The sequence below is a fragment of the Hordeum vulgare genome, chromosome 5H (assembly GCF_904849725.1).
Source record: "Hordeum vulgare subsp. vulgare chromosome 5H, MorexV3_pseudomolecules_assembly, whole genome shotgun sequence".
In the NCBI taxonomy this organism is placed as follows: domain Eukaryota; kingdom Viridiplantae; phylum Streptophyta; class Magnoliopsida; order Poales; family Poaceae; genus Hordeum; species Hordeum vulgare.
The window spans coordinates 439,121,621-439,193,709 of NC_058522.1; the positions used below are offsets into that span (position 1 = coordinate 439,121,621).

At 43.4% G+C, this 72,089-nt stretch overlaps 1 protein-coding gene across 1 annotated transcript; it reads left to right on the top strand.

Moving 5' to 3' along the window:
- Positions 1-21,113: 21,113 nt before the first annotated feature.
- Positions 21,114-34,722, top strand: LOC123399681 (glutamate receptor 2.7-like). Its single transcript, XM_045094077.1, has 5 exons — positions 21,114-21,840; positions 22,431-23,773; positions 24,436-24,739; positions 25,287-25,693; positions 33,843-34,722. The coding sequence occupies exons 1-5, from the start codon at positions 21,576-21,578 to the stop codon at positions 34,293-34,295; spliced, it is 2,772 nt and encodes a 923-aa protein (XP_044950012.1). The 5' UTR covers positions 21,114-21,575; the 3' UTR covers positions 34,296-34,722.
- Positions 34,723-72,089: the final 37,367 nt, after the last annotated feature.

Below are 72,089 nucleotides of genomic sequence, written 5' to 3' on the forward strand. Positions count from 1 at the left end.
CTGAAAATGTTGAAAGTTGGCATGCTATCATCATTTCACCCACATAGCATGTGTTAAAAAGTTGAGAGGGCTACGACAAAAACTGGATGCACTTCGTGTACAAAACGGACAATCTCTCTCGAAGTATCAGGGTTTTGAACGAGAACTCATCTCTTACAAAGGGATTTCATTTTTTTGAACTTATTTGAACTCCATACTTTTTGTGTGTTCAAAATGCACCATTCAAAGTCACATCAGAAAATTTCAACAATTTCTGACTTAATTTGGTATATTTCGTGCATTTAGTTATTTTTTTTGAGCTAGTTGACCCTGAAATTGAAAAGCACTACAAATGAACTCTGAAAATGTTGAAAGTTGGCATGCTATCATCATTTCACCCACATAGCATGTGTTAAAAAGTTGAGAGGGCTACGAAAAAAACTGGACGCACTTCGTGTACAAAACGGACAATCTCTCTCGAAGTACTAGGGTTTCGAACGAGAACTCATCTCTTACAAAGGGATTTCATTTTTTTGAACTTATTTGAACTCCATACTTTTTGTGTGTTAAAAATGCACCATTCAAAGGCATATCAGAAAATTTCAACAATTTCTGACTTCATTTGGGATTCTTCATGCATTTACTTTTTTTTGAGCTAGTTGACCCTGAAATTGAAAAGCAGTACAAAGGAACTCTGAAAATGTTGAAAGTTGGCATGCTATCATCATTTCACCCACATAGCATGTGTTAAAAAGTTGAGAGGGCTACGACAAAAACTGGACGCACTTCGTGTACAAAACGGACAATCTCTCTCGAAGTATGAGGGTTTCGAACGAGAACTCATCTCTTACAAAGGGATTTCATTTTTTTGAACTTATTTGAACTCCATACTTTTTGTGTGTTCAAAATGCACCATTCAAAGGCACATCACAAAATTTCAACAATTTCTGACTTCATTTGGTATTCTTCGTGCATTTACTTATTTTTTTTGAGCTAGTTGACCCTGAAATTGAAAAGCAGTACAAATGAACTCTAAAAATGTTGAAAGTTGGCATGCTATCATCATTTCACCCACATAGCATGTGTTAAAAAGTTGAGAGTCCTACGACAAAAACTGGACGCACTTCGTGTACAAAACGGACAATCTCTCTCGAAGTATCAGGATTTCGAACGAGAACTCATCTCTTACAAAGGGATTTCATTTTCTTGAACTTAGTTGAACTCCATACTTTTTGTGTGTTCAAAATGCACCATTCAAAGTCACATCACAAAATTTCAACAATTTCTGACTTAATTTGGTATATTTCGTGCATTTACTTATTTTTTTTGAGCTAGTTGACCCTGAAATTGAAAAGCACTACAAATGAACTCTGAAAATGTTGAAAGTTGGCATGCTATCATCATTTCACCCACATAGCATGTGTTAAAAAGTTGAGAGGGCTACGAAAAAAACTGGACGCACTTCGTGTACAAAACGGACAATCTCTCTCGAAGTACTAGGGTTTCGAACGAGAACTCATCTCTTACAAAGGGATTTCATTTTTTTTGAACTTATTTGAACTCCATACTTTTTGTGTGTTCAAAATGCACCATTCAAAGGCATATCAGAAAATTTCAACAATTTCTGACTTCATTTGGGATTCTTCATGCATTTACTTTTTTTTGAGCTAGTTGACCCTGAAATTGAAAAGCAGTACAAATGAACTCTGAAAATGTTGAAAGTTGGCATGCTATCATCATTTCACCCACATAGCATGTGTTAAAAAGTTGAGAGGGCTACGACAAAAACTGGACGCACTTCGTGTACAAAACGGACAATCTCTCTCGAAGTATGAGGGTTTCGAACGAGAACTCATCTCTTACAAAGGGATTTCATTTTTTTGAACTTATTTGAACTCCATACTTTTTGTGTGCTCAAAATGCCCCATTCAAAGGCACATCACAAAATTTCAACATTTTCTGACTTCATTTGGTATTCTTCGTGCATTTACTTATTTTTTTTTGAGCTAGTTGACCCTGAAATTGAAAAGCAGTACAAATGAACTCTAAAAATGTTGAAACTTGGCATGCTATCATCATTTCACCCACATAGCATGTGTTAAAAAGTTGAGAGTCCTACGACAAAAACTGGACGCACTTCGTGTACAAAACGGACAATCTCTCTCGAAGTATCAGGATTTCGAACGAGAACTCATCTCTTACAAAGGGATTTCATTTTCATGAACTTAGTTGAACTCCATACTTTTTGTGTGTTGAAAATGCACCATTCAAAGGCACATCACAAAATTTCAACAATTTCTGACTTCATTTGGTATATTTCGTGCATTTACTTATTTTTTTGAGCTAGTTGACACTGAAATTGAAAAGCAGTACAAATGAACTCTGAAAATGTTGAAAGTTGGCATGCTATCATCATTTCACCCACATAGCATGTGTTAAAAAGTTTAGAGGGCTACGACAAAAACTGGATGCACTTCGTGTACAAAACGGACAATCTCTCTCGAAGTATCAGGGTTTTGAACGAGAACTCATCTCTTACAAAGGGATTTCATTTTTTTGAACTTATTTGAACTCCATACTTTTTGTGTGTTCAAAATGCACCATTCAAAGTCACATCACAAAATTTCAACAATTTCTGACTTAATTTGGTATGTTTCGTGCATTTACTTATTTTTTTTGAGCTAGTTGACCCTGAAATTGAAAAGCACTACAAATGAACTCTGAAAATGTTGAAAGTTGGCATGCTATCATTATTTCACCCACATAGCATGTGTTAAAAAGTTGAGAGGGCTACGAAAAAAACTGGACGCACTTCGTGTACAAAACGGACAATCTCTCTCAAAGTACTAGGGTTTCGAACGAGAACTCATCTCTTACAAAGGGATTTCATTTTTTTGAACTTATTTGAACTCCATACTTTTTGTGTGTTCAAAATGCACCATTCAAAGGCATATCAGAAAATTTCAACAATTTCTGACTTCATTTGGGATTCTTCATGCATTTACTTTTTTTTGAGCTAGTTGACCCTGAAATTGAAAAGCAGTACAAATGAACTCTGAAAATGTTGAAAGTTGGCATGCTATCATCATTTCACCCACATAGCATGTGTTAAAAAGTTGAGAGGGCTACGACAAAAACTGGACGCACTTCGTGTACAAAACGGACAATCTCTCTCGAAGTATACGGATTCTTCATGCATTTACTTTTTTTTGAGCTAGTTGACCCTGAAATTGAAAACCAGTGCAAATGAACTCTGAAAATGTTGAAAGTTGGCATGCTATCATCATTTCACCCACATAGCATGTGTTAAAAAGTTGAGAGGGCTACGACAAAAATGTTGGGGAACGTCGCATGGGAAACAAAAATATTTCCTACGCGCACGAAGACCTATCATGGTGATGTCCATCTACGAGAGGGGATGAGTGATCTACGTACCCTTGTAGATCGTACAGCAGAAGCGTTAGTGAACGCGGTTGATGTAGTGGAACGTTCTCACGTCCCTCGATCCGCCCCGCGAACAATACCGCGATCAGTCCCACGATCTAGTACCGAACGGACGGCACCTCCGCGTTCAGCACACGTACAACTCGACGATGATCCCGGCCTTCTTGATCCAGCAAGAGAGACGGAGAGGTAGAAGAGTTCTCCGGCAGCGTGACGGCGCTCCGGAGGTTGGTGATGACCTTGTCTCAGCAGGGCTCCGCCCGAGCTCCGCAGAAACGCGATCTAGAGGAAAAACCGTGGAGGTATGTGGTCGGGCTGCCGTGGAAAAGTCATCTCAAATCAGCCCTAAAACCTCCGTATATATAGGTGGGAGGGAGGGGAGGAGGCAGCCTCAAAACCTAAAGGTTTGGCCGAAATTGGAGGTGGAGGAGTCCTACTCCAATCCTACTTGGAATAGGATTCCACCTTCCCACTTGGAAACTCTTTCCACCTTGTGTTTTTCCTTCTCAAACCTTATGGGCCTTAGTGGGAACTTATTCCAGCCCACTAGGGGCTGGTTTATCTCTTCCCATAGCCCATGAGACCCCTTGGGGCGTGACACCCCTCCCGATGGTCCCCGGCACCCCTCCCGGCACTCCCGGTACACTACCGATGAGCCCGAAACTTGTCCGGTAATGCACAAAAACCTTCCGGTAACCAAATGAGGTCATCCTATATATCAATCTTCGTTTCCGGACCATTCCGGAAACCCTCGTGACGTCCGTGATCTCATCCGGGACTCCGAACAACATTCGGTAACCAACCATATAACTCAAATACGAATAAAACAACGTCGAACCTTAAGTGTGCAGACCCTGCGGGTTCGAGAACTATGTAGACATGACCCAAGAGACTCCTCGGTCAATATCCAATAGCGGGACCTGGATGCCCATATTGAATCCTACATATTCTACGAAGATCTTATCGTTTGAACCTCAGTGCCAAGGATTCATATAATCCCGTATGTCATTCCCTTTGTCCTTCGGTATGTTACTTGCCCGAGATTCGATCGTCAGTATCCGCATACCTATTTCAATCTCGTTTACCGGCAAGTCTCTTTACTCGTTCCGTAATACAAGATCCCGCAACTTACACTAAGTCACATCGCTTGCAAGGCTTGTGTGTGATGTTGTATTACCGAGTGGGCTCGAGATACCTCTCCGTCACACGGAGTGACAAATCCCAGTCTCGATCCATACTAACTCAACTAACACCTTCGGAGATACCTCTAGAGCATCTTTATAGTCACCCAGTTACGTTGCGACGTTTGATACACACAAAGCATTCCTCCGGTGTCAGTGAGTTATATGATCTCATGGTCATAGGAACAAATACTTGACACGCAGAAAACTGTAGCAACAAAATGACACGATCAACATGCTACGTCTATTAGTTTGGGTCTAGTCCATCACATGATTCTCCTAATGATGTGATCCCGTTATCAAGTAACAACACTTGCCTATGGCCAGGAAACCTTGGCCATCTTTGATCAACGAGCTAGTCAACTAGAGGCTTACTAGGGACAGTGTTTTATCTATGTATCCACACAAGTATTGTGTTTCCAATCAATACAATTATAGCATGGATAATAAACGATTATCATGAACAAAGAAATATAATAATAACTAATTTATTATTGCCTCTAGGGCATATTTCCAACAAAAAACTGGATGCACTTCGTGTACAAAACGGACAATCTCTCTCGAAGTATCAGGGTTTTGAACGAGAACTCATCTCTTACAAAGGGATTTCATTTTTTTGAACTTATTTGAACTCCATACTTTTTGTGTGTTCAAAATGCACCATTCAAAGTCACATCACAAAATTTCAACAATTTCTGACTTAATTTTGTATATTTCGTGCATTTACTTATTTTTTTTGAGCTAGTTGACCCTTAAATTGAAAAGCACTACAAATGAACTCTGAAAATGTTGAAACTTGGCATGCTATCATCATTTCACCCACACAGCATGTGTTAAAAAGTTGAGAGGGCTACGAAAAAAACTGGACGCACTTCGTGTACAAAACGGACAATCTCTCTCGAAGTACTAGGGTTTCGAACGAGAACTCATCTCTTACAAAGGGATTTCATTTTTTTGAACTTATTTGAACTCCATACTTTTTGTGTGTTCAAAATGCACCATTCAAACGCATATCAGAAAATTTCAACAATTTCTGACTTCATTTGGGATTCTTCATGCATTTACTTTTTTTTGAGCTAGTTGACCCTGAAATTGAAAAGCAGTACAAATGAACTCTGAAAATGTTGAAAGTTGGCATGCTATCATCATTTCACCCACATAACATGTGTTAAAAAGTTGAGAGGGCTACGACAAAAACTGGACGCACTTCGTGTACAAAACGGACAATCTCTCTCGAAGTATGAGGGTTTCGAACGAGAACTCATCTCTTACAAAGGGATTTCATTTTTTTGAACTTATTTGAACTCCATACTTTTTGTGTGTTCAAAATGCACCATTCAAAGGCACATCACAAAATTTCAACAATTTCTGACTTCATTTGGTATTCTTCGTGCATTTACTTATTTTTTTTGAGCTAGTTGACCCTGAAATTGAAAAGCAGTACAAATGAACTCTGAAAATGTTGAAAGTTGGCATGCTATCATCATTTCACCCACATAGCATGTGTTAAAAAGTAGAGAGTCCTAGGACAAAAACTGGACGCACTTCGTGTACAAAACGGACAACCTCTCTCGAAGTATCAGGATTTCGAACGAGAACTCATCTCTTACAAAGGGATTTCATTTTCTTGAACTTAGTTGAACTCCATACTTTTTGTGTGTTCAAAATGCACCATTCAAAGGAACATCACAAAATTTCAACAATTTCTGACTTCATTTGGTATATTTCGTGCATTTACTTATTTTTTTTGAGCTAGTTGACCCTGAAATTGAAAAGCAGTACAAATGAACTCTGAAAATGTTGAAAGTTGGCATGCTATCATCATTTCACCCACATAGCATGTGTTAAAAAGTTGAGAGGGCTACGACAAAAACTGGATGCACTTCGTGTACAAAACGGACAATCTCTCTCGAAGTATCAGGGTTTTGAACGAGAACTCATCTCTTACAAAGGGATTTCATTTTCTTGAACTTATTTGAACTCCATACTTTTTGTGTGTTCAAAATGCACCATTCAAAGTCACATCACAAAATTTCAACAATTTCTGACTTAATTTTGTATATTTCGTGCATTTACTTATTTTTTTTGAGCTAGTTGACCCTTAAATTGAAAAGCACTACAAATGAACTTTGAAAATGTTGAAACTTGGCATGCTATCATCATTTCACCCACATAGCATGTGTTAAAAAGTTGAGAGGGCTACGAAAAAAACTGGACGCACTTCGTGTACAAAACGGACAATCTCTCTCGAAGTACTAGGGTTTCGAACGAGAACTCATCTCTTACAAAGGGATTTCATTTTTTTGAACTTATTTGAACTCCATACTTTTTGTGTGTTCAAAATGCACCATTCAAAGGCATATCAGAAAATTTCAACAATTTCTGACTTCATTTGGGATTCTTCATGCATTTACTTTTTTTTGAGCTAGTTGACCCTGAAATTGAAAAGCAGTACAAATGAACTCTGAAAATGTTGAAAGTTGGCATGCTATCATCATTTCACCCACATAGCATGTGTTAAAAAGTTGAGAGGGCTACGACAAAAACTGGACGCACTTCGTGTACAAAACGGACAATCTCTCTCGAAGTATGAGGGTTTCGAACGAGAACTCATCTCTTACAAAGGGATTTCATTTTTTTGAACTTATTTGAACTCCATACTTTTTGTGTGTTCAAAATGCACCATTCAAAGGCACATCACAAAATTTCAACAATTTCTGACTTCATTTGGTATTCTTCGTGCATTTACTTATTTTTTTAGCTAGTTGACCCTGAAATTGAAAAGCACTACAAATGAACTCTGAAAATGTTGAAAGTTGGCATGCTATCATCATTTCACCCACATAGCATGTGTTAAAAAGTTGAGAGGGCTACGACAAAAACTGGATGCCCTTCGTGTACAAAACGGACAATCTCTCTCGAAGTATCAGGGTTTCGAACGAGAACTCATCTCTTACAAAGGGATTTCATTTTTTTGAACTTATTTGAACTCCATACTTTTTGTTTGTTCAAAATGCACCATTCAAAGGCACATCACAAAATTTCAACAATTTCTGACTTAATTTGGTGTATTTCGTGCATTTACTTATTTTTTTTTGAGCTAGTTGACCCTGAAATTGAAAAGCACTACAAATGAACTCTGAAAATGTTGAAATTTGGCATGCTATCATCATTTCACCCACATAGCATGTGTTAAAAAGTTGAGAGGGCTACGACAAAAACTGGATGCACTTCGTGTACAAAACGGACAATCTCTCTCGAAGTATCATGGTTTCGAACGAGAACTCATCTCTTACAAAGGGATTTCATTTTTTTGAACTTATTTGAACTCCATACTTTTTGTGTGTTCAAAATGCACCATTCGAAGGCACATCACAAAATTTCAACAATTTCTGACTTAATTTGGTGTATTTCGTGCATTTACTTTTTTTTGAGCTAGTTGACCCTGAAATTGAAAACCACTACAAATGAACTCTGAAAAAGTTGAAAGTTGGCATGCTATCATCATTTCACCCACATAGAATGTGTTAAAAACTAGAGAGAGCTACGACAAAAACTGGACGCACTTCGTGTACAAAACGGACAATCTCTCTCGAAGTATGAGGGTTTCGAACGAGAACTCATCTCTTACAAAGGGATTTCATTTTTTTGAACTTATTTGAACTCCATAATTTTTGTGTGTTGAAAATGCACCATTCAAAGGCACATCGCAAAATTTCAACAATTTCTGACTTCATTTGGTATTCTTCGTGCATTTACTTTTTTTTGAGCTAGTTGACCCTGAAATTGAAAAGCAGTACAAATGAACTCTGAAAATGTTGAAAGTTGGCATGCTATCATCATTTCACCCACATAGAATGTGTTAAAAAGTTGAGAGGGCTATGACAAAAACTGGACGCACTTCGTGTACAAAACGGACAATCTCTCTCGAATTATCAGGGTTTCGAACGAGAACTCATCTCTTACAAAGGGATTTCATTTTTTTGAACTTATTTGAACTCCATATTTTTTGTGTGTTCAAAATGCACCATTCAAAGGCACATCACAAAATTTCAACAATTTCCGACTTCATTTGGTATTCTTCGTGCATTTACTTATTTTTTTTTGAGCTAGTTGACCCTGAAATTGAAAAGCACTACAAATGAACTCTGAAAATGTTGAAAGTTGGCATGCTATCATCATTTCACCCACATAGCATGTGTTAAAAAGTTGAGAGGGCTACGACAAAAACTGGATGCACTTCGTGTACAAAACGGACAATCTCTCTCGAAGTATCAGGGTTTCGAACGAGAACTCATCTCTTACAAAGGGATTTCATTTTTTTGAACTTATTTGAACTCCATACTTTTTGCTTGTTCAAAATGCACCATTCAAAGGCACATCACAAAATTTCAACAATTTCTCACTTAATTTGGTATATTTCGTGCATTTACTTATTTTTTTTGAGCTAGTTGACCCTGAAGTTGAAAAGCACTACAAATGAACTCTGAAAATGTTCAAAGTTTGCATGCTATCATCATTTCACCCAAATAGCATATGTTAAAAAGTTGAGAGGGCTACGACAAAAACTGGACGCACTTCGTGTACAAAACGGACAATCTATCTCGAAGTATCAGGGTTTCGAAATAGAACTCATCTCTTACAAAGGGATTTCATTTTTTTGAACTTATTTGAACTCCATACTTTTTGTGTGTTCAAAATGCACCATTCAAAGGCACATCACAAAATTTCAACAATTTCTGACTTCATTTGGTATTCTTCGTGGATTTACTTATTATTTTTTTGAGCTAGTTGACCCTGAAATTGAAAAGCAGTACAAATGAACTCTGGAAATGTGGAAAGTTGGCATGCTATCATCATTTCACCCACATAGCATGTGTTAAAAAGTTGAGAGGGCTACGACAAAAACTGGATGCACTTCGTGTACAAAACGGACAATCTCTCTCGAAGTATGAGGGTTTCGAACGAGAACTCATCTCTTACAAAGGGATTTCATTTTTTTGAACTTATTTGAACTCCATACTTTTTGTGTGTTCAAAATGCACCATTCAAAGGTACATCACAAAATTTCAACAATTTCTGACTTAATTTGGTATATTTCGTGCATTTACTTATTTTTTTGAGCTAGTTGACCCTGAAATTGAAAAGCACTACAAATGAACTCTGAAAATGTTGAAAGTTCGCATGCTATCATCATTTCACCCACATAGCCTGTGTTAAAAAGTTGAGAGGGCTACGACAAAAACTGGATGCACTTCGTGTACAAAACGGACAATCTCTCTCGAAGTATCAGGGTTTCGAACGAGAACTCATCTCTTACAAAGGGATTTCATTTGTTGAACTTATTTGAACTCCATACTTTTTGTGTGTTCAAAATGCACCATTCAAAGGCACATCACAAAATTTCAACAATTTCTGACTTCATTTCGTATTCTTCGTGCATGTACTTATTTTTTTGAGCTAGTTGACCCTGAAGTTGATAAGCACTACAAAGGTTTATTAAAATTCTTTTTGCATATTTGAGAATTTGACAAAACTATGAAAATGAAAAGTGTTTGAAATTTAGTACATTCCATACATGCATTACATAAAAGGTTTAATACATTATTACATTATTGCACCAACATTCATATCTATTATTTCTGTTTTCTTCTCGGTCATAGCCATGGAGAATCTTCATCATTCAGTAGGATGCTTGGGTCAGTTTTCACTTTGAAGGGCGGAATTTCATGAAACTTATTATAATCTTCTGACATGTCTGTCTTGTCATCTACTCCCACGATGTTTCTTTTCCCTGAAAGAACTATGTGGCGTTTTGGCTCATCGGACGATATCTTCTTTTGCTGATTTCTTTTTCTCGTTTTTGTAGACATGTCCTTCACATAGAAAACTTGAGCGACATCATTGGCTAGGACAAATGGTTCGTCCATGTATGCAAGATTGTTGAGATCCACTATTGTCATGACGTACTTTTGGTCTACAACTACCCCGCCTCCTGTCAGCTTCACCCATTTGCACCGAAACAAAGGGATCTTAAAAGTAGGTCCATAGTCAAGTTCCCATATCTCCTCTATGTACCCGTAATATGTTTCCAAGCAGTGCCCATTCTCGTTTGTTGCATCAAAGCGGACACCACTATTTTGGTTGGTTCTCTTTTTTATCTTGGGCAACCGTGTAAAATGTATTCCCATTTATCTCATACCCTTGGAAAGTACATATAGTCGAAGATGGTGGCCTGGCCAAACAATACAGCTGATCTCCAACGGTGTTGTCATTCATGAGATGTGTCTGCAACCAACTGCCAAAAGTCTTCTCGTGTTCCCCTTTAATCCAAGAGTCAGCCTTCCCCAGGTTTTCAGAGCGTAGAATATTCTTGTGTCTCACGATATACGGAGCCACCACGGTGGAATTGTGTAGAACTGTGTAGTGTGCTTGAGAGAAAGAATGCCCGTCCATACATACTTTTGCTTTCCTTCCTAGTGTGCCTTTTCCTGTCAGCGTGCCCTCATACCGAGATTCAGGAACACCAATCGGCTTAAGGTCAGGAAGAAAGTCCACACAAAACTCAATGACCTCCTCTGTTCCATAGCCCTTGGAGATGCTTCCTTCTGGCCTAGCACGGTTACGAACATATTTATTTAAGACTCCCATGAACCTCTCGAAGGGGAACATATTGTGTAGAAACACAGGACCGAGAATTCTAACTCTTCGACTAGGTGAACTAGGAGGTGTGTCGTTATATTGAAGAAGGATGGCGGGAACAACAACTCAAAGCTGACCAGACATTGGACCACATCAATCTGTAAACCTGATAGACTTTCTCGATCGATTACCTTCTGAGAAATTGCATTGAGGAATGCACATACCTTCACAATTGCCAGGCGAACATTTTTCGGTAGAATTCCCCTCAATGCAACCGGAAGCAATTGCGTCATAAGCACGTGGCAGTCATGAGACTTTAGGTTTTGGAATTTTTTGTCTTTCATATTTACGATTCCCTTTATATACGACGAGAAGCCAGTCGGGACCTTGATACTGAAAAGGACTTCAAAGAAGATTTCCTTCTCTTCCTTAGTAAGAGCGTAGCTGGCACGCCCTTGAAACTGCCCTGGATGCATGCCATCTCTTCCTTTATGACGTTCCTGGTCCTCCCGTGCTTCCGATGTATCTTTTGACTTCCCATACAAGCCCAGGAAGCCTAGAATATTCACGCAGAGATTCTTCGTCAGGTGCATCACGTCGATTGCCGAGTGGACCTTATGGACTTCCCAGTAGGGTAGCTCCCAAAATATAGATTTCTTCTTCCACATGGGTACGCGCTTATCAGGGTCGTTAGGAACAGGTTGGCTGCCAGGACCCTTTCCAAAGATTACTTTTAAATCTTTGACCATATCAAATACTTCAGCACTAGTACGGATGACAAGCTTCCCCGGGGGTTCTGCCTTGCCATTGAAATGCTTGCCTTTTTTTCTTTAAGGGATGCTTGGGCGGAAGAAAATGACGATTGTACGGGTAAACATTCTTCCTACATTTTTCCAGATATATACTTTCTGTCTGATCCAAACAGTGTGTGCATGCAGTGTATCCCTTGTTTGACTGTCCTGAAATGTTACTAAGAGCAGGCCAATCATTGATGGTTACGAAAAGCAACGCTCGAAGGTCAAATTCCTCTTGTTTGTGCTCGTCCCACACACGTACACCTGGTTCGGCCCACAGCTGTAAAAGTTCATCAACTAATGGCCTTAGGTACACATCAATATCGTTGTCGGGTTGCTTTGGACCTTGGATAAGCACTGGCATCATAATGAACTTCCGCTTCATGCACAACCAAGGAGGAAGGTTGTAGATACATAGAGTAACGGGCCAGGTGCTGTGACTGCAACTCTGCTCCCCAAAAGGATTCATGCCATCTGTACTCAGACCTAACCATAAGTTCCTTGCGTCAGCTGCAAATCTCGGGAACTCTCTCTCGATTTTTCTCCACTGCCGACCATCAGCGGTGTGCCTCAACTTATCGTCTTTCATACGATCTTCCATGTGCCATCGCAACAACTTCACATGATCTTTATTTCTGAACAGACGTTTCAACCGTGGTATTATAGGAGCATACCACATCACCTTGGCAGGAACCCTCTTCCTGGGTGGCTCGCCCTCAATATCACCAGGGTCATCTTTTCTGATCTTATACCGCAATGCAGTGCATACCGGGCATTTATCCATATTCTCGTACTTCTCACCGCGGTAGAGGATGCAGTCATTAGGGCATGCATGTATCTTCTGCACGTCTAATCCTAGAGGGCAGACAAGCTTCTTTGCTTCGTACGTGCTGGCGGGCAATTCGTTCTTTCTTGGAAGCATCTTCTTCATCAGTACCAGCAACTTTTCGAATGACGAGTCAATCACACCGGTCTCTGCCTTCCACTTCAGCAATTCCAGTGTGCTACCCAGCTTCTTCTGGCCATCTTCACAAGTTGGGTACAACAATTTGTTGTGGTCCTATAACATCTGCTCGAACTGCAACCTCTCCTTTTCTGTGTCGCAACCTCGCCGTGCATCAGAAATGACCCGGCCAAGATCATCAGCGGGCTCATCTGGTTCCCGTTCTTCATCCTGATCTTCTTCTTCATTGTCTTCCATTGCGGCATCAGAACATAGATCGGTAGTTTTCATCATCGTTCTCTTCTTCTTCATCGTCGTCTTCCATCATAACCCCTCTTTCTCCATGCTTGGTCCAAACATTATAGCCCGACATAAAACCGGACCGAAGCAGGTGGCTCTGAATGACTCTTGAGGAAGTGTAATCCTTCTCATTCCGACATTCAACACATGGACAAAACGTATAGCCATCACCATGCTTGTTCGCATCGGCTGCATCTCGAAAAGAATGCACGCCTTCTCTGTAAGCGGTTGTGCGTCGATCACCGTAAATCCATGGATGGCTCATCTGCGTTATACGACAGTATATCAAATACAATCACGATCGTAAAAATTAGTACTGCACGGTCTAAACGAGGAAATATAGTTGCTAACCTTTTAGAATAAGTAGAAATAAAGAGGAAGAGGTTTAAGCAAGGCTCGGGCATCTCATATCGTAGTTGTGTTCGATGAACTGAAGCGGCATCGCTCTAACACACATTTCAACAAACACCTCTAGTGCATAAAAAAATGGAGAGCTAGCACACACCCACACTCTTCCATCCAAGAAAAATGCAAGGAAGAGGGGAGAGGGGGGCTGTGCTATATATAGGCAGAGGACTTTAGTCCCGGTTTGAGACACAAACCGGGACTAAAGGTGGCGCACATGCGGGCTGCACACCGCGTAGCCCTTTAGTCCCGGTTTGAGACACAAACTGGGACTAAAGGCTCCTTGCGGACCGGGACCAAAGCCTTGTGGGAGGCATTGCGATTTGGGGGCGACGTGGCCGGGCCTTTAGTCCCGGCCCAAAGGCAGGCCGGGACTAAAGGGTCCAGGCCAAAGGCCCGTTTTCCACTACTGAATAGGTGGCCCACTACTAATCGGGCTCAAATCATCTACTAAGGGCTGGTTCAAGTCAACATGAAAAAGAGGAGCCTTGACCACCTTACTTACAAACACTTCGAGTGACTTGACTACCGAGGATGCAACAACCTCCTTATATGCAACCCAATGCAAATTGGACTTGATACGCATTGTCTTCATTCGACACTTGTGTGCCGACCCAACATCATATCTTCCTAATAATTCAACTTGGTCACTTGGATCAACCCACTTCAATCTTATCTGTGTTTCTTCCACAGCCTCTTCATAAGTAGGACTCTCAAGAAATATCAACTCTTCCTCATAATTGTCAACAATATCAACATTCATGAATGGCTCTTTGTCAACATAATGAATATTCACAATCTTGTTCATCTAAAAAAGGTAACAAAAGTACCAATGCTAAGTATAGCACATTCCTAACAAAACAACCAAGAAACATCTATGTCCATCCAAATTAAGCATTACCTAAACCCTAACCCTAACCCTAACTCTTAACAATAAGCATAACCCAACCAATACAATGCAACATTATTGGAACAACTATACTCATTAGTATACACCAAGAACATCATATTTTGGAACAATGTTCAAAACTAGGGTTAGAAAACACATGAACAAAAAAACACCCAAATAGACAAATCCAACCAATAAAAAATTGTGAGATGAAGGAGATTACCTCAAGCAACAGAAATGATACCGGATCCACGGACCAAACCAATCCTTTTGGAAGGATTTGAGAGGGAACAAGTGGGGGAGAAAAAGGGGAAAAGGGGTTGGAGCTCGGGATAGGTGGGAGAAGAGAGTGAGTGGTGAGTGGTAAGTGGTGGGTGAGGGTAGCCCGTCCCCTAATAAGTATCTCAGTCAGAAACGCCATGGTCCCTGGCATTACACTACAAGTTAGAAACGCCACGTACCTTGGCGTTTCCAGAAAGAAGAAAAGCTGACTAGTCCGGCGTTGCGGAAGTGTAGAAACGCAGGTTAGACATGCGTTTCGTAGTTGAGCAGCAACGCCACGGGCTGTGGCGTTTTTAAAAGGGTCAGATCGTGAAATATTTTCCTGACGAGTTCATTTTGTGTAATTCATTACGCATATTGGTCAGAACATTGATTTTGTCCCACCTATGCCTCATCAGTGTCTCTCCACCTTCGCCTCGTTGTCGTTGCTCAGTCTTCTTGGATGGGGCCAGGATGACGCACCGGTGTGGGTGTTTGCTTGCTATTCCACGCTGAAATAGATTTACCAAGGAAGAAGTTAATTGTGGCTCTTCCTCCACATGTGGATGAATATAAACAGACAAAGCAACACCATCATCATCAAGTTTCTAGAGGACATGTACAGTGATTGATAAGATTATCTATTTTAATTATGTCATATAATCTAGAAATAACAAAAAAAATGATGTATAATGGTTGGTTTCCTAATTATCTCTAGTTCCTAAAAATACCGTGAAAGATTTGTTACTAAGAGATCATCTCTTGATTAAATGAAGACAGAGACTTTTTTCTTTGTTTTCTCCTTTCTTCACCTCAGCATTTATCCTAAGGCAACATTATTATGCATGTCCTAAGAATTTTATGAAACTATAATGCGTAAGAATAGCATCTCTCGGCACGCACCACAGCTAACAAGAACAGTACTCCGTAGCCGTTCACAGCTTGTTTCAGTCTGCATGAGTTCATAGGCACAAGTAGTCATGTACTATTGGCCCTCGCTGGTGTGGCGGTGTTGAACTTTTTTTTAATGTTGGTAGTGGACTACCAAATTCATTGATCGATAGGGGAAAACCAAAGTACAGAGCACCCAAGCGGGTCGCGCACTAGCCAGAGCTTGGCATAGTGCCCGGAAAGAAAGAAGAAGAAGATGGAAAACAAAACTAAGCTAAGAAACGGCAAGAAAACTCAGCCCAGGTCAAATGGAATTCTGGCCCCTGCCATGTTCCAGATCCTGATCTTGTCTTTTACTCTGCACATGAATGTCTGCACTTCCAGTGATTCCTTTCGAAAAATCTTTCGGTTTCTCTCTTTCCATATTTCCCATGTCAGCAAATGCATCAGAGAGAGTAGTTTTTGTTGTTGTTGTGCTTTCGGTGTGATTCCATGACATCTTAGCAGCCAATCCGCGATTGTTGCTGGTTTGTTCCAGCTTACCGGTTTTAACGCGGGCATGGCCACGAGCGCAACGGATGAGGTCCAGACTGCTTGCGACCATGGGCATTCGATGAAGGGATGCGGCGGTGTTTCTAGGTTCCTCTCGCACAATGGGCAAAAATAGTTGTTTTTTCCATCCTCTACGAAGTAGTGCGTCCGCCGCTAAGATCCGTCCCAACATGGCAGTCCATAGAAAGAAACGGCATTTCCCGGAAGCCCATGATGACCAAATCAGCTTGTATCCCCCCACTGGTATTGAGACCATAAATTGCAGTTGATAGGTAGTGAACCGTCAAGCAATGCTGTCTTGTTGCTCCTCATGCAAAACAATGTCCTCCATGAGCGTTGCAATGGTGTGGAGCTCTTTCACCATGTTTTTCTAGAGGCCCCTCGAAAAGTCTAATAGCCAAGTCTCGTCTTCCAGCGCTTCTTTGACCAGGCAGTTTTTTCTTGTGTCTATAGCGAATAGTAACGGTGCAATCGTGCATCATTCCAAGTCTGGCAGCCAGTCCGCACAAAGGTGATCGCACCGTCACTATTCGCTTTAGCAGAAGAATATCATACGAAAACCGATGAAAACCACAAAAAAACATGTTTTGAAGTTTCAAAAAAAATTGAAAAAAATACAGGATATTGATAGGATGATGTTTTATTTTCATGCCAAATTTCAAATTAAAACACATTACGAAATATAAGTTATGAAAAGGACAAAATCAGCTATGAATAGTGCTAAATTAGTAATGTTAGGCTGAAATTTATCTTCTCGTAGCTTAGATCTCGTAATGTGTTTTAACTAAAAAGTTTATATGACAATAAAACTCTATCCTCTTAACATCTCATATTTTTTGAGATTTTTTTAAAACTTTAAAATATGATTTTCATGATGTTTGGGAGCTGCTACGCATCCACCGGTGGATATTTACTAAACATCCGTCACCTGGACAGCCGTTCGATCTCGCGCGTAGCCGTCCGATCCGCTCCTGGACTTATTTCTTGAAACGACGTTCGAGTTGCAGAAACAATCGCTTTGTTGCAAAAGATAAACTTTGGACCCACTAATTCCTGAAACAACGGTCGAGTTTCAGAAGCAATTGCTTGTTTCAAAAAAAAATTGTTCATCTTTTCTACAAACATAGGTGCTGTTGCGGAAGAATTTTTTGCAACAAAGGTCATGTTTCAGGAAAAAAAATTCAGCGGGCTGGGATGGGGCGGCGCTACGGCGGTGCGGGGCAACGGGCGGCGAGGCGGCTGGCCCCCTGGTTGCGGGAGCTCGCCGGCGTGGCCGAGAGGCGCTACGGCGGAGCCGAGAGCGGGCTGGGACGCAGCAGCACTCCGGCGGTGTGGGGCGACGGGCGGCTGGCCCCTGGCCGCGTGAGGCGAGGCGGCTGCCCGCTGGTCGCGGGAGCAGGGCAGGGAAGGCCATGGCAACGACGACAGCTCCGGCGAGGCTGAGCGGCAACAGGCAGGCGGCGGGCGAGGTCGCCGGGGCCGAGGCGGAGCCGCGGGTTGGAAAAGTGAGGAGCTCAGCTTCATGACCGTTTCCTGAAACAATGATCCAGTTTCAGAAACAATGATCCAGTTTCAGAAAAACGGTGTGCGATCATATCGAGATCCAACGGGTGAATGGAAAGCGGATGGATCGTGCGGGATCAACTGGTGGGATGTAATCTTTTTCCTTTTATTAAATATTAATTTTTGTATGATATTCTATCCATAGCCGAATATTTTTAAACTGTTGATGCCGTCGTGCGTCTTTTCAAGCCTAGCAACCTGCACAGACACAGATTGGTGCGCATCCTGAACGACCTCTCCACTAACAGGTCTCTCTTTGACGGATGTTGGTTTTGTTTTGACTTTTTTGATTAACAGAGTCCTTGGCGTCTGGTGTAGCACCAGACTGGATCAGGCGTAAGGGTCCCTGTCGTCTGGTCCTTTGCCACGTCAAAGACTTAACGGGTTAGTCGGTCATGCATGCATGTACCAAACGTCGGGGACCTTGGTATCTTTCATACAAATCATACGTCAGGGATGTTGGCGTCAGCAAAACAAAGGTCAGATTCAGAAAAAAATAAAAGTAAAGTCGATTTCAAAATTTATTAGCACAAAAGGTCTAAACAAAGAAATTGTCCCTGTTTGACCGCAAGGTTGTGCATGCCGGGGCCGAGGTCCCGTCCTGGTCAGTCGCCAAGTTGACGAGAATTGGGGTTGGTCACACGGACCATCGTAGGCTCGCGGGAAGAACGGAAGGCCTTGAGTTGCTTCGAAATTTATGCCAGAACACGTGTCACCTGGCCATTAGGTGGGACCAGTTTGATGAGCAGAGTTTGAATTTAGACTTGGTCTTATATGATTATTATTTTCAGCGTATACTTTTCACGATTCCATCTGAGCAGCGTTATTTGGTATTCAAAGGGTCGTCGGGCCCCAATCAATCATGACGAACCAACACCTACAGTATCTGTACCTACTAAGAAAAAAAATAGATATTCTTAATCCGACATGTTATTTTATGAAAAAACTTTTGATATTTTTGACATTAAATCCGTAATACATATTAAATATATTTTTAAATACTCATGTCTTTTAAACGCAACTCCAAATTTAACATGTTATATATGGATTTTGATTAGAAAAATATGTAGAATTTGAATATGCATATTAAATATATTTTTAAATACTCATATCTTCTAAAACGCAACTTCAAATTTAACATGTTATATATGAATTTTGATTATAAAAATATGTAGAATTTGAATATGATGTTATTTTATCTATTAATCATTTTAAAAATAGTATCTAGGATGCAATCTTAATCAATAATGTATTACCCATCTTTTTTCATACCGGTACTGATTTGGATTGTGGATGAACATCTAAGCAAAATCAGGATTAGAGACGAAATTGAAAATCATTTGAATGTTTCTTTCTACGTATTAAATCTACATGCAAGCTTATTTAAATAGAAGAACTGTGAAATCCTGAACTGCGTTTTTGTAGGCTAAAATCATTTTTGTTCGGATCGTAGCTACAAATACTCAAAATTTAGACCATTTTTTATAAATTAAGAATGCGTGGTATTGCTTTTGTCCGTTGCAACGCACGGGCCCTTTTCCTAGTTAAACCAAAAAAAATAGGGCGCTGTAACGCCGCTAATAACACGCTATAGCGTGTAGAGAATTGGCTCGTTAAATCGATCAATGTACAATATCTCGCTAATAACACTCTACGGAGGTCGTGTGAGGATCCACCCACCCCCCCCCGGCGCGCGCTCCTGTCGCCTCCCATGGCGACGGGGCGCCGCCACCCCGTCTCCCCACCTCGGGCCGCCTCCCTACCCCCTTCCCCTTCGCCGCGCGCTTGGAGGCAGAGGCGGGGCTCTCTCCCTCCCGGCCGCGGTGCTCCTAGGGCGGCTACAGCTTGGCGTGGTCTGGCCTAGGGCTCTTCGACGCGGTGGCGCAAGCGTTGTCTGCGGGGCGACGTGGGGTGAAGCCATGGCCTGCGGCGCCCGCCCGGCCCTGATCTGGGCCCCTTTGGGCCCCATCTGGGTTGGCACGGGCCGGCTATCTTGTGCGCGGCGGAGGCGCTCCCTAGCGGTTAAGGTCGGGTGTCATCGGTCTCCGAGTGGCAGCGGTGCGGTTTACCGGCGTGCTGCAGCGCAACGACGGGGGCTTTGTGGGCGCGTTTGGGCCCGACCGGGCCACTAGGCGCCTCGTTTGTCCTTGTTGATGTGTCCGGACGGTTGCCGATGTGGCGGTGGAGGCAATTCCCTCCCGTTCGGTTGCATGGCCGTTTCCCTCGATTCTGATGTCATTTCCTCTTTTGCTTGGCCTCATCTCAGTGATCTCTGAGCAAGGACGAAGATGACTCCAAGACCATGGTGGCGCATGCTGGTGGGCGGCTAGCTGGGTGGAGTTCGACGGAGCGTTCAGTGTGGTGGTGGTTGTTTGAGCCAGGAGAAATCTCCTAGCGGCTCGTCCGCCACCAACGCGGTGACATCTGCGGGCGCCGCCGTTCCTTCCTGAAGGGCGTCGGGTATACCCATTCCACACTGTCTTATGCGTACCAGGGGAAACTCTAGGACTGATTCGGGCAACAGCGTCATCGTCGTCGCATTCCTTCTTGAAGGTGATGCTTGGTACATGACGCTTCGGAGTGCTAGGAGTGCGGTGGGACTTCTTCGAAGGGCGCGGCGGTGACCGATCATCTTCGTTTCGTTGTTTTGTCGATGTCGCCATTTTTCTTTTTATTTTCTCTCATTTTCTTTTGAGCTTCGTTGTGCTGCGGCCCCAGCAAGTTATGTATAGGATGGTTGCTTTATAATATAAAGCGGGGGAAAACTCTTTATCGTCATAATACTTTATAGCATCTTATAGCACGTCAATAGCATATTTTTAGGGACCACACTATTTTGTATAGCACGTTATTTTTTTCCTTGCATTAAACTAATGGATAAATCAGAAGGCCAATTATCTTAAGAGACCTCGAGTCTTCAACTATCAACATCTGATTCTCAAATCTTTAGCATAATCTTCCAAAGTCCTTACCCACCAGCAAAAATCGCACTGACATACTTAAGACTTGTGCTCCTACAAAAATAATTGCCATTTTTCCAGCAGGCAGTAGTGCCATTTTTCAGCCTGCGTGAATTTCTTATCCCTCGAGATCTTAAACAGAGAATTTTTTGAATATGAATGTAATCCGTACTCAGCACGCAGCAATATGCCACTACTCAACAGCCATTGACTAACTTGTTCCTGTATTTTCTCAAGAAGAATCGGTTAAGTATACAGTTACCGAAGCACCTAGAGGTGGGCATGTTTCTTATCTTCCAATCGATTCTGGAATGTGCAACTTCAGTTTGATGAAAATTGCAACTTGCACTTTAGAAAACAGACCTTCCACCATGCAAGACAAGCACCGAAGAGTATAAGCTGAGGAAGGCAAGCTCCTTGACTTGTCACAATCCCATTCCTTAAGGATCAAAGTCTGAAGGAATTTACCAACGTCATTCTAAATGGGTTTGCCACAGGAACTTTCCTCGAACTTGCTGAGCCATCGCCTCGAAGTACAGGTGTCATCCACTTTATACATACATATAGAACGGTAGATTCTTCCGGAAGAAAAAGATGGTGCAAACAGACAGTTGACATTATAGCTCTGAGCTGACCAATCTGAAATGCCATTTGACTTGGGTAGAATAGCGCCAATTATTGATCCTTCCCCAGTGCAATGAACAATGATAGCCATTGCTATAAGAGACTGCATTGGCCCTACACCCTGTCCCTGTCAAAACAGCTCAGGAGATGGACGCCGCGGCAAGGGCCATCTTGTTGGTGTTGTTCTTGCCGTTCCTCAGTCTCAGTGTTGCTCAAAATGTTACCCAGAGTAGAGCGGGTATACTCGATGTTGGAGTGATCCTCCATCTGAAGTCTTTGGTGGGCAAAATGGCGCGTACCAGCATATTGATGGCTATGGAAGATTTCTATGCAGTCCACAGGAATTATACAACAAGGCTAGTTCTCCACATCAGGGATTCCAACGGAGACAACATACAAGCTGCATCACAAGGTACATATCACGTTTTGAGAATCGTTGGCCGTCACTGAATTTTGCACTTTATGAAGCTATGAAACATAAGAAAGCAACTGCAAAATGAAGCGAAATCCTGTGATGTTCTTATTTTGTTGTGGATCATGTTGGTAAAGTCAAAACATTTAGGAATTTGTAGATTTACTAATAAAATTACAAAACATGGATTTATGTATAGAGAGGCAAACCAAAGAAGCACGGAAATGTAATTTTCCTTAATTCATTCAATATTTCACTTCTACAAATGTATTGTGATTGTCTTGTATTGCCACTGCAAGTCTGAAATAAATTAAAGTTTCTTTATAATAGAGTCCCAAAAGGATGACTTTGTGAATTTGTACACAGATAAAAGTAGGCAATTTTGGAATTTCCCTATGAACCTGATTCTTTTGATATACTTATGCCCCTCAAAGTCAGAAACCCCCAGTACCTTAAGAAATGATCATATAGCCCAAGTCGTTAATCGTTATACTCTTGAGTTATAACATCAGAGATTGCCTTAGCCGCAACAAGATCTACACAGATGTTTTTAAAATATTTTCTCTTAACTGAACTGCACATTTGTACAGCTGTTGACCTGCTGGAAAATTACTATGTGCGGGCCATCATTGGTCCACAAAAATCTTCGGAGGCAACTTTTGTGTCTGATATTGGGAACAACAGTCAAGTCCCAGTTATCTCCTTCACAGCAACGAATCCCGCCCTTTCATCTGCCGATGTGCCATATTTTTTGCGTGCAACTCTAAGTGATGCTGCTCAAGTGAATAGCCTTGCTGCTCTCATTAAGGCATACGGCTGGAAGGAAGTAGTGCCCATCTATGAGGACACAGACTATGGCAGGGGCATCATACCCTACCTGGTTGATGCCCTCCAAGAGTTCGGAGCTTCTATGCCATATCGCAGTGCAATCTCTCGATCAGCAAACAGTGACCAAGTTGAGCAAGAACTATACAAGCTAATGACAATGCCAACAAGGGTCTACATTGTGCACATGTCATCGGCCTTTGGCTTTGGTTCCATTCTCTTCACAAAGGCGAAAGAGTTAGGAATGATGAGTGGAGCCTATGCATGGATTTTGACAGATGGGATTACAAATGTTGTTGACTCGCTAGACCCTTCGGTAATTGATGCAATGGGTGGTGCATTGGGTGTCAGATTCCATGTGCCTAAATCGAAGGAACTTGATGATTTTACTAAGAGATGGAATGCGAGGTACAGGCAAGACAACCTGGATGACCCACCATCGCAACTAAGTAATTTTGGGCTCTGGGGTTATGATACTATTTGGGCCTTGGCACAAGCAGCAGAAAAGGTAAGCATGGACAATGCAATGTTTCAGAAGCAGCAACAAATAAAAAACTCAACGTGTCTTGGAACTTTGGGTATTTCTACAATTGGTCCCACACTTCTAGATGCAATCCTACAACATAAGTTCAGAGGCTTAAGTGGTGATTTTGACCTTAGGAGCAGGCAGCTTCATTCTTCCATATTCCAGATAATTAATGTGGTTAGAAGAGAGTCGAAAGGAATAGGTTTCTGGACAGCAAAGCATGGAATAGTAGAGAATTTGAATCAAAATGGATCAGAACACACATACCTGAACTCTTTGCCTAATCTGACTCGAGTGGTTTGGCCAGGAGAAGTATCTACAGTGCCTAAAGGATGGCAAATTCCTACCAATGGAAAGAAGCTCCGAGTAGGTGTACTGACAAGTGGATATCCTGAGCTTATGAAGGTTGAAAGGGATCCACTAACCAATGCAATAATTGCCACTGGGTATGCAATTGACGTATTTGAAGAGGTGTTAAAGCGACTCCCATATGCAATCCCTTATGAATATGTAGCATTTCATAACGCACAAGGAGTAAGCCATGGGAGCTATAATGATTTTGTCTACCAAGTTAATCTTGGGGTAAGAAATTTTGGTTCTCACACTATCAATAGCATTGTTGCAGAAATTGGGCATGCTCTCTTTATTGCACAAAATATTTTACTAAATTTCCTATTTTGTATTACCTCCGTTAGGAAATAACTGGTGTGGTTTTAGTTCAAATTTGAACTAAAACCACGTCACTTAATTCCGAATGGAGGGAGTAGCTTTTTGCAAAACTGTCTGCATCTATTCCTACTTGTACAATTTAATCCTATTTTGCCAATTTTGCACACTCGTTTTTCCTTTTTGTAGGCAATTTTTCCACCAGTTGATCATAATGAATGCTGATTGGTATAAGATAGATGGGCACAAGGGCTAATTATGTCAGAAATTAAGGCATCACTTTCCTCCTTGTTCTTATGTGCATATAGCTAAACAATATTTATTCTGGACTAAAAGATTATTACTGACTGTATGATTCACCCAGTTAAGGCTTGACTAGATGTATGCCCATAGATGCCACTACTAGTGTTTCTTGTAAGATTATGGTAGAATTGTTATAATTGTTGCATGCTTGCTGTTCACTAATCTTTTCCACGAGCCCTTGTAATTCATAACTTTTGTGAAGAATATACTGATGAAGTGATCATTGATTTAAAGAGACATGGGTATTTATGCAACACTGGATGACATGCTTGCAGGTGTATCAAGTTGCAATCGGGGATATAACTATCAGATACAACAGAACTTCATATGCTGATTTCACATTACCTTATACTGAATCTGGGATAGCAATGATTGTGCCAGTCAAGGATGGAACGACTAAGGATACATGGATCTTCTTGAAGCCATTAACTACTGACTTGTGGTTTGGAAGCATTGTATTCTTCATATTCACAGGGGCTGCCATCTGGCTATTGGAGCGACGAATCGATAATACTGAACTTACTGGTTCCATTTCCCGGCAGCTTGGGATAGCAATATATTTCCCCTTCTTTGCTGATAGTAAGTAACAATGCATATTATACTTTCTTATTTCTGTACAGAATATCGCATATATAATCTCAAAGGGGGTGTTCCAGGGGAAACCTCTCTAACTTTTTGGTTTAAAGTACAGCCTCCAATTCTGGAACCACTCAAAAAGATTCCCGTTACCTGTTTAGACTGTGGTTTTCTCCTACGTGGCTGCCTCCTCAGCTTCTTTATCCTCCCCTCCATGTCAACACATTGCAACAAACTTCCGAACTGATTTTCTCCTAAAATGTTTCGTCGTTTGGCTGAAATTTGAATAATACAGTCAGGGGATCATCTTTCAATTTTTTTCTGATAAGTTTGAATTTTGAGTCAAAATATGAAACAAAAACTTCAGGGCTGGTTTGTCCTAATTGATTTGTGTTACTAATGATCAGTTACCCGGTGTTCTGTGAAATGTACTCAATTTATTTTCATAGTTGTTTGATTTTGTATTAAGAAAACGAAGGATGCTACGAATCAATTCAGTATTTGTATTCCATTTGAAGCTTCTGATAGATGGTTGTTCACCATTTTGCAGAGGAGAGGGTGGAAAGTATTTTGTCTAGATTGGTTATCATTGTATGGGTTTTCGTTCTCCTCGTTATTACCTCAAGTTATACAGCCAATTTATCATCAATGCTTACTGTGCAGCAGCTTCAACCCACAGTAACTGATGTCCATGAACTCGTTAAGAAAGGGGAATATGTAGGGTACAAAAATGGCTCTTACTTAGGGGACCTATTAGAACAAATTGGTTTTGACAGAAGAAAAATCAAGGCATACAGCAATCCAGACGATTTTCATGACGCACTCTATAAAGGGAGCAAAAATGGTGGTATTGCTGCCGTCATAGATGAAGTTCCATACATCAAAATATTCCTCTCTAAGCATTGCAAAGGTTATACAATGGTCGGACCAATTTACAAGTCTGAAGGTTTTGGCTTTGTAAGTTTGCTAAACCAGATAATTTTTGTACATTACATACCTCTAAAGTGTAAAGTATAAAAAGACTAGGAAAGTTATACTTGAAAGCTACTCAGACATAGAAAAGGGACCACTCGTAAAAGAGCATACTTACCAAAACGTGAGTATATAAGGAAATATAGATATGCATTCATAAAGTTGCTGCATGACCAATGAAAAGTGCTAAGACCCAACATGATAACAGAGCAATGCAGTCTAACAAGACAAAACCTGGTATGGAGGTCATCATTCTCCACAATCTTTTATTGCAGTTAGTACTTTAAAAAAACTTTTAAGCCATACTGTTAGTTCTATTCGGCCCCGCTCCCCCCCCCCCCCCCCCCCGCGCGGGCGACTTGGGCGCACAGCCTACCTGCCGCCGGCCAACCTTCCTCCTCCGCCCCTCCTCCCCTGCCGCCGCCGGCAAGCTCCACCGGGCAAAGCCCGCTTGGGGTCGGCGGCGGCAGGCCCTCCCTTCCCCGTGTTAGGAATAAGCAACTTGTATTCCCATGAGGCCATAGGCCGATATATATACATATACAGGTGTGGAATATATGCAGGAAACCCCTTATACAACGGGATAAATACAAAGGGGTACATGACTTATATTATAACTCTAACACCCCCCTCAAACTCATGGTGGATGAACAACACTGAGTTTGGAGAGATAAAAGCCATTTTGTGCTCTAGTCCGGGCCTTCGTCAGGAATTCCGCCAACTGTAACTCGGAATGCACATACTGAAGAGCAATAACCTGATCCTGCACACCATCGCGCACATAGAAAGCATCAACACCAATATGCTTGGTGAGCTCATGCTTCACAGGATCGCGCGCAATGCTAATAGCACATGTATTGTCAGATAAGAGCAGAGTCGGTGTAGTGACAGAAACACCAAAATCCTGAAGTAACCACCGTAACCAAGTCACCTCTGCTGTCAAAAGAGCCATCGCTCGCAACTCAGTCTCCGCACTCGAACGGGAAAATGCAATCTGTTTTTTGTCTTCCAGGCAATGAGAGAACCACCAAGAAAAACACAGTAAGCAGAAAGTGAACGACGATCTGAAGGATCACTAGCCTACGTAGCATCCGAATAGACCTGAAGCTGTAAAGAACTGGAGCGAGGAAAGAATAGACGGTGAGAGATCGTGCCCTGAAGATATCGGAGAACACGAAGGAGATGACTATAGTGAACCGATGTGGGAGCAGAGACAAACTGACTCAAAATATGAACCGGATAAGAGATATCCGGACGAGTGACAGCTAGATAGACAAGACTGCAAACAAGATGACGATAACGCGTCGGGTCAGGCAGGGGATCACCATCAGTATCACAGAGGTGAACATTGAGCTCCATGGGAGTCTCAACAATGCGCTCGTCAGTAAGAGCAGCATGAGCAAGAAGATCCTGGATATACTTTTCCTGGGATATAAAAAAGTCATCAGAGGTAGAAGAGACTTCAATCCCAAGAAAGTAGCGAAGAGGTCCAAGATCAGACATAAGAAACTGCTCACTAAGACGGGCCTTTACAAAGGCAATATACTCGGCCCTGTGATGATCATGTCATCAACATAGAGAAGAAGAAGAGTTCGACCACGAGGAGAAAGGTGAATAAACAATGGTGGATCATGAGCACTGGCTGAAAAACCAGCGGCAGTCACCACAGAGGCAAAACGCTCAAACAAGGCACGAGGGGCTTCCTTAAGGCCACAGAGAGAGCGACGAAGACGACATATCATGCCATCAAGAACAGAATACCCAGGTGGTGGCTGCATGTACACCTCCTCATGCAGCTCACCATTAAGAAAGGCATTCTTAACATCAAGCTAAGATATAGACTAGTGGCGTGCAGAGGCCACGGCGAGAAGTGTACGAACAGTGGTCATATGGGCCACAGGAGCAAAAGTCTCGTCATAATCACGACCATGCTCGTGCTGAAAACCACGAGCCACAAGATGAGCTTTGTGACGCTCAAGAGAACCATCGAAGCGAGTCTTAACCTTGAAGACCCACTTACAAGTGATGGGACGGACTCCGGGAGGAAGGGAAACAAGATCCCACGTACCAGTGCGTTCAAGAGCAGCAATCTCCTCTGCCATCGCAAACTGCCATTCAGGATGAACAACAGCCTGTCGATAAGAAGTCGGCTCAAGAATAGCAGCACCAGCGGTGGGAAATTCAAAGCGATCAACAGGTGGACGAGGACGAGAATGCAAGCCATAAGTAGGCTGAGACGAGGATGACGACACATCCACAGAGGCATCCACAAGATGTGAACGACGAGTGTAACACTGAGGAAAAGATGGAACAATGGAAGGAGGAATCGCCAAGGTAGAATCGAAGGGTGGCGACGAAGAAGTCACCGGAGATGAAGGTGTAGAATCCGATGACATGCTAGGCGAGGAGATCGTGGAAGATGGTGGCGGCAAATCGACTAAAGGTGGAGAAGCAGAGGGAGCGGAACGAATAGGCAAAGGCTCGATGGGGGTGATAGGTGAGTCAGGAAAGGTGAGGAAAGATATATCCTCCACTAAAAAGGTCGAGGAAGATGGGCGTGGGTAGAAGGGGCGAGACTCATCAAAAGTCACGTCTCGAGAGATACGCATCCGACGACCAATAGGGTCCCAACAACGATAGCCCTTATGCTCATCACTGTAGCCTAAGAAGACACACTCAACAGACTGCACGGTCAGTTTGGTGCGTTCGCGAGAGGCAAGAAGAACATAGCAAACACAACCAAACAAGCGAAGCATCGAATAATCGGGAGAACGATCAAAAAGACGCTCGAAAGGAACACCACCCTGTAGAGCAGCGGAAGGATGTAGATTGATGAGATAGGTGGAGGTGGAGACGGCCTCAGCCCAAAAATGAGGTCGAGAGAGGCAGCAATCATCAATGCACGAGCTGTCTCAAGAAGATGACGATGCTTTCGCTCAGCCACACCAATCTGAGCATGAGCACCAGGACAAGAGAATTGAGAGAGAGTTCCTTGCTCAGCAAGAACACCACGCAACATCTTAGAGATATACTCGCCAGCGGAGTCAGCACGAAACACACGAATGGGTGAAGAGAACTGAGTATGAACCATGGCAGTAAAACGCTTATAAATAGACAACACCTCACTACGAGAAGTCATGAAATAAAGCCATGTGTAACGAGAGAAGTCATCTATGAAAATAATATAGTATTTATGACCCCCTTTCGAAGCGAAGGGAGCCGGACCCCACACATCAGAATGGACTAAATCAAAAGGACGCTTATACACTGACTCACTATGTGGATATGATAACTGAATCTGCTTGTCAAGACGACAACCCTGACACTCTAAAGAGGCATCTCCTAAGACAGACCCCAGAAGATCTCGACGAACTAACGACGACAAACGAGAACCACACAGATGACCAAGTCGATGATGCCACTGCTGGAAGGAACTAGTAGCTGAGGCGACCGAAGCGGAGGAACTGGCGATAGTGGTGGCAGCAGAAGGAACATGAAGCCAGTCCAACTCCCAAAGACCCTGAGAATCACAAAGGCGAGGGCCAGCCCCAACCAGAGTGTGCGTGCGACTGTCCTGGACAGAACAAGAGTCATCGTCAAGGCTGACGCGACAACCAGAATCAGTAAGTTGACCAACAGAAGACATATTCATGGTAAGTCGAGGAACATGAGCAACATCAGGAACAGAATAAGGAGTGGTAAGATTGCCTCTACTAACGACAGAAAGAGGAGTACCATCAGCAGTGAGGACATGAACAGGAGAATCAAGCGATCGAAGAGAGGACAGAGTGGAAGAATGAGAAGACATATGAAAAGAAGCTCCAAAGTCCAGAACCCATGGGGATGTACCTGACTGTGTAGAAGGTGGTTGCTCAGTGCGGGAAGCATCAGTCACAGAGCCAACAATACCCGTCGAGGAAGAACCTGAAGCAGCGAGCAGACGCTTAAGTCTCAGAATATCCTGCTCAGTCAGAGCGATGGCTGAAGCTGTCGAGGTAGAGGACGAAGTCCCTGAAGATGATGATCGCGCCTTGTGCAGATGTTTCTTCTTCGTGTAGCACTGGGACTCAATATGACCATCATTGTTGCACCAGCCCAATGTGGACGGGGGCGACCTGAGCCTCCAGAAGGAGTGGGCAAGAGCGGCGGAGCACTCGAGCGAGAAGGGGTCGGTGCAGCAGGTGGCGTAGAAGGAGCTCGAGCAGCGAGCACAGAGAGAACCTCCAGCAAACCAGTACCATGTAAGAGAGTCTCCTCAGCACGAATCTCAGAAAGAGCCTCCATGAGAGAAATACGGCCACGAGCAAACAACTGAGCAGGTCGAGGCTCAAACTCCTTACGGAGCCTAGACATGAACTCGTAGACGTGATGAAACTCCAAATCGGCCTGAACAGCCTAGCAACAGGGGCAAGTATGATAACCAGCACTGCGGAGAGAATCAAGCTGGCGCCAGATAGCAGAACTCTGTGCATAGAAGTCATCAACAGTAGAGTCACCCTGCTGAAGAGCATGCTCCTGACGGACCACAGAGAGGTATAAGGCATCACCAGAGGGCTCATAGCGCTGACGAAGGCGAGTCCACATCTAAAAGACAGTAGGAAGGCCCAGAAACTCAGAGGCAAACTGAGGCAGAACACTAGCAGTGAGAACAGCTGCAGCACGAGCATCATCATCAAGCCACTGGGTGTAAGCAGACAGAGCACCATGATACGTCTGAAGAGCCTCCTCATAAGCCAAAAACTTCTCATCATAAGCACGATCAACAGCCTCATCAGCAAGCTTAGCCGCATCCTTGGCGGCCTGATTAGCATCTGCAGGAAGAGCCGGAGGGATCGGCAGAGTGGGAGCCATAGGAGGAACTGGATGTGGCGGACAACTGACCTCGCCAGAAAGAACGCCCCATAGACGGATGCCACGCATATGAATGCGCATGAAGCCAACAAACTCGGTGTAGTTAGAACCATCAAAAATCACCGAGCAGCGAGGAACAACAACATAGCCCGATGCAGTAGACATATATTTTTTCAGGAAAGGAACTTAATCAACAGCTGGATCTGAAACCGCATCGACAGCAGAGAGCCACAGAGAACGCGCCGATCTGGAATCGCATCGGCAGCGGATCTGGGGTCTGAAGGATTAGCAGCCTCGATCTGGATGATGAGCAGCCTCGATCTGGATCCCGCAGAGGGCGAGATCGGGCGACGGGATCAGGCAGCCCTCCTTCTGGTCGGGAGCAGAGCCACCCTCCGGCGGCGCGACCTGGAGATCGAGAGCGGAACCAGGGGCCGGGGTGGAACGGCGGATCGACGGCGCGACCTGCAGATCCGGAGCAGAGTGGGACCTGGAGATCGAGAGCTAGGGTTCCGGTTCCGGTTCCGGCGGCTGGCGCGGCGGATGCTGACGATTCAGGCGGCTGGAACGGGATGGAACCGGCGGCTAGAACTGGCGGCGATGGGGAGTCCTGGCGGGCAGCTGGAGTGGGCGATGGGGAGTCCTGACCGGCGGCTGGAGCGGGTGATGGGGAGTCCTGACCGGCGGCTGGAGCAGGGAGCACCAGGGAGACCGGCGCTGGAGTGTGGATCACCAGGGCACCGTGCAAAGAAGGACGGCAGCTGCGTAGAGGGAGGATTGGATCGAGAGCACGAGTTGCGCGTGCGAAAAAAAAACCTAAGGCTCTAATACCATGTTAGTAATAAGCAACTTGTATTCCCATGAGGCCATAGGCCGATATATATACATGTACAGGTGTGAAACATATGCAGGAAACCCCTTATACAACAGGATAAATACAAAGGGGTACATGACTTATATTATAATTCTAACACCCCGCTTGTTTGGCTTGCTGCGCGGGGGCAGTCTCGCCAGGCGGTGATGCGGGTAGCCGAGACGGGCGCCCGGGAGCTGGCTCGCGCTAGCCAGCGCGCTAGTTAGGCGCGGTGACACGTGTGCGCGCATCGGGCCCGAGATGGACGGCGGATCCGCGGGGTCCAGGAGTCACTGTTGCGTCAGATCTGGAGCGGACGGTCTGTGCGGCTGGAGTGGCGAGCAGAGGCAAGCGAGATGAGTGCATGCGTGCTGGCGCACACATGGTCCGCAGGGCGCATGAGGCGTCCCGACGCAGTTCTGCTGCTGCGCGCGGGGCAGGGGCGGTTGCCAGATCCGGGAAGGCGCGAGTGCATGGTGCTCAGGAGTCGCTCCCCTTTGGATCTGTGACCTGCCAGTGGCGGGAGGCGCACGGACGTTGTCCCCAGCATGGATCTGCTGGGTGGCGGCCTGATGGCTCCGGCAGACTGGCCGGTGGCTTGGATTTGCTGCCTTGCGAGTGGGCGGCCGGTCTTGGGCTGCATCTAGTGGCAGGACTCGGTCTGATGGTGGTTCAGGAGGCTCGACGCTGCTGCGGGTGTGGAGGTTGAGATGGTGGTGGTTGGAGGGAGAGGAATAGCATCGATGCGGTTGTTGCATCCTTCTTCGGGAGATGAATGGCCCGCAGGCATTGCATCCTCGAGGAGACGAATGGCGTCGTGCTTGGTTGCATCCTTCTAATGGGAGACAAATGGAGCTGCGCGGAGGTTGCATTCTCCGTCCAGCGTGGGACGCGGATGCAAGCTTTGGAAGCGCGTCGAGTTTGCCGGGAGGCTCCGGCAGCGGCTGGATGCGGGGTGCAGGATCCGATCTGGTCTCTGCCGGACCGTCGTTAGAAGGCCTGCTGGTGGTCCTGCACAGCGGTGGCGTGCTCGCTGTGTGTGGTGGGGGGTGCACGGTCCAATGGAGGTACGGGTCGTTCTCGGCCTGCTGCGCGGGTGAAAGCCTGGCCGATGCTGACCGACCGACGGCGCCGGTGCCTGCGTGCGTCACTATCCTCCTCGGAGGCGTCGTTGGGAATCTCACAGCCAGTTCTTCCGGATCAAGTCCTTCAGGTGAAAGCCCAGATCATGCTGTAGGGTCGGCTAGTGGCTTCGCCTTCAACTTTGTCCCCCTCTTTAGGGCACCGTCTTGAAGACTTTGATCCCTTTGGTGCTTCCTACAACTGGACGTGCACGGTGGTTGTTGTGGCAACGATGATGGCGTTGAGTAATATCGGAGGCGTGGCCTTGGTCCTGGTAGCCGGCTCTTCTTCTCCGGTGTGTCCTGGGTGTGCCTCGACTGTCTGTTGTTGTGAAGTCGAAGCCGCGGTGGGGGCCAGCGGTATACGATGACGTGTGACAGGCGGTTCGTTCGGTGACACGTCGGGACACCAACCTCACTTGTTCCACCGTAGTTCACCGTCGAAGTCGGAGCTGCGTTGCCTAGTTTGGTTTGTCTGGTTTCTTTTTCTTTGATCTTCGGATCTTTGGTTCTAGGACCTTCATCACCTTGTTGTTTTCCGTTGCTTCCTGCTATTATCAATGAACACCAACAATGTTGGATCTTTAAAAAAAACTGTTAGTTGTAGTAGTTTGTTACGAGGAACAACTTATAGTAATAAAAACTATTGGCCAGTGATGTAAGGTTCACGAACTATGCAGTGCACGTTTGAACATATAGGTACATTGGACGAGAAGCATATGCAGTAAAAATCATATATTTAGTTCTAGAACAAAAACTGTATTGACAAAAGATGCTAAATTACATGCACAAAGAAATATACTCCCTCCGTTCCTAAATACTCCCTCCGTCCGGAATTACTTGTCGCACAAATTTATAAAGTTGGATGTATCTAGAACTAAAATACATCTAGATATATCCATACATGTGACAAGTATTTTCGGACGGAGGGAGTATAAGTCTTTTTAGATATTTCACTAGAGGACTACACACGAAGTAAAATGAGTGAATCTACATTCTAAAGTATGTCTATATACATCCGTATGTAGTCCTCTAGTGGAACCTCTAAAAAGACTATTATTTAGGAACGGAGGGAGTAGGCAGCAGAGTGGCATATCATAGCTAGTATCACGTTGACAGCTTCTATCAACCAAAACTTGAAAGTACATCACTTAAAAAGAAAAAGAAAACACTTCAATCCAGAGGCACTTGTTTGCAGAAAGTATAAATACGTACCATGCTATTTGTATCCACTTCCGTGTAGAAAATATTTTTTTAATCCTTATTACTTGAGTAGTTTCTATAATATCGAATATGTTTACTTGTGCAGGCATTCCCCAAACGATCCCCTCTGGTCGACGACTTCTCAAGGGCAATCCTCAGCATAACAGAGGGAGATACTATCATTCAGATAGAAAGGAAATGGATAGGAGATCAAAATACCTGTGAGAATGACGGCCCCACCATCGGCTCAAGCAGTCTAAAGTTCAAAAACTTTTCAGGGCTCTTTCTGCTCACCGGAGTTGCTTCAACATCTGCCCTTTTGATAGCCCTCGTGATGTTTCTCTACAAGAGGTACAAGAAAAAGAACAACACAGGTCAGATTCAAACGACTGCAGATTCTAACCCGTCCCACGATATGCAGTTAACTGTACCAGATGTTTCAGATAGCTACGCCTGCCAGCAAGAGATAGAGATATCTAGAGAACTCACAAGCCCATGTTCAGAAGTCCAATCAACTCCAGATTTTACACCTCATGGAACACTAGGCAATGGTTTGTAGCATCACGTTAAGTCACCCTTATTCAGGTTCTCAGTCTCTAGAGTACACCTGGTCATCTTTTGTTCTCATGTGTGTATTTGCTTGTGTAGTATGTATGAATGCTGACGGTCATGCCTTCTAACTGCATGCCAGTGCAGAAGCAATGCAATTGTAAGCTTATTGTGTAATGTATTCTAATTTTGCTCAGGTTCCAAGTGTACATCAACAATCTATCAGTGTAAGACTGTAATCCAAGGAGTACCAGTGTATCCTGAACTACAACTTGGCACCTGTGCACTGTGTCCATGTCCCTTTTTTTTTGGATAAGAAGGTAGGCCACAGTCTAGCTTATGTATTACAAAACTAGACCGAGGTTTGATGATTGTTTGAGTACAAAAGATGTTGTGAGCTTTGCAACTGTGCAGAGCAACACAACCCAAACATAACTGAAGCCTTCCTCCAAGCACACCAAAGGTTCGAGAACCATCAAGCTCACAAGCGACTTCAATAAGATGTTATTGAGCACCATTGGCGCCTTGATGGCACTTGATTCTTGTGCTTTTATCGTGTTTATTTGAATTCTTAGTTCATTTGAACCATATGTTGTGTTTGAATTTGAATTGTTATGTTTCAGATCATTACATTTCTAATGTATTTGAATTCTATGCACTTGATTGTTCCAGTTCTTCATTAATATGTTGTGATTCGTTCGAAAACGTTTTGATGATTTGGAATTTTAGGATAGGGAATCTGCTAGATCAGCAAAAGTTATTTTCTAAACAAAATAGGAAAACGGGATAGAGAGAAGATTTTTGACTTTTAGGATAGGGGATTTGCTAGAGATGCCCTAGATTACTGATGTGGAACTAAAAAATACCCATGGTAGTAGAGTCACCATCTTACTTGAACAGCCAGCACCGCTCCCCCGCTATGTCGCGCGCCTCTCCAGCGCCCGAGTGTCGATGCGCCGTGACCTCCACCGCCTTCTTCCCACCTACTCCTCTCCAGTCGTCGTCGATGTGCGTGGTCTCCTTACGACGCCAGTGTCGAGCTTGAGCATCCCAGATCCAGCAAGAGAAGGGATGGACAAGAAAGAGGCTTTAGAGGGAATACGGCGGGAGAAGATTTCGGCGTGCAGTAGGCCTTGGGATGGAACGCAGAGGCAAAGAGGGAGAAGGTAAGGCAGGCACAATGTGTATCCACCGTATCAGGAGATGGAAGCAGATTTTTTTGAGCTAATTGTGCTCCAGAAATCGTGCAACACGGGTCCAAGAACTTGGCCTGGGCGTTCATCGGACGTGCAAATCGCCCATATGCCGCCACGTGGACCCCAGCTTGGCTAAGAGCACGCGCTGGGCTGCTCTGAATTTTCTCAGCAAACCCCTCATGAGGTAATGAAATGCGGATTGAAGTCCCTGAGCTGCCGAGAAAGTAATTTGCACTTTACCTACCCGCGGCAGCGGCGGCGGCATCAGCGATTTCAGTAGCGCAGGGCGCACGGCACCGCGTTGCGGCAAGGCTGTGCAGTATGCAGCTTTGGCATTAATTATCAGTGGATTTGTGTGATATTTTTTTGCTATGCCAGTGATGTTCCACAAATTTGTATGGATTGAATTTGATGTAATATGCACTTAACTTATGCTTTTGCCCTTGCTATCTAGACTAGACCGAGGGAAATATAAGGAGAGTAATTATGTGCCGAGTCAGGCTGTTCCATAGAATGGAACATGCACGTGACCCTTGAAGCTAATGGCATTTAACAACAACAAAGTCTGCATGTGAGATAGTTATGTCTGTAGTTCAGAGATTCAGTTTAAAAAATGACACACATAGCTGACACACATTCAGATCAACATCAAGATTGTCATTCAGGTAAACCCATCACGCACGTTCAGTTCAAAACATACTAAGTACCCGATTGTCATGTCCACAAAATAACTTGGTTCGACGCATATGGTTTGAAAAAGATAGCGAGACAGATAAACGACGCTCTCACTCTGCAGGTGCATTCTGGGTGACCTGAATTTCTTCATGGTGAGTTTCTGATTCAACATTGAGATCAGGCATTGCAGCTGCATTGAGATCCTGGCCAAACATGAAGTTGTACAATGGATTTTCAGCAGTCGAAGTTGCTCCTCCTCTTCGCGCCCTTCCTGGGAAGACACCAGTAGACATTGTGCTCCTTCTTAGGACAACCCAGACAGCTCAGCCATTCTTCAATGTAGAGCAAAGAAAACGTGTCGGCATGACAGTAGTCCCAGCAGTCCAATGTGCCACTGACATAATCAAGATTGTGTACTGTCCCACAAAAAATACCATTGTGCTCAATGTGAACTGAAAATAAATCTCCATCACCATCTGCATTGTAAAATCAAACATGAACATTACAAAAATTAATGAAAGCAACCAAAACAATTCAAACGGGCAGCAGCATAAGGCTGCCCGTAATGGGAGTATCGTAGGTAGTATCATGCATGCCAACTAAGCAATTTTGATGAGGTGACATAGAATTAAATGAGGAAAGAGAGGGTTGAGTATCATATTATGATACCGTATCATATTTAATGATATGCTACTATGTGTCTTGCATGGCAATAAATGACCTATCCTATGATACTATGCATTACGGATGTGGTATCATACACTAGTATCATATGCATGATACTAGTATATGATACCACCCATTACAACCAGCCTAACAGTAGCATGCATGTACTAGTTACTATTTTTACTAGTAGTACTAGTTGCTATTAATATCAGCATAGGAGGTGGGCAACGTTACAGTAGCAACATTAACTATACAGATGCAGCCACAATCCTCCAAGGGGGGGGGTCATTTGTAGATTGTTTTACCAATTGCGGCATGCATTGTGCCCCACCAGTGCTCATAACTATACACTGATAGACTAGTACTACCTCCGTCACGGTTTAAAAGGCACACATGTGTACCTAGGTCGTCAATTTGACTTATATAAAATCTATTGTTTAATATAAAAATTATATCATTAGAGAGTAAAACATCTAAAGTTTTTAATGATATATTTTTTGTAATATATGTTTATCATTAAGTTGGTCAAATTAACGACCTAGCTACACGTGCCGGACTTATAAACTGAGATGAAGGGAGTAGCAGCAGCAGCACATGAATGCACGATGGGTCAACGAACGAATTACTAGCTTGGCTTGTCTTCACCAATGGGCTCTATAAAAAACTAATACTCGTAAACTTGAAAACAAAGTAATACTATTACAAGATAAATTGCCTTACTAAAATCTTGAGCGAAGTAGTTGATTATGTCAACCGCCCCAAACCCTACCTAAACCTTCGTAAACTGAAAACCAGATTACTAGCCAGAGGATAGTAGATGGATGGGGAGATTACCGTAATCGGGTAGCCGGTCGCGATTATCTCGTCGGTAGATAGGCTCCGGCGCCATGGCTCATAGGCGAGGACGTCAGGTCGGCGATGTCGTCAACTGACTCCTCCTTCAGAGGTACAACCCGCAGGAACGGAGGAAAATAAAGAATCTACCGACGACTGGGGGTTATTTGCTAAATGCCATGGTCATGGCTGCACAAGGATGTTGACCAGCATTTTATTGCCTCGCGAGGGACTTTTTGCAAACAATCCAAGCCAAGCTGGAGTCCACGTGGCGGCATGTAGGCGATTTGCACGTCCAATGAGCACCCAGGCCATGTTCTTCGACCAATGTTGGACGATTTCTAAGTTCTTGTATGAAATTGAACCCACCTGCCAAGTTCTTGTACCTGGAGCACAATTAGCTCGATTTTTTATAGACTACATAATTACCCGTGTGTTGCAACGCATATAAATATTTTATTACATTAACTCATGATTTGTCTGTTCATATTAAAATGATTGTGTAAATAAATATTTACAGTGCATACACATTATTTACCAACCTAAATAAATTTTGAAATTTTATTTGGTAAAAAAGTTATTGACTTGCAAAAAAACATATTTTTAGTTTGTAAGTCAATAAAAGGCGGGACAACTAAGAAGTTTTTTCAAGAAAAATATGTGAAATAATTTAGAGACATGATGGAAAAAAATCAAAACACAGAGAACCAAAACGTACGTGTTGGACGAAGGACGAGATGGACAACGAAACCTTTTCAAATGGAAAAGGAAGAAACAAAGGGCAACTCTGATGGGACATGGGAGCCACCAATGGATAGCGGGGGATGCTGTCATTCAGTACCAACCGTCAATTTTTTCTTTATTGGTCCGCCTCTTTTTTCGCAAACATTTCATCGAACGTGTTATATGCACTTCCGGCAATGGCACGCACTACACTCACACGATGCAAGATGCACACATGCGCACATGGCATGTGCCCAGCAGGCAATGACGCGCTGGCTAGAACGCATGATGGACGGAGCGCGTCGTTAGAGAAGGACGATGACCCGCTGGGCCGAAGCATCACGGCGGCTGCCTCCTCCTCAGCCGCCAGCAACGCCACGTTTCGTGGACGGACACGTGCGTCATGCAGCAGATCATGGCCACATACCACGGACGAGCGCGTATGTAAGTGCAGCCACGTCGCTTGAGTGTTGGAATTTTTTAGTAGGTCTTTGGTTCAAAGCCCAACTAAAATTTAAAATTCTCATGACTCATTCTTTTTGTATGGTTGTGTGGTGTGAGTGGGACTAAAGTTTAGTCTTATACCGCTAGTTAGGAGATAGTTGTACCTTCTTATAAGGTGAGCTCTTCTAACACTTGTACGAATATGAGAAGAGAAGACCTACATGTGCGCTCCTCCTCTTCGCTTGCCTCGCCACGCCAACCCGCGCCGCGCCGCGGGTTGCCAGATTGAGCCGAGCTGAGCTCGTATCTACGCGTTTATTTTTGCATGTCTATGCGTAAGGTCCCTGCCAACCCTAGTCGTAGTCACAAAATATGGTTTCGCATCATTCTAGATCATTGTGCCGCCATTCAAGTCTTCTCCATCCCTCCTTCCGGCGTGCACCGCGACAAGGGACGACAGGCCTCCGGAACCCCACCTCTCGTGGTTCTGTACATGAGAGGGGCGATCAGGTTTTTCGAAAGTGCACTCGCGCGATTGCTCGCAGGGACTACTTTCCGGATGACGACTTCTTCCCCGATCTCGGCAACCTCTTCATCAACGACATGGCTAACAACACCAACAAGGGATGGCACCCGTAGGTATGGGTATGGGTGGAGCCACCCCATACCCTTAACCGTGCCCCTGAGCTTACCCACCACCCTCACCAATACCCGTCAACGGATACAATTTTTTTTCATAGGGTACCTGCTACGGCAACAGACAACAGCGCCAGAAATTGGCATGTTGACAGAAACTTGGCTTGCGCTGGTTTTTCCCTTGAAGAGGAAAGGGTGATGCAGCACAGGAGCAGTAAGTATTTCCCTCATTTTAAGAACCAAGGTATCAATCCAGTAGGAGAATCGCGTCAAGTCCAGAGTACCTGCGCAAACACAAAAGAGCTTGCACCCAACGCTATAAAGGGGTTGTCAATCCCTTCAAGATTGATTGCAAAGTGAGATCTGAAGGCGGAAAGTGCAACGAAGTAAAAGTGTAAGGCTGAAAATATGATGTGAAGTAGACCCGGGGGCCATAGTGTTCACTAGAGGCTTCTCTCAAAATAGCAAATATTACGGTGGGTGAATAAATTACTATCGAGCAATTCACTACAGGAATTAGCTTCTTTGCCGTCTGCCATCACAGACGGCAAAGAGTAAACCACCGACGGCAAAGAGTAATACACAGACGGCAAAGAATCCCACTGTCGGCAAAATTTCTGCGTCAGCCTACGACGGCATTGTAGCTTCTTTGTCGTCTGCCTCACCGAAGCGGACGACAAAGAGCTTTGCCGTCAGCTTTTCATAAGAGTAGTCGGCAAATATGTCGAGACAGCAGCCGGCACGCGTTGCCTCTGTTAGGGGCTAACGGAGGCTTTGCCGTCTGCCTCCCCCTCTTCTTTGCCGTCTGCCTCCACCTCCTCCCCCCTGTTTGCCGTCTGCCTCCACCTGCACTCTTTGCCGTCGGCCTCCACCTCCTCCCCCCCTCCACTCTTTGTCGTCTGCCTAACCCTCCTCCCCCCTCCTATGTGCCCTCTTCTTTGCCGTCTGCCCCCCCAGGAAGCAGATGGCAAAGAGACTATATGGCCAGCTGCTGCTGCCCAGGTTGCACAGTTGGGCGTCACGTGGCACCTTTGCCGTCGGTCAGCTGATGGCAAAGGCCTTTGCCATCTGCTGGCAGACAGCAAAGAGCCCATATTGTCACATTTTTGTTTTTTTGTTTATTTCACAGCACATATACATATACATAGCACATATATAGGTCACAACACATATACATATACATAGCACATATATAGGTCACAACACATATTCATAGCACAAAGTTTCATCCATATATATACATATACATATAGTTCCACATATACTGTTCATCCATATATACATATACATATAATTCCACATTGTTCATCAACTCAAATCAAAACTAGAACTAAAGCACCCCATCAATGCCAGCTTCCATGCATGTAGTACATCCAATCTGCAAAATGGGAATAAGAAAGTCAGAAAAAGAACAACAACAACATATATATGACAAATAAGCTAAATTGAAGAAGAAAGATAAGAAGCAAGAAGAGAACAAGGAGAAGAAAAACAAGAAGGAGGAGGAGGAGGAGGAGGAGGAGGGGAAGGAGAAGGAGAAGGAGGAGAAGAAGAAGAAAAAAGAAGAAGAGAAGAAGAAGGATAACAATGAGGAGAAGAAGGAGTAGAGAAGAAGAAGGGGAAGAAGGAGGGCTCCTTCTCCTTCTTCTCCTCCTTCTCTTCTTCTCCTCCTCCTCCTTCTTCTTCTCCTTTCTTCTTCTTCTCTTCTTCTTCTTCTTCTTCTTCTTCCTTCTTTTCATTTCTCCTCTTCTCCTCTTCTTGGAGCTAAGTATGTCATTATGTCATTATGTCATTATAGAGGAAAACTATGTCTTTTTGGAGCTAAATGGGCTAATTATGTCATTATAGAGGAAAACAAGATAAGTATATAATATTAATGAGCTAACCAAGGTTCTTATGCCATTTTGAGCTTATAATGTCTTTTTGGAGCTAAATGGGCTAATTATGTCATTGTTGGGGAAATTAAGGCAAGGAGAATATGAAAGAGGAGAAGAAAGAGGAGGAGGAGAAGAAGAATAAGAAATAAAGAAGAGGAGGAGAAGGAGGAGGAGGAGGAGAAGGACTAGAAGGTCCTTGGCCTTCTCCTCCTTCTCCTCATCCTCCTTCTTCTTCTTCTCTTCTTCTTCTCCTCCTCCTTCTTCTCCTTCTCCTTCTCCTTCTCTTCTCTTTCTCTTCTTCTTTTTGTTCTTCCTTTTCATTTCTCCTCTTCTTGGAGCTCAATTATCTAACTATGTCTTTTTGGAGCTAAATGGCTAATAATCCCATTAAAGAGGAAAACAAGCTAAGTATATAATATTAATGAGCTAACCAATGTTCTTATGCCATTTTGAGCTTATAATGTCTTTTTGGAGCTAAATGGGCTAATTATTTCATTGTTGGGGAAATTAAGGCAAGGAGAATATGAAAGAGGAGAAGAAAGAGGAGGAGGAGGAGAAGAAGAAGAAATAAAGAAGAAGGAGGATGAGGAGGAGAAGGGCTAGAAGGTCCTTGGCCTTCTCCATCTTCTCCTCCTCCTCCTCCTCCTCCTTCTCCTTCTCGTCTTCTTCTTCTCCTCCTCCTTCTTCTCCTTCTCCTTCTCTTCTCTTTCTCTTCTTATTTTTGTTCTTCCTTTTCATTTCTCCTCTTCTCCTCTTCTTGGAGCTCAATTAGCTAACTATGTCTTTTTGGAGCTAAATGGGCTAATTATGTCATTATAGAGGAAAACATGCTAAGTATATAATATTAATGAGCTAACCAAGGTTCTTATGCCATTTTGAGCTTATATTGTCTTTTTGGAGTTAAATGGGCTAATTATGTCATTGTTGGGGAAATTAAGGCAAGGAGAATATGAAAGAGGAGAAGAAAGAGGAGGAGGAGAAGAAGAAGAAGAAATAAAGAAGAAGGATGAGAAGGAGGAGGAGGAGAAGGACTAGATGGTCAAGAGCCTTCTCCTCCTTCTCCTCCTCCTCCTTCTCCTTCTTCTCTTCTTCTTCTCCACCTCCTTCTTCTCCTTCTCCTTCTCCTTCTCTTCTCTTCTTCTTTTTGTTCTTCCTTTTCATTTCTCCTCTTCTCCTCTTCTTGGAGCTCAATTAGCTAACTATGTCTTTTTGGAGCTAAATGGGCTAATTATGTCATTATAGAGGAAAACAAGCTAAGTATATAATATTAATGAGCTAACCAACGTTCTTATGCCATTTTGAGCTTATAATGTCTTTTTGGAGCTAAATGGGCTAATTATGTCATTGTTGGGGAAATTAAGGCAAGGAGAATATGAAAGAGGAGAAGAAAGAGAGGAGGAGGAGAAGAAGAAGAAATCAAGAAGAAGGAGGAGAAGGAGGAGGAGGAGGAGAAGGACTAGAAGGTCAAAGGCCTTCTCCTACTTCTCCTCCTCCTCCTCCTCCTCCTTCTCCTTCTTATCTTCTTCTTCTCCTCCTTCTTCTCCTTCTCCTTCTCCTTCTCTTATATTCTTCTTTTTGTTCTTCCTTTTCATTTCTCCTCTTCTCCTCTTCTTGGAGCTAAATTAGCTAACTATGTCTTTTTGGAGCTAAATGGGCTAATTATGTCATTATAGAGGAAAACAAGCTAAGTATATAATATTAATGAGCTAACCAAGGTTCTTATGCCATTTTGAGCTTATAATGTCTTTTTGGAGCTAAATAGGCTAATTATTTCATTGTTTGGGAAATTAAGGCAAGGAGAATATGAAAGAGGATAAGAAAGAGGAGGAGGAGGAGAAGAAGAAGAAATAAAGAAGAACGAGGAGGAGGAGGAGAAGGACTAGAAGGTCAAGGGCCTTCTCCTCCTTCTCCTCCTCCTCCTCCTCCTTCTCCTTGTTCTCTTCTTCTTCTCCTCCTCCTTCTGCTCCTTCTCCTTCTCTTCTCTTCTTCTTTTTGTTCTTCCTTTTCATTTCTCCTCTTCCATTTTGGAGCTAACTATGTCTTTTTGGAGCAAAATGGGCTAATTATCCCATTTTAGAGGAAAACAAGCTAAGTATATAATATTAATGAGCTAACCAAGGTTCTTATGCCATTTTGAGGTTATTATGGCATTTTGGAGCTAAATGAGCTAAATGGGCTAATTATGTCATTGTTGGGGAAATTGAGGCAAGGAGAATATGAAAGAAGAGAAGAGAAACTTACCGTAGTGGTCATCAAGGAGGAGAAACACCTGGAGAAGGGTCGTGCGATGCCGCTCGGGAGTTATTCTGCCGAATAGATATTTTGTAATGTCTCAGTTAGCATGATGACACTCAATTATTAATACTAGTTTATAATGAAACTCTCTGTGTCAATTGAAGAGAAGATGGGCATCGGCGGAGGGACTTGACCGCTGTTCTCGCACAGACCCTGAAGAGTGGGTCATATTAGTTAGTAATGAAATAGACATTACACACATGATTTGGCTAATGTGAAAAAAACTTACCACAAAAAGCTCGTACAGGGCCCGTTGACTCACCTCATTCCGGGCCCTCTCCTCCTCAATCAATCGTGTCGTGGTCTGGTCCCTCTCATCAAGAGCAGCCTGAAGAGCAGCCTGGCTTGCCAATCTCTCTTTCTGAAGAGCAGCCTGGTTTGCCAATCTCTCTTTCTCAAGAGCAGCCCAGTTTGCCGCTCTCTCTTTCTGAAGAGCAGCCTGAAACACCATTCCTCGTTACCACAGTAATGATCTATGGTGACACACATAATGAAATGGATAAGAGTTTTCTTAGTCCGTACAACTAACCTCGATGGCAAGATCGACTGGCCGTGGACGACGTGTTATCTCAGGACAGCTGCTCGACTGGCGCGCCTTGATCTCCGGGAGAGTGAGTGGACAACGTATTATCCCATCTCCAATGGCTATCGAGCCATGGGGCCTCCCGCCACCAGATATCATCACCAGCTCTGGATCCAAAGGTTCCTGGCTAGGGTTAAAGTCATCCCCTTTCGTAGCCTTCCCCGTGTCCCTGTATGTCATGAGCTTGTGGTGGGATGATATGTTGGTGAAGTTATTTGGATCATCCAGGTCAGACTCAGAGAATGCCTTCGCCTTCTTGTACGAGGAAGTATGGGCCATGCCATAAAGGTCGTACAAGTGTGGCATCTCTGTCTTATTGTGATGCGCCTAAAAGAGAGGAACAAAATATTAGCATGAAGAATGAATTGCATGAATCATGAAGCAAATCACATACCTAGTTTCGTCCGAACTGAAGTAAGTTGGCGCTGCCTTGATGGTGTGGCACACCAACCATTTGGCTACGCCGATCCTTCGCATTCTCGTGGACGGCTCGCCAGCTGCCTGTGCACCACCCATCAACCAACGCCTCCCAACAATCCATCTTATCCGCACACCATCTCGGGGGCACCTGTAAGTTATTAGAAAGAATTTTGAGCACTACGCCTATGAATGAAATCAAGAAAACTACATAGAAGGACTTAAGAATAGGTAATTACCTTCATGTATTGCTCCTTCTTCAGAAACTTTCCGCGGCAATCCTTCTTCTGCTTCTTAATACCACGCGTGGCGTAGTAGGCTCGAATAGCGTGTGGCCGAGCCTCGTGGCGTAAGTTCTGTAGTAACTGCCTACACTCGGCCTCGAGAACCTTGGCCGCCTCCTCCTCATATCCATCCTCACACCTATAGAAGGTCTGCAATCAAACGTGAAAACACCGATTAGTACAATAATTAGCTATATTGTTAATTTTAGATTGTGTAAAAGGATAATTTACCCAAAAGCTCGTGATCACCATCTCGGCCCTCGTGTGGCACAAGACACCATCTATAATCTCCTCCGACGGGTCCTGCGCGGCCTCGTAGTGCTCCCAGGAAAATCCTAGTGTAGGAACCTGACCCTCACCAGGCAACGTGACAAACCCCGGGAAATTTGTCCGACAAAGCACACCAAGGACGGAGTTCGGCCTGCGGACTCCACGAGGGTGTGCCCATCCCCTGCAGTATGATAAGGTCAACGCATTAGATATTTAAACAAACTTGAAGGCAAAAGCTAAAAAAGAGTAAATGTACTTACCTATCTCCTTCAGGTTTAATCGCGGGTAGCCGGCACGACCTGGAGACGTGTACTACCACGCTTGTACACGGTGGCCCCGTCCACCTGCACATCGCCCTCACTACCCGTAAACTCATCCCCGCCATCCCCGGCCCCGGAGCCACCCGGACCCTCGGTCCAATCCGACAACTCGGTCCGATCCGGCCAGGTATCCCATCCGGTCCTCTCCACGTCGGGTGAAGCCTCCGGAACCGTAGTCTCGTGGGCCGAATGCACCTCGACCCGAGGCTGATCCTGGACTGGAGTCTCATGGGACGAATGCCCGTCAACACTAGGCTCTTGGACCGGAGTCCCCGTAGCCTCCTCCACAAACGGGTCGACCATAGTAGTCCTATGCTCGGGTGAATGAGCTGGTGGTGGTGGCGAGGACGGCTCAACAGTCCTCCTGGATCTTCCGTGGCCACCACCTCTCCCTGTACCCTTCCCCTTCTTCCCTACCCGACCAGCACCTCTCCTAGTGGGCAATGCCGCCGACAAAGAAGAACCCACGGGTGGTGTCGACAGACTGTCTGCCAAGGCTCTACAGAGATACAGGGGTGGAAGGGAAGTACCACCCCTCGTGCGGGGCGGCTGGGAAGAACCCGTCAAGCGCTCTGGACCAGCGCCCACCATCTTTCAACACCTGGTGACCTGCCATGATAAAGATTAAAATAAATTAGTACAACATAAAAAAGTTGAATAACTGACATGAATAATAATATGTACATGAATAATAAAGATTAAAATATATATAATTTAAGTTGTGAATCTTACAAACTAATCATCATCATCAATAAATGCATCATCATCATCACTATCACACATGTCTTCATGAATGAAGTGCTCGTCGGGTTCAACGGCGTGAAGTTGTGAAAGGCCTTTCTTTAATCGTTGAAGCATTGACAGGTCATGCGCATCAGTAACCTCTACGAGTTCTAGGTCTTCTGGTTCCGGCTCAGGGGTGGAGTCGGATTCATTGTCGCTGTCTACTTCCATGTTCTTGGGTGAAGCATGGCGGTTCTTGAAACGTTTCTTGGAAAGACGTGTTTCTTGGAAGAATTCTCCATCATATGTGTCTGGGTTAATGTGAGGTTCATAATCCTGTTCATTTGGGAGAGGTGGTCTGACATGTGGCGGCACTTCATAAACAACATACCAACCTTCCAGATTCTTATCTGTTTGGCATGCCTACAGTAGATAGAAAACTTGGGTCGCCTATTGTGCCGTAATATAGACAACGGGAACATCTAAATGGGTGTTTGGATTGATTTCGACTAGTCCTATATGTTCATGAGTCCTTCTAGTCTCCTTCGGCTGGAACCAATAACATTTGAAGACTACGACGTTCGGTGGGTTTTCCCCATAGAATTGAAGTTCATAAATTGCTTCAACTCTTCCATAATACTCAATAACACCTTCGACGATAGCAGAGACACCACAATTTGTAGATTTCCGGTCAGGCATAGATAGCTCTGTGCCAAAGGTACGAAAGAGATACCCGTTGATGTTGTATTTCTCAAATGAACGGACCTTATAGTCAAAACCATTAGCGACTTGTCTCAATTCGGCATCCATAGACTCTGAATTAGCCTACAAGTTTAATATGAAACGATTGTTGCATTAGCCGCAAGTTAGACCAAGAAATGAAATGGTCCATTATTGATAATTACCGTTTGTTTGAACCAAGAGATGAAACCGGGATAGCCGCCTCCTGTCTTTGACAGAAGCTCATACTCTTCGACGGAATCATTTTTTATCACCACTCCATCCGATAATTTGGTGACGTAACGGTTGTTTGAAATATCCGGGAATAAGAGCAGTTCAAAGGAATAAGAAGTTATGGGAAAATGTGCCGAGAACTCACTCGATGTACGGCCGCACTTCTGTTAGGTTGTTGAAGATATACAACGAAATGTTCCGCCATTCTTCGACATCCAACGTTATTGGTTTTGAAGCACCGGTTGGTGCGAGCTTCCCTTTGAATAGGCTGAGGTTGGATCCACCTTTTTTAGGGTCTGCATCGTTGTGCCGAGGCTTCGGATTATGCAAATGATGATTTTTGGCTTCGTAGTGTGTTGTCACAAAGTTTGCCACCTCCTCAGTAATGAATGCCTCAGCCATCGATGCTTCAATTCTACGCTTATTTTTACATTTAGCTCAAAGGGTCTTGTGCATCCTCTTAGTTGCATAGCACCAACGATCTTGCACGGGCCCACCCAATCTTGCCTCGGTCGGTAGATGTAAAATCAAATGCTGCATTGGATTAAAGAAGCCCGGTGGAAAGATCTTCTCTAACTTGCACAACAACTCCGGTGCAAACTCCTCCATGTCTTCTACCACGCCAGGCGACAATTATTTCGCACAAAGAACATGGAAGAAATAGCTCAGCTCCGCCAGTACTAGCCATTCATCCTCAGGAATAAAGCCACGTAACATCACCGGCATTACCCGCTCTAGCCATATGTGCCAATCATGACTCTTGAGACCATAGATTTTTAATTTTTCAAGACTCGCTCCCCTCTTTAGATTCGCTGCATACCCATCGGGGAACATCAAGTGCATTTTGACCCACAAGATAATTTCCCTCATAGCTGGCCTTCCAAGATTGAACCAGGCCTTTGGCTTCGACCACTTCTGCTTTCCTTTGCCTTCTCGCATGTTTTGTAACGGTCTATGACATAGTGTCTCTTGATCAACTCTAGCCTTAGTATTATCCTTTGTCTTCCCATCTATGTCGAACAATGTACCAAAAATAGCCTCTCCGATATTCTTTTCAGTGTGCATCATGTCAATATTGTGTGGAACAAGGAGGTCTTTGAAGTAAGGCAGATCCCAGAAGCATGGCTTGTGAGTCCAGGCGTGTTTTGAATTATACCCCTTGAAATACCCTGGACGCTCTGGATCAGGCTCGAGGGCGTTTAACTGATCCAGGATCTGTTGGCCTGTCAACGCAGGTGGTGCCAAGTTTTTGACAACTTTACCTTTGGTAAAGTTCTTCTTGTCTTTTCTGAACTAATGGTCAGGATCCAGGAACTGTTTATGCAAGTCAAAGCAAGAATACTTCCGACCCTCCTACAACCAATGAAACTGAAGAGCTGCCTTGCATTGGGGGCACAGGAACCTTCCATGCACACACCATCCATAGAATAGTGCATACGCCGGCAAGTCATGCATAGAGTACATGTACCACACATGCATTTTGAAGTTTTGTTTTCTAGCGGCATCGTATGTCTTGACCCCATTATCCCTAGTGTCTTCCAATTCATCCTTAAGCGGCTGCAGGTACACATTCATATTCTTCCCCGGATAATTGGGCCCTAGAATTATCAACGTCAGAAATATGTTCTTTCTTTGCATAATCTGTCCGAGGGGGAGCTTGAGTGGAATGATAAATACAGGCCAACAACTATATTTGGTTGCCGTCATGCCAAAGGGATTAAAACCATCCGTGGCGATGCAGACTCGAGGATTCCTTGGATTTGCCGCTTTATCCTGATGCAATCCATCGAAATATTTCCACACTTCCCCATCTGATGTGTGTACCACCATCTTATTCCCATTCGCATCTAGTTCGGTTCTTTTGCCCAATTTGTGCCATGTCATCTGTCTGGCTGTCTCTTCGACCATGAAAAGACGTTGAAGTCTTGGTACGATTGGCATATACCGAAGAACACTAACTGCGATTTTGGTCTGCCTCTTCTCACCCATACCGCTGTCTACCACAAGATACCTGCAAGACTCGCAATTGGGACAATAGGCCAAGTGTGCATACTCCTTCCTAAATAAGACACATCCTTTCTCACATGCATCTATCATCGCATAGGGCATCTTACGTACACGAAGTATTTTCTCCGACTGGTACAGGTTTGCAGGCATGACATGGCCTTTGGGTAGGAAGCGTCCAAATAGTGTCATCATCGCGTCGTAGCATTCTCTTCCCAAGTTGAACTGAGCCTTCAGAGCCATTACTTGTGCAATTGCATCCAGCTGACAGAGCTCAGTGTGCTCATGGAGAGGACGTTTTGAAGACTCCAACATTTCATAAAAGACCTTTGCAGATTCCTCCATCTCATCTTCCGAATCCCGAGCATCATCAAAGTCTTGCACCATGTCTTCGATCCCGGTACCATGCTCGTTGGTGCGACGACGGACCACCTCAGCTCTTGTGCGTTGTATAGGCTCACCATGAAATGTCCACACCGTATAATTAGGCTTACAACCCCTCCTCTGCAGGTGTTTAATCATTACAGCCTCTGTCGTCTTTTTATAGTTGTCGCATCCAGGACAGGGGCAATAGTTTCTTTCCTGGCCATTTGCGAATGCGGCTTTCACAAATTACTTTGTTTTTACAAACCATTCTTTCGTCATCTCTTTCTGACTAGGGTGACCGGTATACATCCACGTACGATCACTCATCTTGCCTAGCTACTAAAGATAGAATAAATATATTTATATATAATTTAGCATTTATATTCATCGGTTAATCGGGTTCGCCATCTTTATTACGTCCAGGCAACCTACATGCTAATAGGTAAAGATAGGTCCTAATCCCACCCGAGTATGTGTAGATTGGGTTCGTTTTCCCATACTCTGCTCCGGATCCAACGCAAAATTTCGGCAGCACCTCCCCGCTGTTCTCCTGATACACGTCTCCGCAATAAATAGAGAGGATGTGCATCCGGAGAACAACAGGGAGGCACTGACGAAATTCCGCATCGGATCCAGAGCACAGCATACGGGAAAACGAAACCCAATCTACACATACTCGGGCTGTCCATGGATAATGTTGGACAATTCGAAAGTGTGGCGGTTATAAATATGCAAAGACATGCATATTTATAGATGTCGCCCTTTCGAACGGGAGACGCATACTGATAAATTAATTAATTACCTAAATCTAGAAAGTTTCATCCGGAAACCGAGTAAATGAAGGGGTGAGGAGGAGATGAAATTTGTACTGACCCACGAATGCAAGGGCGGAGCTCGTACAACGCACGGGGAGGTCTTCGCACAGCAGACCTCACAACGACGAGACAACTATCACATGTAAATCCACCAGATCAACACAAATATTCTAATTATGTCATTTTAGAGGAAAACAAGTTAAGCATATAATATTCATGAGCTAACCAAGGTTTTTATGCCATTTTGTAGCTAAATGGGCTAATTATCTCATTGTTGGGGAAAATAAGGTAAGGAGAATAAGAAAGAGGAGAAGAAAGAGGAGGAGGAGAAGAAGAAGAAATCAAGAAGAAGGACAAGGAGGAGGAGGAGAAGAAGGAGGAGAAGAAGGTGAAGGAGGAGAAGGTATTCTTCTTCTCTTCTTCTCTTCTTCTTCTCTTCTTCTTTTCTTCTTCTTTTCTTCTTCTCCTTCTTATTTTTGTCTTCTCCTCCTCTTCTTCTTCTTCTTCTTCTTCTTCTCCTCCTCCTCCTCCTCTTCTCCTCTTCTCCTCCTCCTCCTCTTCTCCTCTTCTCCTCCTCCTCCTCTTATTCTTCTTCCTATTCTTTCTATTAAGCTAACTAACTAACTAACCTAACTAACCAAGCTAACTAAACCTATCGCTAAACCGATATAGCACTAAACAACAACAAAATAACAAAAACAGAATCTACCAGTAAGTAACTAAAAAAGAATCTAGCTACCACTAATTAACAAAACAAAATCTACCACTAAACGACCTACTAAATCTACTAATTAACTAACTAAATCTACCAACTAACTAAACTACCACTAAAACTACTAATTAACTAACCTACCAACTAAACTATATATGCCATAACAACTACCATAACAACAACAACTACAATAACAAGAACAACAATAAAAAATCATGCCGGTAGTTATAATCTAATTCCAAAAAACTAAATACCAAACAATAAAAAATCAACTTTCCCGTGCTGGGGGGATGGGGGTGGGGGTGTGGGGGCTCACCGGGAGGGGCGGCTGTGGCGGTGCCGGGGGTGTAGGGGGTGGCGGGGCGGCGCCGGGGGTGCCAGGTGTGGCGGAGCGATGGTGGTGGCTCAGGTGGGCGTCAGGGAGAGGTGGGGCAGCTGCGCCAGGGGGCTGTGGGGCACCGGGGCGGCGACGAGGGCGGTGGGGCGGCGGCGGCGGGGCTGTGAGGCACCAGGGCGGCGCCGGGGGCGATAGGGGCGGCGGCGCGACGGTGGTGGCGGCGGTGGGCGTCGGGGAGAGGAGTGGGAGAGAGAGAGGGGCGGGGTGTGGAGCCGTTACAGTGGGTGAGAGAGAGAGGGGCAGGTGGAGCAGTTACACACGGAGTTAGCGCTTTGCCGTCTGCCGGCGGACGGCAAAGAGTCTAGACTCTTTGCCGTCTGCCTCCGGACTCTTTGTCGTCCGCTAGCAGACGACAAAGAAGGGACTCCAGTTTGACCTAACGTCCCCGCGGTCAGGTGGGCCCCATCTACATGTTTGCCCGTCTGCTGTGCGACTCTTTGTCGTGTGCTAGCTGACGGCAAAGATGTGACTGATTGCAAAGGCACTCTATGCCATCAGCCAGTTCTTTGCCGTCTGCTTTGTGGCAGCTTACGGCAAAGACACTCTTTGCCATCAGCTAGCTAACGGCAAAGATTTGGCAGATGGCAAAAAATTGATTTCCAGTTGTGATTGATAGAACCGCGCAAAGTCATGACGATATCTAAGGCAATGATCATATATATAGGCTTCACGTCCGAGACAAGTAGACCGATACTTTCTGCATCTACTACTATTACTCCACACATCGACCGCTATCTAGCATGCATCTAGTGTATTGAGTTCATGACGAACAGAGTAACACCTTAAGCAAGATGACATGATGTAGAGGGATAAACTCAAACCAATGATGATAACCCCATCTTTTTACCCTTGATGGCAACAACATGATGCGTGCCTCGCTACCCCTTCTGTCACTGGGTGAGGTCACCGCATAGTATGAACCCAAAACCAAGCACTTCTCCCGTTGCAAGAATAAAAGATCAAGTTGGCCAAACAAAACCCATAACTCGAAGATAATTACAAGGATATGAAATCATGCATAAGAGAGATCAGAAGAAACTCAAATAAGATTCATAGATAATCTGATCATAAATCCACAATTCATGGGATCTCGACAAACACACCACAAAAGAAGATTACATGGGATAGATCTCCATGAAGATCATGGAGAACTTTGTATTGAAGATCCAAGAGAGAGAAGAAGCCATCTATCTACTAGCTATGGACCCGTAGGTCTGTGGTGAACTACTCACGCATCATCGGAGAGGTCATGATGTTGATGAAGAAGCCCTCCGTATCCGAATCCCCCCTCCGGCAGGGCAACAGAATGTGTCCCAGATGGGATCTTGCGGAGACATAAGCTTGCGGCGGTGGACAAGTATTTTCGTGGCTCCCCTGATTTTTTTCTGGGATTTTAGGGAATATATAGGCGAATGAGCTAGGGCAGAGGAGGCCCAGGGAGCCCACAAGCCTAGGAGGCGCGGGCCCCCTGGCCGCGCCACGAGGGCTTGTGGGGTCCCTGGTGACCCTCTGCCTTGGTTCTCAAGTCTCTTGATCGTCTTCTGTTTCGGAAAAAATCTTTTCGGAAGTTTTATTCCATTTGGACTCCATTTAAAATCCTCCTCTGAAAAGGGTCAAAAACACGGAAAAATAGGAACTGGCACTTGGCACTGAGTTAATAGGTTAGTCCCAAAAAAGATATAGAAGGCATGAAAAACATCCAAAGTTTGACAAATAATAGCATGAAACCATCAAAAATTATAGATACGTTGGAGACGTATCAAGCATCCCCAAGCTTAACTCCTGCTCGTCCTCGAGTAGGGAAGTGATAAAGACTGAAATTTTGATGTGGAATGCTACCTAGCATAGTTGTCCATTGTAACTTATTTCATTCGACATGAATGTTCAGATCCGTAAGATTCAAAACAATAGTTTTCTATTGACATGAAAACAATAATACTTCAAGCAAACTAGCAAGGTAATCATGAACTTTTGAAATAACAAGGCCAAAGAAAGTTATCCCTACAAAATCACATAGTCTGGCTATGCTCCATCATCCCCACACAACTAATTTAAATCATGCACAACCCCGGTATTGGCCAAGTAATTGTTTTCACACTCTTACTTTCTCAAACCTTTTACAACTATCACGCAATACATGAGGGTGAGCCATGGATATAACACTATAGGTGGAATAGAGTGTGGTGGTGGTTGTGAGACAAAAAAGGAGGAGATGGTCACATTGACTCGGCGTATCAAAGGGTTATGGAGATGCCCATTAATAGATATCAATGTTAATGAGTAGGGATTGCCATACAAAGGATGCATGAGAGCTATAAGTATGTGAAAGCTCAAAAGGAGAACTAGTGGATGTGCATCCAGCTTGCTTGCTCACGAAGACCTAGGGCAATTTGAGGAAGCCCATCATTGGAATATACAAGCCAAGTTAAAAATAAAGATTCCCACTAGTATATGGTGGTGACAAAACAAGAGGTTCTCAATCATGAAGAACATGGTGCTATTATGAAGCACAAGTGTGGAAAAAGGTAGTAGCATTGTCCCTTCTCTCTTTTTCTCTCTTTTTTTATTTGGGCTCTTTGGCCTATTTTTCTCTTTTTTTGTGGGCAACTTTGGCCTCTTTTTTGATTTCCTCACATGGGACAATGCTCTAATAATGATGATCATCACACTTTTATTTACTCACAGCTCAAAGCTTAGAACGATGATGACTCTATAGGAAATGCCTCCGGCAGTGTACCGGGATGTGCAACGATCTAGCGTGGCGTACGACGTTGAAACATCTCGCTAGCTATCTTACGATCATGCAATGGCAATATGAGAGTGACGACACAAGCCATGAGACGGAACGGTGGGAGTTGCATGGAAATATATCTTGGAATGGCTATGAAAATGCCATAGTAGGTAGGTATGGTGGCTGTTTTGAGGAAGGCATATGGTGGGTTTGTGCACCGACAAAAATTACGCGGTACTAGAGAGGCTAGCAATGGTGGAAGGTGAAAGTGCATATACACCATGGACTCACATTAGTCATGAAGAATTCACATACTTGTTGCGAAAGTTTTTATTAGTAATCGAAACAAAGTGCTAAACGCATACTCCTAGGAGGAGGGTTGGTAGGTGTTAACCATCGCGCGATCCCGGTCGCAACACAAAGGATGACAATCAATAGATCAATTATGCTCTGACTTCCTAACATAGCGGTTCACCATACGTGCATGTTACGGGAATCATTAAATTCAACACAAGTATTTCTAGATTCACAACACCCTACTAACATAACTCTTAATATTACCAAATTGACGTCTCAAAACTAATTGAGAAGAATCAAACTTCTCTTTCTACTCAATGCACATGAAGATGGAATTTTTTGTATCCTCTTTGTGTACCTATCACCTTTGGGACTACTTTCATAGAACAAGCCAACTACCAAGTTACTCACCGCCGTGCTCTAAAAGATCTAAGTGAAGCACATAGAGAAAAAATATCTAGCTCAAAAGATATAAGTGAAGCACGATGAGCATTCTAGCAAAATCACGATGAGTGCATGTCTCTCTGAAAAGGTGTGCAAAAAGTATGATTGTGACACAACAAAAACAAAAGACTCCTACGATACAAGACGCTCCAAGCAAAGCACATATCATGTGGTGAATAAAAATATAGCTCCAAGTAATGTTACCGATGGATTGAAGACGAAAGAGGGGATGCATTCCCGGGGCATCCCCAAGCTTAGGCTTTTTGGTGTCCTTGAATTTGGCTTGAGATGCCTTGGGCATCCCCAAGCTTGAGCTCTTTCCACTCTTTATCCCGTTGTCCATGAGAACATCACCCAAAACATGAAAACTTCACAACACAAAACTTAAACAGAAACTCGTGATATCATTAGCACAAGAAAACAAACTACCACCACTTTAGGTACTGTAGCAATCTTGATTTATATTTATATTGGTGTTAGATTACTGTATTCTCACTTTTCCATGGCTAGTACCCCCCGATACTATCCATAGTTTCATCAAAACAAGCAACCAACTCAACAAAAAACAGAATATGTCAAAACCATACCAGTCTTTAGCAATCTGTATACTTCGTATACTTCTGGTACCTCAAAAATTCTGAACAATTACGATTGCCCGGGAAAAAGGTATATCAACCAGAAGCAAAAAGAGTCAACTCAAAATCTCTTTGTGAATAAAAATGAAAAATAATCTCGTGAGAGAAAAGTTTCTGTCTTTTTCCAGCAGGATCAAACAACCATCACCAAGGCCAATCATAAAGGTCTTGCTAGGCTCAAACACAAAAAGAAACATAAAAAACACAATCACAACATAATTGTGAAAGTGTGGACGCAACAAAACAGAAAGAAAAAGATAAATTCATTGGGTTGCCTCCCAACAAGCGCTATTGTTTAACGCCCTTAGCTAGGCATAGTAGCGATAGAATCACGTATCGTCGTCTTTGGTGCTCAAACCATAAGTAGCCCTCATCATGGATTCATAAGGCAATCTTATTTTCTTTCTAGGAAAGTGTTCCATGCCCTTCCTTAAGACGACGATACTTTTATCATCAAGATAGATGGACTCCGAATCATTGGGGCCCTTTTCAACCAAAGTAGATTCATATCCAACCCCATAATCATTAGGTTTGACACAAGAAAACAAAGATTCAATGGGAGTCACACCAAGCACTTTAAGATCTTCGTGATTCTCATCACGAGAACACGCCTTTTTAAGCCATTCATGTCTAGCACGGATTTGGGCGGTTATTTCTTTGCTCTCACTCATGGAAACACGCATAGCTTTCAAAGTTTCATCCATATTGATCTTGGGAGGAGCACATCGAACTTTCAAAGCATCAATATCACTAGACATTCTATCAACGCTCCTAGCCAAATCGTCAATTTTGAGTAGTTTTTCCTCTATGGACGCATTGAAAATCTTTTGCGAGTTGATAAACTCTTTGATATTACTCTCTACATGAGAGGGTAATCTATTGTAATTTCCATGAGTATTGTTGTAGGAGTTGCCAAAGTTATTAGAGGGGTTACTAGGAAAAGGCCTAGGAACATAGTTTCCTCTAAAAGCATTGTTGTTGCCAAAATTATTCCTACCAACAAAATTAACGTCCAAGCTAGCGTTGCTACTCTCAATCAAGGAAGACAAGGGCATATCATTAGGATCTAAAGGAGCACTTCTACTAGCAACCAAATTCATTAACTCATCCATCTTAGCACTTAACGAGTTAATTTCTTCTATAGCGTGTACCTTTTTACTAGTAGGTGACCTTTCAGTGTGCCACTGAGAGTAGTTCATCATGATATTGTCTAGGAGTTTTGTGGCTTCTCCTAACGTGATTTCCATGAACGTTCCACCTGAGGCGGAGTCCAAGATATTTCTAGAAGCAAAATTCAAGCCAACGTAGAAGATTTGTATAATCATCCAAAGACTCAAGCCATGAGCGGGACAATTTCTAATTATCAATTTCATTCTCTCCCAAGATTGTGCAACATGTTCATGATCGAGTTGCTGAAAATTCATGATATCATTACGGAGAGAGATAATCTTAGCCGGCGGAAAAAACTTGGATATGTAAGCATCTTTGCACTTGTTCCAAGAATCAATACTATTTTTTGGCAAAGACGAAAACCAAGTTTTTGCTCGATCTCGCAACGAGAACGGAAAAAGATTTAATTTAATCACATCATTATCCACATCTTTCTTCTTTTGCATATCGCAAAGCTCAATGAAGGTATTAAGATGGGATGCGACATCTTCACTAGGAAGGCCGGAGAATTGCTCTTTCATAACAAGATTCAGCAAAGCAGCATTGATTTTGTATGATTCCGCACTAGTGGCAGGAGCAATCGGAGTACTAATAAAATCATTATTATTAGTATTCGAGAAGTCACAAAGTTTGGTGTTTTCAGTCATGGTGACTTCAGCAAGCAAGGAAGCACACAAACGAACAAAAAGCAAGCGAGAGAAAAGGGCGAACGAAAAAGGCAAACGAAGAAAAGGGCAAACGAGAAAGGCAAACGAAGAAGGCAGATATTTTTGTAATTTTTTGTTTTTCAGAAGTGGGGGAGAGGAAAACGAGAGGCAAAAAAAAGTAAATGCAAGAGATGAGTTTGCGACACTTACTTGGATGAGTTCTTGACTTGATCCTCCCCGGCAACAGCGCCAGAAATTCTTCTCCTACGACAACAGACAACAACGCCAGAAATTGGCACGTTGACGGAAACTTGGCTTGCGCTCGTTTTTCCCTTGAAGAGGAAAGGGTGATGCAGCACAGGAGCAGTAATTATTTCCCTCAGTTTGAGAACCAAGGTATCAATCCAGTAGGAGAATCGCGTCAAGTCCAGAGTACCTACGCAAACACAAAAGAGCTTGCACCCAACGCTATAAAGGGGTTGTCAATCCCTTCAAGATTGATTGCAAAGTGAGATCCGAAGGCGGAAAGTGCAACAAAGTAAAAGTGTAAGGCTGAAAATGTGATACGAAGTAGACCCGGGGGCCATAGTGTTCACTAGAGGCATCTCTCAAAATAGCAAATATTATGGTGGGTGAATAAATTACTGTCAAACAATTAATTTGATAGAACCGCGCAAATTCATGACGATATCTAAGGCAATGATCATACATATAGGCATCACGTCCGAGACAAGTAGACCGATACTTTCTGCATCTACTACTATTACTCCACACATCGACTGCTATCCAGCATGCATCTAGTGTATTGAGTTCATGACGAACAGAGTAACGCCTTAAGCAAGATGACATGATGTAGAGGGATAAACTCAAACCAACGATGAAAACCCCATCTTTTTACCCTTGATGGCAACAACATGATGCGTGCCTCGCTACCCCTTCTGTCACTGGGTGAGGTCACCACACGGTATGAACCCAAAACCAAGCACTTCTCCCATTGCAAGAATCATAGATCAAGTTGGTAAAACAAAACCCACAACTCGAAGAGAATTACAAGGATATGAAATCATGCATAAGAGAGATCAGAAGAAACTCAAATAAGATTCATAGAAAATCTGATCATAAATCCACAATTCATCGGATCTCGACAAACACACCGCAAAAGAAGATTACATCGGATAGATCTCCATGAAGATCATGGAGAACTTTGTATTGAAGATCCAAGAGAGAGAAGAAGCCATCTAGCTACTAGCTATGGACCCGTAGGTCTATGGTGAACTACTCACGCATCATCGGAGAGGTCATGGTGTTGATGAAGAAGCCCTCCGTATCCGAATCCCTGGTCCGGCAGGGCACCAGAACGTGCCCCAGATGGGATCTTGCGGAGACAGAAGCTTGCGGCGGCGGAAAAGTATTTTCTTGGCTCCCTTGATTTTTTGTGGGGTTTTAGGGAATATATAGGCGAAGGAGCTAGGGCAGAGGAGGCCCATGGAGCCCAAAAGCATGGGAGGCGCGGCCCCCTGGCCACGCCATGAGGGCTTGTGGGGTCCCTGGTGACCCTCTGCCTTGGTTCTCAAGTCTCCCGGTCATCTTCTATTTCGGAAAAAATCTTTTCGGAAGTTTTATTCCGTTTGGACTGTGTTTAAAATCCTCCTCTGAAAAGGGTCAAAAACACGGAAAAAACAGGAACTGGCACTTGGCACTGAGTTAATAGGTTAGTCCCAAAAAAGATATAAAAGGCATACAAAACATCCAAAGTTTGACAAGATGATAACATGAAACCATCAAAAATTATAGATACGTTGGAGACGTATCAGTACCCGCGGGTAAAATTACTAATGCTTGCAAATAAATAATTTGAACAACTTATAGTCATAAACAACAACACATAATCATAGTTTACAAAAATAGATTATAACAACAATATATACTTATAAACAACATCATATAGTCATAAACAACAACACATAGTCATACATTTTCATTTGAGAAACTATTGATATAGTGTAGATTGTATAGATAATATCGAGTTTACAAAGATTTTATATGGGTACATGGGTATGTGGATATGGGTTATATGATCCCATACCCGTACCTGTTCTACTTGATGGGTTTTAGATTTTCTATTTACATATCCATGGGTAAATTTTTGTTCCATACCCTTACCCTAATAGAGTTTTCACCTGCAGGGTATGTGGGTAATGGGTACCCATTGCCATCCCTAACACCAACACTAGTGGGTCTCCTCGTGTGATACGTCTCCAACATATCTATAATTTTTTATGGTTTCTTGCTATTATCTTGTCAAACTTTGGATGTTTTGCATGCCTTTTATATGTTTTGCCAGTTCCTATTTTTCCAAGTTTTTGACCCCTTTCAGAGGAGGATTTTGAACAGAGTCCAAACGGAATGAAACTGCCAAAAAGATTTTTTCCGGAACAGAAAAAGATCGGAGAGCCGGAGAATCAGAGCAGGGGCCAGCAGGGGCCCCACAAGCCCTCACGGCGCGGCCAGGGGGGAGGCCGTGCCCCCCTGGCTTGTGGGCTCCCTGAGGCTCCGTTGCCCTAGGTTTTGCGCCTATATATTCCCAAAAATTCCATAAAAAATCACGAGATCATCGAAAGTACTTTTCCGCCGCCGCAAGCTTCTGTCTCCGCAAGATCCCATCTGGGGCTCGTTCTGGTGCCCTGCGGGAGGGGGGATTCGGATACAGAGGGCTTCTACATCAACACCATGACCTCTCCGATGATGCGTGAGTAGTTCACCATAGACCTATGGGTCCATAGCTAGTAGCTAGATGGCTTCTTCTCTCTCTTGGATCTTCAATACAAAGTTCTCCATGATCTTCATGGAGATCTATCCGATGTAATCTTCTTTTGCGGTGTGTTTGTCGAGATTCGATGAATTGTGGATTTATGATCAGATTATCTATGAATCTTATTTGAGTTTCTTCTGATCTCTCTTATGCATGATTTCATATCCTTGTAATTCTCTTCGAGTTGTGGGTTTTGTCTGGCCAACTAGATCTATGAGTCTTGTAATGGGAGTAGTTCTTGGTTTTGGGTTCATACCGTGCGGTGACCTCACCCAGTGACAGAAGGGGTAGTGAGACACGCATCATGTTGTTGCCATCAAGGGTAAAAAGATGGGTTTTCATCATTGGTTTGAGATTATCCCTCTACATCATGTCATCTTGCTTAAGGCGTTACTCTGTTCGTCATGAACTCAATACACTAGATGCATGCTGGATAGCGGTCGATGTGTGGAGTAATAGTAGTAGATGCAGAAAGTATCGGTCTACTTGTCTCGGACGTGATGCCTATATGTATGATCATTGCCTTAGATATCATCATGAGTTTGCGCGGTTCTATCAATTGCTCAACAGTAATTTGTTCACCCACCGTAATACTTGCTATTTTGAGAGGAGCCTCTAGTGAACACTATGGCCCCCGAGTCTACTCCACACCATATTTTCAGCCTTACACTTTTTTACTTCCTTGCACTTTCCGCCTTCAGATCTCACTTTGCAAACAATCTTGAAGGGATTGACAACCCCTTTAAAGCGTTGGGTGCAAGCTCTTTTGTGTTTGTGCAGGTACTCTGGACTTGACGAGATTCTCCTACTAGATTAATACCTTGGTTCTCAAATTGAGGGAAATACTTACTGCTCCTGTGCTGCATCACCCTTTCCTCTTCAAGGGAAAAACCAACGCAAGCCGAGTCTTCGTCAACATGTCAATTTCTGGCGCTGTTGTGTGTTGCCGTACCAGAAGAATTTCTGGGCTATTGCCGGGAAGGATCAAGTCAAGAACTCATCCAAGTAGGTGTGGCAAACTCATCTCTTGCATTCACTTTGTCTGCCAGTTGCCTCTCGTTTTCCTCTCCCCCACTTCACCAATTTTCCTTTTTCGTTCACCCTATTTCTCGCTTGCTCTTTGTTCGCTTGTGTGCTTGCTTGCTTGCCTAAGTCACCATGAATGAAAACACCAAACTTTGTGACTTCTCGAATACTAAAAATAATGATTTTATTAGTACTCCGATTGCTCCCGCCACTAGTGCAGAGTCATACGAAATCAATGCCGCTTTGCTGAATCTTGTTATGAAAGAGCAATTCTCTGGCCTTCCTAGTGAAGATGTCGCATCCCATCTCAATACCTTCATTGAGCTTTGCGATATGCAAAAGAATAAAGATGTGGATAATGATGTGATTAAATTGAAGCTTTTTCGTTTCTTGTTGCGAGATCGCGCAAAAACTTGGTTTTCTTCTTTGCCCAAAAATAGTATTGATTCGTGGATAGGTGCAAAGATGCTTATATTTCCAAGTATTTTCCGCCGGCTAAGATCATCTCTCTCCGTAACGATATCATGAATTTCAAGAAAATTGATCATGAACATGTTGCACAATCTTGGGAGAGAATGAAATTGATGATTGGAAATTGTCCCGCTCCTGGCTTGAGTCTTTGGATGATTATACAAATCTTTTATGCTGGCTTGAATTTCGCTTCTAGAAATATCTTGGACTCCGCCTCAGGTGGAACGTTCATGGAAATCACGTTAGGGGAGGCCACAAAGCGCCTAGACAATATCATGACGAACTACTCTCAGTGGCACACTGAAAGGTCACCTACTAGTAAGAAGGTACACGCTATAGAAGAAATTAACTCGTTGAGTGCTAAGATGGATGAGTTAATGAATTTGGTTTCTAGTAGAAGTGCTCCTTTAGATCCTAATGATATGCGATTGTCTTCTTTGATTGAGAGTAGCAACGCTAGCTTGGACGTTAATTTTGTTGGTAGGAATAATTTTGGCAACAACAATGGTTTTAGAGGAAACTATGTTCCTAGGCCTTTTCCTAGTAACTCCTCTAACAACTTTGGCAACTCCTACAACAATACTCATGGAAATTATAATAGATTACCCTCTGATCTAGAGAGTAATATCAAAGAGTTTATCAACTCACAAAAAAAATTCAATGCGTCCATAGAGGAAAAACTACTCAAAATTGACGATTTGGCTAAGAGCGTTGATTGAATGTCTAGTGATGTTGATGCTTTGAAAGTTAGATGTGCTCCTCCCAAAATCAATATGGATGAAACTTTGAAAGCTATGCGTGTTTCCATGATTGAGAGCAAAGAAAGAACCGCCCAAATTCGTGCTAGACATGAATGGCTTAAAAAGGTGTGTTCTCGTGGTAAGAATCACGAAGATCTTAAAGTGGTTGGTGTGACTCCCATTGAATCTTTGTTTTCTTGTGTCAAACCTAATGATTATGGGGCTTGATATTAATCCACTTTGGTTGAAAAGTGCCCCAATGATTCGGAGTCCATCTATCTTGATGCTAAAAGCATTGAAAGTGGAGTAGAAGATATTAAAACTTTGAGTAGTAATGAAATTACTACCTTGGATTTCAAGGTAATCAATTATGATAGTTGCTCCTTGATTGAATGCATCTCCTTGATGCAATCCATGTTAAACTCTCCACACGCTTATAGCCAAAACAAGGCCTTTACCGATCATATCGTCGAAGCCATGATAAAATCTCTTGAAGAGAAACTTGAATTGGAAGTCTCTATCCCTAGAAAGCTTCATGATGAGTGGGAACCTACCATCAAAATCAAAATAAAAAACTGTGAATGCAATGCTTTGTGTGATTTGGGTGCTAGTGTTTCCGCGATTCCAAAGTCTTTATGTGATGTTCTGGGTTTTAATGAGATTGAAGAGTGTTCTCTTAATTTGAATCTTGCGGATTCTACTGTCAAGAAACCCATGGGAAGGATCAATGATGTTCTTATTATTGCAAATAGGAACTATGTACCCATGGATTTCATTGTGCTTGACATTGATTGCAATCCTACATGCCCTATTATTCTTGGTAGACCTTTCCTAAGGACTATCGGTGCTATCATCGATCTGAAGGAAGGGAATATTATATTTCAGTTTTCCTTTAAAGAATGACATGGAGCACTTTCCTAGAAAGAAAATAATATTTCCTTATGAATCCATGATGAGGGCCACTTATGGTTTGAGCACCAAAGACGACGATACGTAATTCTGACGCTTTTATGCCTAGCTAGGGGCGCTAAACAATAGCGCTTGTTGGGAGGCAACCCAATTAATTTATTTCTTTTTATTTCTATTTTGTTGCGTACACACTATCATAATTCTGTTATGATTGTGTATTTTGTGTTTTTTTGTGTTTGAGCCAAGCAAAACCTTTATGACTAGTCTTGGTGATGGTTGTTTGATCCCGCTCGAAAAAGACAAAACTTTTTGCTCACGAGATGATTTTTCATTTTTATTCAGAAAGAGATTTTGAGTTGATTCTTTTTATGCTGGTTGATATGCCTTTTTCCCATGCAGTCGTAATTTTTAAGAATTTTTGAGGTACCACAAGTATACGAAGTATACAGATTGCTACAGACTGGTCTATTTTGGACAGATTCTGTTTTTGTTGAGTTGGTTGCTTGTTTTTATGAAACTATGGTTAGTATCGGGGGGTACTAGCCATGGAAAAGTGAGAATAAAGTAGCCCAACACCAATAAAGATAGAATTCAAGTTTGCTACAGTACCAAAAGAGGTGGTATTTTTTTCTTGTGCTAATGTTATCATGAGTTTTTGTTTAAGTTTTGTGTTGTGAAGTTTTCAAGTTTTGGGTGATGTTCTCATGGAAAAAGAGATATGGAGTGGAAAGAGGTCAATCTTGGGGATGCCCAAGGCATCCCAAGCCAAATTGATGGACACCAAAAAGCCTAAGCTTGGGGATGCCCCGGGAAGGCATCCCCTCTTTCGTCTTCAATCCATCGGTAACATTACTTGGAGCTACATTTTTATTCACCACATGATATGTGTTTTTCTTGGAGCGTCTTGTATCTTAGGAGTCTTTTCTTTTTGTTGTGTCACAATCATCCTTGGTGCACACCTTTTTGAGAGAGAGAGAGACATGCACTCATCGTGATTCTGCTAGAATGCTCATAGTGCTTCACTTATATCTTTTGAGCTAGATAATTTTGCTCTATGTGCTTCACTTATATCTTTTAGAGCATGGCGGTGCGTGACTTGGTAGTTAGCTTATGCTATGAAAGTAGTCCCAAAGATGATAGGTACCCAAAGAGGATACAAAAATCTCCATCTTCATGTGCATTGAGTAGAAAGAGAAGTCTTGATTCCTCTCAATTAGTTCTGAGACATGGATTCGGTAATATTAAGAGTTATGTTAGTAGGGTGTTGTGAATCTAGAAATACTTGTGTTGAAGTTAGTGATTCCCGTAGCATGCACGTATGGTGAACCGCGATGTTAGGAAGTCGGAGCATAATTGATCTATTCATTGTCATCCTTTGTGTTGAGGTCGGGATAGCTCGATGGTTAACACCTACCAACCCTTCCTCTAGGAGTATATGTGTAGCACTTTGTTTTGATAACTAATAAAAACTTTCGCAACAAGTGTGTGGGTTCTTCATGACTAATGTGAGTCCATGGTATAGATGCACTTTCACTTTACACCATTGCTAGACTCTCTAGTGCGGCGCAACTTTCGCCGGTACACAAACCCACCATATGCATTCCTCAAAACAGCCACCATACCTCCCTACTATGGCATTTTCATAGCCATTCCGAGATATATTTCCATGCAACTCCCACCGTTCCGTCTCATGACTTGTGTCGTCACTCTCATATTGCCATTGCATGATCTTAAGATAGCTAGCGAGATGTTTCAATGTCATACGCCAAGCTAGATCGTTGCACATCCCGGTACACTGCCGAAGGCATTTCCTATAGAGTCATCATCGTTTTGAGCTTTGAGTAAATAAAAGCGTGATGATCATCATTATTAGAAGCATTGTCCCATGTGAGGAAATAAAAAAAGAGAGGCCAAAGTGCCCAATAAAAAAAGAGAAAAGAGAAAAGAAAAAAAGAGGCCCAAGAGCCCAAATAAAAAAAGAGAAAAAGAGAGAAGGGACAATGCTACTATCTTTTTCCACACCTGTGCTTCATAATAGCACCATGTTCTTCATGATTGAGAGCTTCTTGCTTTGTCACTACATATACTAGTGGGAATCTTCATTATATAACTTGGCTTGTATATTCCAATGATGGGCTTCCTCAAAATTGCCCTAGGTCTTCGTGAGCAAGCAAGTTGGATGCACACCCACTAGTTCTACTTTTGAGCTTTCACATACTTATAGCTCTAGTGCATCCTTTGTATGGCAATCCCTACTCATTCACATTGATATCTATTAATGGGCATCTCCATAGCCCTTTGATACGCCGAGTCAATGTGACCATCTCCTCCTTTTTGTGTCACAACCACCACCACACTCTATTACACCTATAGTGCTATATCCATGGCTCACGCTCATGTATTGCGTGATGGTTATAAAAAGTTTGAGAAAGTAAGAGTGCGAAAACAATTACTTGCCAATACCGGGGTTGTGCATGATTTACATTAGTTGTGTGAGGATTTTGTAGGGATAACTTTCCTTGGCTTTGTTATTTTGAAAGTTCATGATTACCTTGCTAGTTTGCTTGAAGTATTATTGTTTGCATGTCAATAGCAAACTATTGTTTTGAATTTTACGGATCTGAACATTCATGTCCCGTGAAATAAGTTGCAAAGGACAACTATGCTAGGTAGCATTCCACATCAAAAATTCAGTCTTTATCACTTCCCTACTCGAGGACGAGCATGAGTTAAGCTTGGGGATGCTTGATACGTCTCCAACGTATCTATAATTTTGATGGTTTCATGCTATTATCTTGTCAAACTTTGGATGTTCTGCATGCCTTTTATATATTTTTTGGGACTAACTTATTAACTTAGTGCCAAGTGCCAGTTCCTATTTTTTCCATGTTTTTGACCCCTTTCACAGGAGGATTTTGAACGGAGTCCAAACGGAATGAAACTGCCAAAAAGATTTTTTCCGAAACAGAAAAAGATCAGAGAGCCGGAGAATCACGACAGGGGGCCACCAGGGACCCCACAAGCCCTCACGGTGCGGCCAGGGGGGAGGCCGCGGCCCCCTAGCTTGTGGGCTCCCTGAGGCTCCGTTGCCCTATGTTTTGCGCCTATATATTCCCAAAAATTCCATAAAAAATGAGGAGATCATCGAAAGTACTTTTCCGCTGCCGCAAGCTTTTGTCTCCGCAAGATCCCATCTGGGGCACGTTCTGGTGCCCTGCCGTAGGGGGATTCGGATATGGAGGGCTTCTTCATCAACACCATGACCTCTCCGATGATGCGTGAGTAGTTCACCATAGACCTACGGGTCCATAGCTAGTAGCTAGATGGCTTCTTCTCTCTCTTGGATCTTCAATACAAAGTTCTCCATGATCTTCATGGAGATCTATCCGATGTAATCTTCTTTTGCGGTGTGTTTGTCGAGATCCGATGAATTGTGGATTTATGATCATATTATCTATGAATCTTATTTGAGTTTCTTCTGATCTCTCTTATGCATGATTTCATATCCTTGTAATTCTCTTCGAGTTGTGGGTTTTGTATGGCCAACTAGATCTATGATTCTAGCAATGGGAGAAGTGCTTGGTTTTGGGTTCATACCGTGCGATGACCTCACCCAGTGACAGAAGGGGTAGCGAGGCACGCATCGTGTTGTTGCCATTGATACGTCTCCGTCGTATCTACTTTTCCGAACTCTTTTGCCCTTGTTTTGGACTCTAATTTGCATGATTTGAATGGAACTAACCCGGACTAACGCTGTTTTCAGCAGAATTGCCATGGTGTTGTTTTTGTGTAGAAATAAAAGTTCTCGGAATGTCCTGAAAATTTACGGAGAATTTTTCCAGAATTAATGAAAAATACCTGCACAAAGATCCACCAGAGGGGGTGAGCCAGTGGGCCACAAGCCCAGTCGGCGCGGCCACCCCCTGAGGCCGCACCAACCAGGCTTGTGGGGCCATGTGGCGCCACCACCTCCAAACTCAGGTCTATATATTCTGTTTCGCCCGAGAAAAAAATCAGAGAGAAGGATTCATCGCGTTTTACGATACGGAGGCGCCGCCACCTCCTGTTCTTCATATGGAGGGCGGATCCGGAGTCCGTTCTAGGCTCTGGAGAGGGGAAATCGTCGCCATCGTCATCATCAACCTTCCTCCATCGCCAATTCCATGATGCTCTTCACCATTCGTGAGTAATCTCATCGTAGGCTTGCTGGACGGTAATGAGTTGGATGACATCTATCATGTAATCAAGTTAGCTTTGACGGGGATTGATCCCTAGTATCCACTATGTTCTGAGATTGATGTTGCTTCTACTTTGCCATGCTTAATGCTTGTCACTAGGGCCCGAGTGCCATGATTTCAGATCTGAACCTATTATGTTGTCGCCAATATATGTGTGTTTTAAATCCTATCTTGCAAGTTGTAGTCACCTACTATGTGTTATGACCCGGCAACCCCGAAGTGACAATAGCCGGAACCACTCCTGGAGATGACCATAGTATGAGGAGTTCATGTATTCACCAAGTGTTAATGCGTTGGTCCGGTTCTTTATTAAAAGGAGAACCTTAATATCCCGTAGTTTCCATTAGGACCCCGCTGCCACGGGAGGGATGGACAATAGATGTCATGCAAGTTCTTTTCCCTAAGCACGTATGACTACATACGGAATACATGCCTACATTAGATTGACGAATGGGAGCTAGTTACATATCTCTCAGTGTTATAGCCGTTACATGATCAATCACATCCGGCATAATCATCCATCACTGATCCAATGCCTACGAGTCTTTTACTACTGGTCCTTGCTACATTACTTTGTCACTACTACTGTTGCTACTGCTGTTACTCTGTTGCTAATGCTGTCACTACTGCTGTTCCTTGCTGCTGCTGTCACTACTGCTGTTACTTGCTACTTTTCTGTTACCTGTTGCCAGACTTTTCTGGCGCCATTCATACAACAAGTTAGGAATAGTCTACCGTCAACAGACCTTTTTCTGGCACCGTTGCTATCATACCACTTTGCTACTGATACTTTGCTTGCAGATACTAATCTTTCAGGTGTGGTTGAATTGACAACTCAGATGCTAATACTTGAGAATATTCTTTCGCTTCCCCTAGAGTCGAATCAATAAATTTGGGTTGAATACTCTACCCTCGAAAACTGTTGTGATCCCCTACACTTGTGGGTTATCAGGACTATTTTCTGGCGCCGTTGCCGGGGAAGCACAACTATATTCTCTGAGTCACTTGGGATTTACGTCTGCTGATCACTATGAAGAATCAGAGAGATCCAAGAACTAAAGTCTTTCCCTCAACTACGAGGACAGATAAGGAACTGCCATCTAGCTGTGCACTTGATTCACCTTTAGTTATGAGTAAGTTTGCGACATCACCTCCTGCTAGAAATCTTGATATGTCGCCTGTGCTTGATGATGCTACTTCTGCTGCCCATGATGCTTATGATGATGCTATGCTTGATACTATGCATGATGATGCTATGCTTGATACTGCTTTGCCACTAGGTGCATTCCTTGATGCACAAATTGCTAGAGTTGCTGCTAGATGTGATGATACTTCTGAAACTGTTGATACTATTGAAGTAGAACCTGCCATTTTGCCTACTAGAACTAGCTCTCCTAGACCTGATATGCCTGTTATGCCTGAACGTTATGTTATGGAGGGAGAGATAGCTGAGGACTTTCTTGCATGTAAGGATAGCTATGATGTTGAGAAATTACTGCGCATGTGGAAAGAAAAATCTCTGAATGCTAGGATGAAATACGACCTGAAGTTTGCCACTTCGCCTATCTTTGTGACAGATAAGGATTATGAATTCTCTATCGACCCTGAGTTAATCACTCTTGTCGAATCTGATCCTTTTGACGGTTATGAGTTTGAAACAGTTGTAGCCCATCTTACCAAACTGCACGATATAGCCACCCTATTCACTAGTGAGGAAAAGATCCGCCACCACTATATCCTCAAGCTGTTTCCTTTCTCGCTAAAGGATGATGCTAAGACCTGGTTCACTTCTCTTGCTCCTGGTTGTGTGCGTAGCCCCCAGGATATGGTCTACTACTTCTCTGAAAAATAATTCTCTGGCCATAAGAAGCAAGCTGCCTTGCAGGAAATATACAACTTTGCTCAAGCTGAAGAAGAGAGTCTCCCACAAGCTTGGGGGAGGCTCATCCAGTTATTGAATGCTTTGCCTGATCACCCTCTTGAGAAGAACGAAATAATTGATATCTTCTATAATGGACTTACTGATGCTTCTAAAGACCACCTAGATAGTTGTGTCGGTTGTGTTTTTAGGGAACGAACCGTAGAACAAGATGAGATTCTATTGAATAACATCTTGTGCAATGAGAATGCTTGGACTATTCCCGAACCACCTCCTAAGCAAACTTTGAAGAAAAGAGGTATTCTATTCCTCAGTCCTGAAGATATGCAAGAAGCTAAGAAATCTATGCGAGAGAAAGGCATTAAATGTGAAGATGTCAAAAATCTACCACCTATCAAAGAGATCCATGGTCTTGATAACCCGATACAGGTAGTAGAAGTAAATTATCTGCGTAGGTTCGATGAGAGTGATATTCCTTTTGATAAACCTGCTAGCTTATGCCTGGATGAATTTGATAACTTTGTTGCCAAACAACAAAGTTTCAATGATTATGTTAGCACACAATTGGAACAGAATGCCCATTTGCTTAGTCATTTAAGTGCTTGTGTGGACAGAAATGTTAATGATCTTAAACTTCTGAGTAAACATGCCTCTATGGTTACTACTCAGGTAGAACAAGTACTTAAAGCTCAAAATGACTTGCTAATGAGTTGAATGACAATTCTGTCAGAGTCGTTGATACATCCATTTTGCATCATGCTTTCATGTTGATATTTATTGCTTTATGGGCTGTTGTATTACTTTGTGGTACCATATTTATGCCTTTTCTCTCTTATTTTGCAAGGTTTATTTGAAGAGGGAGAATTCAGGAAGCTGGAATTCTGGACTGGAAAAGGAGCAAATCTTTATCCACTATTCTGCACATCTCCAAATGCCCTGAAAAGTTACGTGGAATTTTTTGGGATTATATAAAAAATACTGTGCGAAAGAAGTATCGGAGGGGGGCACCTAGGCGCCACAAACCCTGCCACCACCACCCCCTGGTGGCGGAGGGCAAGCTTGTGGGTCCCTGACGGCCCACTAGCCCCCCTCTTTTGCTATATGAAGGGTTTCGTTCCAGAAAAAATCAATCGGGAGCTTTTTCGTGGTTTCGCCGCCGCCACATGGCGGAACTTGAGCAGATCCAATCTAGAGCTCCGGCAGGACGATCCTGCCGGGGAAACTTCCCTCCCGGAGGGGGAAATCGTCGCCATCGTCATGACCAACACTCCTCTTGTCGGAGGGGATGCATCTTCATCAGCACCATCTCCTCTCCAATCCCTAGTTCATCTCTTGTAACCAATCTCCGTCTCATGACTCCGATTGGTACTTGTAAGGTTACTAGTAGTGTTGATTACTCTTTGTAGTTGATGCTAGTTGGATTACTTGGTGGAAGAGTTTATGTTCAGATCCTTGATGCTATTCAATACACCTCTAATCATGATTATGATTATGCTTTGTGAGTAGTTACTTTTGTTCCTGAGGACGTGGGATAAGTCATGTTAATAATAGTCATGTGAATTTGATATCAGTTCGGTATTTTGATATGCTGTATGTTGTTTTTCCTCTAGTGGTGTTATGTGAACGTCGACTAAATAACACTTCACCATATTTGGGCCTAGAGGAAGGCATTGGGGAGTAGTAAGTAGATGATGGGTTGTTGGAGTGACAGAAGCGTAAACCCCAGTCTATGCGTTGCTTCGTAAGGGGCTGATTTGGATCCACTAGTTTAATGCTATGGTTAGACGTTGTCTCAATTCTTCTTTTGTAGTTGTGGATGCTTGCGAGAGGGGTTAATCATAAGTGGGATTCTTGTCCAAGTAAGGGCAGTACCCAAGCGCCGGTCCACCCACATATCAAACTATCAAAGTAACGAACGCGAATCATATGAACTTGATGAAACTAGCATGACAGAAATTCCCGTGTGTCCTCGGGAGCGTTTTTCCTCCTATAAGACTTTGTTCAGGCTTGTCCCTTGCTACAAAAGGGATTGGGCCACTTTATGCACCATTGCTACTACTTGTTACTTGTTACATTTCACCTCGCTACACCATCACTTGTTACCGCTACTTTCAGTACTTGCAGTTATTACCTTGCTGAAATCCGTTTATCAGAGCCTTCTGCTCCTCGTTGGGTTCGACACTCTTACTTATCGAAAGGACTACGATTGATACCCTATACTTGTGGGTCATCAAGACTCTTTTCTGGCACCGTTTCCGGGGAGTGAAGCGCCTTTGATAAGTGGAAATTGGTAAGGAAACATTTTTATACTGTGCTGAAATTTATTGTCACTTGTCACTATGGAAACTGTTCCTTTGAGGAGTTTGTTCGGGGTATCTTCACCAAGAATGGAAGCACGAGGAGTTGTTCCTAAACCTGAGGTACCTACTGAAAATATCTTTTATGAAATTCCTTTTATGAAAATATTTAGTACATCGTGATCGGAACTTTCTTTATAACTTTTGGCCTCGTGACAGGGAAAGCATAGCTCAAGCTTGGGGGAGGCTTAAATCAATGCTATATTCATGCCCCAATCATGAGCTCTCAAGAGATATTATCACTCAAAACTTTTATG

Excerpts from the sequence above, each read along its gene's own strand:
- LOC123399681 (XM_045094077.1), top strand. The coding sequence starts at position 21,576 with ATGGACGCCGCGGCAAGGGCCATCTTGTTGGTGTTGTTCTTGCCGTTC. Across the intron at positions 21,841-22,430 it reads CATACAAGCTGCATCACAAG|CTGTTGACCTGCTGGAAAAT; the intron begins GTACATATCACG and ends ACATTTGTACAG. Across the intron at positions 25,694-33,842 it reads AGTCTGAAGGTTTTGGCTTT|GCATTCCCCAAACGATCCCC; the intron begins GTAAGTTTGCTA and ends TTACTTGTGCAG.